A 71,853-nucleotide genomic window follows, 5' to 3' on the forward strand; every position below is an offset into this window, starting at 1 on the left:
GCCCTCCGTTTTATAGATTGCTTGATCCGTTATAGAATATTGAATCGGGTATTTAGCCAATTGAGTCTCTAAATTTGTAACCAAAATTTCAACTTTGTTCCGACACTTTTTCAAATAGCAAAATATTGTTTGAATTTGTTCAAGAATTGGTAAATCCTTCATTATATATGTGGAAGCAACTTCATGATCCCCGTCAAGGTTTACCATGTTGTCTATGTTCACATTTGTTTTCTTTCTAACATCAACTTAATGAATAATAGAAAGTAGAGGGGTAAGTAACCAAAGAAAACAACAACAAAACCCATCAAATCCATGTTTATAAAAGTACGTACGTACTATTGCACAATTATAAACAACGTTCCCCTCCATGGGAGAAAATATTCAGAGATCATGAGCTTTACACAAACTCTTGCAGTTGGGAAACAACTCATTCAAGCACTATAATAAGTATTTAACAATTCAATGGCCCCTCTCACAGCTTTTCATGTCTTCTATCAATGGAGCAATATTCCATTGTTTCCCCCACTATCATTTCAAAATTTATAATTATCATTTCATCAACCTTAGACAATTTTTTCAGCATGGCATGTGTCATGCCCATACCGCTATAATATTCTTTCGAGGAAAACAGATCTTAGATATATATATATATATATATATATATATATATATATATATATTGACCTAAAGTTTTATTTTATTTTTTTTAACAGCAAAGATTGGATATATTTATAACTTGGAAAAGTATAAGAGGTAGTGTACCCACAAAAGTGTAGTGACAAGTGTGAGGCTAAGTCCTATATTGTTTAATTAAAAATGTGGGGTTGAACACTTTATAAGTAGAAGGATTCATAATCCTAATGCCTTAAAGTTTTGGGTAAAAATGTGGTGTCCAACTTACTTGTATATTGTTGTTCTGAGCCCAATATGGATGATACCCTGGCTATCCCTTCATGACCTAACAGTGGTATCAGAGTCGACGGTTCGACGAAGGGTTCGATCGGTATCGAAAGTCTTCCTGACAATGGTGGTCTGGTGGCGTGTCCCATTGAGTGGGGCCAACGGTAGTGCAAGTGTATGATGAAAAGAATGCTTCCACTTGAGGGGAGCATAATAAATGAAATTGCTCACATTTGAGGGGGGGGGGGGGGGAGATGTTGTGGCAAGTGAGATTAAGTTTCACATTACTTACAAAAGTGGAGGTTGAACATTTTATAAGTGAAAGGATCCATAAATCTAATGTCTTAAAGTTTTGGGTAAAAGTGTGATGTCCAACTCACTTATATAGTTCTTCTGAGCCCAAGGAATAACACGCCATTCATAAAATAAACAAAGCGATTTAATCTTATTAGCTACCAACCATTTCCAAGACACAAGTGGGAGGATTCTTCCAAAAATCTCCTCCTATGTACACTTGCTGGTTTTGCACAAAAATCCTATCATTCCGAACACGCCAACAACCAAACCACCACATGCCAAACTAGAAGCAAGCCCTTGAGGCCTTGCTTCCCCTTCCAACACAAGGTAAGGAAGCTATCAAACAAAGAAGAGATAGATGTCGGGACCACCGAAGTAATATCAAACCACCGATGAATCAAATACTAAATTTTCTAAGTCAAGGGGCAAAACACAAAAAGATAGTTTTTCGATTTAATCTCCCCGGTACAACACGGTTACACGGACACAAGATAGCTGCACCACTCATTTAATTTACCTAAAAGCTTATATATATCCTTCATTTAATTTTGTTACATTGCCAGTAACATATGGGACCAACCCATGTCAAAATCACAATTTTTCGGTCGTTCACAAATTGATCCAAATTATTTATAATAGTATGAATGGAAAGAAATTAAGGTGATCAAACGTGGTGATTTCATTGACCGACTATTATTGAAACACGAATATAATTGATCATGTGGGATGCATGCAAGTTAGGCACAAAGAAATGGTGTGCATGGGAGGAATTTATGATTTGCAGTTGTATCATAGAAGGATGGGTCGGTGATACACTTTGCATGTGGCCTTCTATGTATGATGGTCGTTATGTGCAGCAGAGAGAAATATGCTGGTTTTTGATTAGGTTCCCCATTTTCTTTATTCATTCCTCTAGCGCGTAAAAAAAATCAGTTTTTAAAAACTGAATATTGTTTTGTGTAAAATTTACATTAAAAAAACTTCGATCTAGAAATCGACTTTTTTACGCGTCAGATGGGTGAAAAAAAAAATAGGCGGAAAGAGAATCTATTGAGAAATATAGCCTTGCCCACAATTTAGCTAGCTACCTACGGACAAATTCTTGAATAGTTTGTTGGGGCCATACTTTACATCTTTTTCTAAAGTTGATTAATTTAATAACTTTCCAAGTAAGCAAAATTGTTAAATAGTAGTAATAGTACATAGTACAAACAGTCAAAGATATGAACAGCATTTTTTTTTTTACGCAAGATATGAACAGCATATGTAAACTGATCCCCTCCAAATTTAAAAATAAAACATGCCATACATCAATTAAATAATTTCTTATCTCCCTTCACTTCTTTAATTTTCTTACTGAGAAATCATTTATATTCCTTTCCATCCATCCGACTCTCTGAAGCACCGATGCTCCAAAATGGTTTTTGTATCGCATTTGATACATCGATACTCTAATATACCGCTGATATGTCGAGTTCAATCTCATGGTTGTTTAACTTTCCAATATATGATTATCAAAAAAAAAAAAAAAAACTTTCCAATATATGAATCAAACTTTCCCCTCCTTAATCTTTCATTTAATTATATTCTCTCACACATACATTTAATTTTATAGTTAACAATTGACCATTTTTAATATTTTTTCCATGCTTCATTGATCAGACCAAGCAAATTAAGACTAGAATAGTTGGAAAGAGACATGAGTCACAAGTTACTTCTGCAGTTCTATGCCTTTACTTGGTTGGGCCTTGGCAAAAGTTTTTCCCAAATGTAATTTATGTCATGACATAAATAATTATTGATGGAAGCAAGCAATGGCATCTTCTGCGTCAGTTTAGGTACATTATTGCAGACAAAAGAAAGATCATTTGGAAGTAATTTGGAGAAACTTATGTAGCCACAAGTTTTATGGTCCAAATTCACATCCACACTCAAGAGTCGTATAGTCATGCAGTCGGCATAAAAAAAAGTTAGGTCAAGATCAAACAATCTGATCTTTACCTGTTGATCAGAGTAGGTTGATGGCCAGCCGAATCGTCCACCGGAGGGGGGGGGGGGGGGGTTTGTACCTGCAGGCGCTCCAATGCTTAAGTCAGTAAAGGGCACAAGAGATACAAGTTTAAGCTAAGAGTGAGAATGAGAATTGAATATCTGACCCTCCTGTTGAGGAGGGTATTTATAAAGCCCCCAACACTGGGCCAAAGGTCCCCTTAATGGGCCGCATTGAGCAACCCATTAAGAGTGACTGCCAGGAATCTCCGTAGATGGAGGGAGAGACCGTTATTTGGTCCTCATCCTGGGTTGAGTTGTCCCGCATAGTGGGAATAATGGATAAGCTCAAGTGGGCTCGCTTCAAGTGGCGAGGAGCACGTGGTCAACGTGTTGTGATGATGTGTCCGAGGACGTTCGTCTTACTGGGTTGTCGAGCAGGAGTGGATTTGGGTCAGCTCTAGGCCCAGTCCAGAACATGGTCCATATTATAAATTCATTAAATTGTCCGGTAAAATCGACCGTTGAAATTGTCAAATGAGTAGATGTGTGAGGCACAAAATTAATTTCCTAAAATTTTAAAGCTGAATGTGATTTTTAAGAGGACCATATAAGGGCTCTATATCAGATCAGATGTGATAACTAGTGGGGCAAGGGGAGGCAGGCATCAAATGATGCCTATACTGTCTTCATCTCTTGAAACTCTTTCTACCATTTTGATTACCACATGGTGTCAGTAATCTTTCTCACCTGAATCCTTCTGCCCAGTTTTCTTGGTTTTGTATAGAAGTATGATAAATTTGGATACATGGCAAAATTAGAAAGACAAATACAGTCCTGCAGTTTCTGCATCCAATATCCAATTTGTATGAGTGGTCCAATCCTCTATTAGCTTTTTCCATTGAAGTACTCAAGATCTCCAAAATTGAGGTCATTTGTAGCATGAATCCAAAAATTTGTTAAATGTTTCCACAGACAAAATTCCACAATGTCCCAAAATAAATTCGTACGTAAACAGGGAAAAGCCTCACATGATTTTTGCATGAATTTCTATGATACCAATCACAATACACAGTTCAAAAGTTGACTACCTCACCAATAGCTCCTGGGTTCATCATCCACCATCCATCATTCATCATTCACCATTCATTCATGCATGCATGTTACAGTTTTCACAGCTAATAATCCCTGTAGGATTATTAGAGATAGCATTTGAGAAACTATAGTACTAGTACATGTGGTCTAAAACTAACACAAGCACAATAGGTGCATGAACTTGACAGACACCAAATTATAGGTATTGAATTGATTGAACCATAGGCAGTACAACACTCTATATTTGGTTAACATACATAACAAAACCCGTTTTCTAAAAACTGAACTGGGGTTTCAGGGTTGCCTCTTTCATGCAATGTCTACTCATCCTTTATGCTGACACAGACACACATACAGTACTACGTACCTCTGCTCTACACAATCATACAATTCAATATGTACGTAATTTTGACCAAATAATTAGGTCTGGGATAGCATATTGGTTCAAAAACTTAGTAAAAATGAAAACTAAAAACAACAGCAATGAAAATCTGAAAATGACTGAAGAGAAAAAGTATTCTGTCAAAAATTAAAAGCAAATCAGAACCGTATCAGCCTTCTGTGTATTAACAACAAATATCATAGTGTACACAAGTAAATAGTACAATAATTGCATTCATTCATTTGATCACCAAAAAAAGCATTCAAATGACTGTATTTTTCAAGGCAAATATAGCATGTAACAATATCCCATCAAGGATTGTGTATGAATCATTGCTCTTACAAGAAAATGTTCAAAAAGTTATTATTATTATTATTATTACTATTAATATTATTTTGCAGAGAGGCAGTTTCTCATAACTAAGGCATCAATAATAATGCAGGAAAAATATCAAAAGCAAGAAAGCATGTGTCCCACAAAATGCAAATTTCCAACCACTTTAAATCTTGAGCATTAACTTAGTATTCATTAAGCAAAATACAAAGCATGCAGTGCTTCATGTACGTCGTAGGACCATCGTTATAGTGGATTCCAACACTGACCTGTTTGAGCAGTGTCCAAGACAATGATTTTCCTTAAAATCCACGGTAATAAACGTAACAAATTTAATGTAGATGCAATTATTTATCAGCACAGCAATAAGAAACAGACATGAAAAGAGGGAAAATTGTAGATGTCCTGTGTGGACTAATATGAAAGAGGGTGATTGCCTCCTCCAAATCAATATGTGCTTAAAATTCTCTTGGGAGTTCATGGTTATCAGCCCCACCTATCAAGTCAACACAAAAGGTAATGACTAGTTTCACTCGTCCTTTAGTGTGTTCCATATGCTAATATCCACACATCCTAAGTATGGTAATGCTGCTACCAGCAAACCATAACAGTCACCATCTGCGTTAATGTAGTAAGTTTATGAATCTTTTTCCAAAATTGAAAGGAAAGCAAAAACAATCAATAGGTCAATCAAATCAAAACCAACTTTATTATCTGATAAAAGCATCACTCACAGTAGAAGGCACATGCAAAAGAAGCAACTGGCCTAATAACTTTCTATCCTTCAATTGTTGACGGTCTAAATTTCATGTTATGGTCGGCACCAGACACCATCACACAAATTAGAAAGAAAAAAGAAAAGAAAAGACAGTCCCTTGAAGCAAATCCTTCTTTGATCACTAGTGTAATAGATCACAGGATGCCAATTATTAACCCATAATTCAAACACAAATAATTAATCCACCTGAAATGGTGAAGTGCTTATTGGAGATAGACCAGACAAAAACTAACTCCAGAATCACATAAACCAGGTCCAGTTTCCTAAGACTATACAGAAAAACTGTCTTGGTGTCGGTTACTCTGCCAAAAAAATAGAAACCTCTGACACCAGCGGAAATTTTGGGAACCGCGTATTGATATCAATGCATATCACACATCATATAGTTTGAATGGAACATAAGACAAAGAGTTGCAAATAAATGAAAAACAGAGCTTCTTTACGATGGATGCTATATCACATGTTTACAGTTATTATTTACAAACATGTAGAGGAGAGTATAGAGAAGGAAAATTTGAAGGAAAAAATAACTACCAGCAAATGAATCTAGGGAGCCATTTTAGCTAATGAATGAGGAAATAATTGAGACCAAGTAGTGTTTGCTGGATGTTAGTCATATAGGTGTTCAAAATTATCTGTGGATCAGGACTCCAATGTCGTAAAACATTCATGACTACATTATGCGTTGGATTCCAATTTGAAAGATTTGATCTCCTCATATAATAAGTTCAATTTGCTCCATGAGAACCTAAGACATTAGTAGGAAAGAAGCAACAGCCATCAGATGATCAGATTCTGCGTCATTAATATTATCCATCTAATGAATAATCAGCCAATAATGTTACAATTACATTGAGTCAAATGTTTTCATTTTTGGGGTTGTGTTTGCAAAGCACCAAACAACCTTTGTTAATTGTTAAATGTGAATTAGTGTTATTTGAAAATGTTTAAAACATTAATTCTTAAACATGATTTGAGATTGAAATGTGTGTTTGAAATAAGAAAACTCTATTTAACTTTCAGATTCAAGCGGTTGAAATCTGAATAGAAATCACTAAACTTCAATTCTGCTTTTAACCAAAGTAATTCTACAAACCAAGTTCATTAATTTATTTTCAACCATCTTTGTAAGTGCTTACATTTTAAGACTCAAAAGAAAAGAGAGACAGAAAATGGTTACAAGTACAGACAAAACTCTGATGGGGAAAAGGGAAAGGAAGAATAGGAAAAGGTGATCTTTATAGTTGTCAATGTTAAGCCTATTTCACAGGCAAAGAAACCGATCTGGAAAAAATAAAGATAAAGAAAAGGAAATGATGCACTACAAGAATCCAGTCGACAAGCTTTACAAGAACCTAATACACAGACTCATGCTTTAACAAATAGGATCCTTCCTAACCAATGCCATCTGCCCAAAACCGCGCGTGTGCACAACCAAAAGGCTGTCATGAAGAATACCGCTCACCAATTCAAAAATAAATTTCACAAAAACTTCCTCAAGGTTCCCCGTGACAGTTGAGCGCTTAGCGTGCATTATAATGCTTCATTTGTATTCTCTCTCCCACTTAGCGTGTAACACTCTTAATTGAGATACTCTATTTCTCATCTTAGGAGTCTCATAATTTAGCACGGGACGCACTACACTTCACATGGACAATAATGAGATAGTCTGTTAGGAAATAGAGTAATGGTTAATTAGAGTAGTTAAACTAGTTAAGGGTTCTTGGGTTCCTAACATAGTCATTTTCCCTATCATTTATTTTCTTTCTAATTTTCTTTGGCTAAGTCATCCCATTAATGAGAAATCTATCAAGATGAGAACTCAACCCCCATGAAGAAAAATTAAAATGGACTGAAATATAAATATGAGAGTCGTCAAGAACTTAGATCATAAAAAGTAAAGAACAAATGACAAGTGAAGGCGAAACTGGATTATTATAGCAAGGAACGGAAAACAAATCTCTATTAAAACAGGAACAAAACATTCATGAAATGGTCAATAAGTAACTGCTGCTCACAATATCTATTAATTGTTTTCAAAATACAGTAAACTAGGAAAGCCATTTTTAAAATTTCACATGAATTAACCTTTTATCACATGCACCACATGCACACAAGGTTTACAAGAATATTACATATTACACCAGTACTACCACATGAATTAACAGGAACATATATAAACCAATTTAATAGAAATCAGACCAAAGTCTAAGCATGAAAGATGAAACTAAGAGACTCATCCTAGTCCTATAAGTAACTGTTTCTCACATAACTATTGATTGTTTTCAAGATAGAGTAAACTAGGAAAGCCATTTTTATACTTTCACATGAATTAACCTTTTATCACATGCACCACATGCACACAAGTTTTACAAGAAAAAGGAAACTAACAGATTTAGCTTCTAAATTTATATTTCATCTTCTTTTTGCAACCTGCCCTGTATATACTGCAACTATGGGTGTGTGTCACATCTTGCGAATTCTTTCGATGACACAGTTGAAGACTAATAACTAATTTCTCTCCACAATTTGGTTATAGACATTCCACATGAGCACATGAATTCAAAGTCATTACCCACTTTACGTCAATTAAATATTTTCAAAAAATCAATCAGCTAGAAACAATCATCTCTAAATATCTAAACAAAAAGTGGACTTCACTATTTTTGCCAATAGAAAGATATCTTCTTTAGTACAAAAGAAAATGGAATTACCTAACCCTAGTAAAGCTTAGTGTAAACTGTAGCATTAATCCTACTTAAATCCGACACTTCAAATTGAAGATGTATTCAGCATTGAAAAATTCAATAAACAATCTTACAACACCGGCACTTGTGATTAAATACATATAGTACAATAATCCATACAACATTGACACATGTGATTAAATTCAATAATTTACATTTTCTCGAAAAATCAATCAAACTCGAACAATTCGAAATTTCAATGTTCTTAGTTCTTACCTCAAATCAAAACACTGAAATTAAGAAAGTGTAAAGTGAACAAAGCTTCCAGAAAACCCAAGCAAGCTCCAAAGCTAACATCAAGAACATAATGCCTACCAAGAACAACCCTAGAAATAACCGTCGTCAAAGCCCAAAACCAAACAGCAGCAACTAACAAATTAACTGCCAAAACTTCATCTCCACCTATCCAATTATGAACAAGCAAATCAAGCCGCGGATGTATCCGATCAGCGACGGCTTCAACGATCCGAGCTTTGGAGAATGAAAAAATGGAAGCGATGAAACAGACTCTGGATGAATGACCGCTAGGGAATGAGAATTTATCAACGGGAACAACAGCGTTGTAATCACCGTGAATTGCGTAAGAAGGACGAGATCTACGAATGAGGAATTTAAGGAAACCGGTGAAGATGAGATCGAGGAAGGAACAGAGGAGGAGAGGGAGGAAGAGATGAGAACGGAGAGGAGAGTGAGAAGGAGTGGCGAAGAAGAGTGAGAGAGTGACGGGGAAGAATAAACGGAAATCGGCTAAGTGTTCTAGGAAGCGTAGAAGTGATTTAGGAGCGTGGGGACTTGTGATGGTGTGGATGTAGCGGGAGATTGTGTCGTCGAGAGTTAAGATGCGGCGGAGTAACGGTGGCGATGTGGTGGTTGATTTGGGTGGTTTTTTTGCCATGGTAGTTTTTTTTTTGGCCATGGTAGTTGATGACGGGGATATTCAGAAAAAGGTGGCTGTCACGGATTGGATAGGAATGTTCTAACGAACCTAAACGGTTTGGAGAGCTGACGACGCCGTTTTTTCAGTTTATTACTAGTTTTTTTTTTTTAAAGTTTAAATTATATTAAGTCACTAGGTTTGGTCTAGTATCGAGAGATTTTGCTAGTATGTTATAGGTTTGAGTTTGATCCCTAGCTCGTTGTAAATAAAAAAATTATATTTTATTCTTAAAACAAACTTAAGGCCAATGTGGTTTGATCAAATTGTTAAGGATTTACTTCAATTTTTTTTAATAAGATGTAAGTTTTAATTTTGCTTTTCTAACTTCGAACTGCACGGTGTACGGTGTGAGAAGACTCACAGTGAGGATGGATAGATGGATGGGATACTCTGAGTTAGAGGCTGATAATGGAAAATGGAGTATATGCAAAATCGACTATGATATTTAAGTTATTATAAGTTTGAAGTGGATGTTAAATTAAAGTGTGACAGACCTTATGAGATTGTGAAATGTTGTATAAGTCGATAGATGTGGCGGTTTGTTCAAAAAAGAAAAGTCTGCCATTGGGCTAATACACAAGCAAAATGTATTTGTTTTTTGACTCAAGCAAAATATATTTGTTGTCTTTTGTTAAAATGTTCTTCGTAAGAGATGAACATTAGTCTAGAAGAAACTTTAAGAGTGTGTTTATATGAGATGATTAAAAGTATTAGGACCAATTTTGGGTCAAATTTGAAAAATAGCGATCAATTTGAGAGTTTCTAAAAAAATATAGGGGCCAGTTTTATTTTTTTTTAAAATATGGGGATCAATTTGTAAAAAAATTAAAATTCTAAGAACTATGGGACATTTACATTATATAAAGTAAGAATGAAATTTAAAATTTCTAATTTTTGAATAAAATTTGAAATTCTCTAAATTTACTTAGATAAAATATTTCATAACTTTTCATAGAGAAAATTGAGTTCTCTCAAAAAAATTCTATTTTCCTTGCCATTAAATTTGTATCCTCCATCAAAAAGATTTAGTATTGTCTGATGTTTGAAAATAAAATTCTCATTTAATTGAAAAAAAATAATGAATTACCATTGCACACTTTTTCATTACTACGTACTATTAAATTTGTGTTTTCAATTAGTTGGGGATTGTTGCTTACACTATCAAAAAGTAACTTTCAGTAGAACTACGAGGAAATGTAAACAATATGAAGGAGAAAAACGATTAATAAGAAATGAATCTTTCATAAGCCTAATCCAAGAAACTTCATTGCTTGCTTACTTTTGTAATAGCTTGGGCTTCTGTCTTCCTTAATCAGTTTCTGAACATCATTAATAGATAGATTTGTTCTTCTCACCCCCAACTCAAGTATTCTATTAGAAGATATTTTTCGATAGTGTAATTTGTATAAAAAAAAGGTAAAATATACTACTAGAATATATCTTTTCGAAGGATATATGTTAGCAACACGAGGGGAAGAGGAAAAACCATTAATAGATGGTTAGACCTATAAATGATTTTGTGTTGGGATCAAGTTGCTAAAGAAGGGAGTGTCTCCGGTGAGATTTTCACTGGATTTTCTCCAGTTTAAATCTCACTCATTAATACTTCACCTCACTCTTTATTTTATGTTTTAAGTATTAATCTCAATAGTTGAGATTTCACTGGATTGTTATGTCACTGGAGAGGATTCTCTCCCGCTAAAGAATACATTTGTATGTTCGTAAGAAAATTATTAATTATAATTACAACCCAATAGTGTACATTTGCATTGAAACGGCCCTACAGTCATCGGAAAAAACATGAAGAACCCTTGAAGAGGGAATATATGAACAATGTTAGTCTCTTGGTTAGAGTTGAGTAGTTCTTGAATTTTTTCATGAGAGTCCACCCTATCATAACACTACCATTGCTCTCAATCTTCAAAATTTGAGCCTCCACCAACAAGTCTATTTAGATTTCAACTCTTTCCAATTGTCTCCTCTTTGCGATACAAAGTCCTAAATAGATGTCAAATATCTTTACAATTTAGTTTTACGCAAAAAAATATCCATTTCAATTTTTAACTTTATTTTCAATATTTTCACTTGCACTAAATATGATGTTTACAATATTGATTTTGTTAAAAATATGAATCATAAAGATGACTTTTATGGTACTACTATTTTTTTTTTAAAAAAAAAAATCAATATTGTAAAGACGACGTTAATTGTGAATAAAAATATAAACCATCCTTGTACCCAAAAAAAAATGAACTATCCAAGTTGTTTATTGAATTGCAGATTATGCTCTCTCAATATCCAAGATACTCTTATTTTTAACCATCCGTTTTCAAGATCTGTGAACCTCTTTGGTGAGATGTTGCCAATATTTTCTTTAATGGTTATATTCGTTTGTAATTTGGCCTCATGACTTCCCTCTTAGAAAAAAAATTATGAACTACAAATATGACTTTTAAGGTACTCACATTTTCAAAAATCTTAAAATAAAAATCATCAAATGAAATTTATTTGCATAGAAAATATGGTTTTGCATTATTCCATACCGCGTTTTGCATTATTCCATACCGCATCATTTCTATTCTGATGTTGGCACTTCTTTACTCCTCCCACAAACAAGCTAACTCATCAAATGAAATTTATTTGCATAGAAAATATGGTTTTTAAGTAATATGAAACCCATATTAAATGAAGGGTATAAGTGAAAGTATAAATGAAGGGTATCTAAATCCCAAGAGCGCTTAGATGAAAAGGCGTAGGTATCTTCTAACTTAATCAATGTCCTTAGTTCAATTCCTGGATAGACATGCAACAACGTTAAAACTCTTAGGAAAAATTTACTGCCTATTTGGGTTCCACAAAACTCGAGAAATAAGTCTTTGTAGTTGTGCATAGAGAATATCTGATATACGCGGGAAAAAATCGATTTAGTGAACGTCTCTATTGATATATTTATATTTTGTGGGCCTGGGCTGTGATTGTTTAAATGAGGTCAACAATCATGCTCTTGGCCCATAACACAACCCAAAGCCAAACAAAGAGTACTGCAACATCAATAGTAAAAATTATGAGTCTTGGGTTGCAGGGCTTGTAGCCAACTTTGAAAGCTTTGAGTAAAAAGTATGGTTGCCATAATTAACTCCCGCAATTAGGGTTATTGTTTTGCACAATCTATTTTTCAACAAGACAGTATCATTAGCAAGGAAGACTCGTTATTTAGTTATTCCAATCCCAACTGTATTTGTCACTCTGAGTTTTGAATAAGCAACATGGAAAAAGACTCATTAGGCAAAATTATACCCATAGAAGTTTTTTGCTTAACTACACATTTGATCCCTTACGTTTATTTTGGGTTTTAATTTGGTCTCTTACGTTTAAAAAGTATCAACTTGGTCCCTTACGTTTATTTTAGGTTTCAAGTTAGTCCTTTCCGTTAGTTTTGTCACTAACACCGTTTGAACAGTACACGTGTCAACATGTCCTAGTGTCACATGTCAGTCCACATATGCAAATTGACTGCCACATGTGACAAAATTGCCGGAAATGACTAATTTAAAACCTAAAATAAACGTAAGGGACCAAATTGATACTTTTAAAACGTAAGGGACCAAATTGAAACCTAAAATAAACGTAAGGGACCAAATGTATAGTTAAACCAAATTTTTTTTATCTTATTTATTTATAGCACCTATTAAATTATTACTATAAGTTGCTTTTAACATGTGCAATATGTCCCCGTAAGCTTAGCTCAATTGGTAGGGACATTGCATTATATGTGTAGGAGTCGAGTTCGAACCCAGGACACTCCACTTATTAATCTTTAAGGTGGATTTTCTAGCCGCCAGACTACTTGACAAAAAAACATGTGCAATATTGCACATTTGCCCTAGACAAACCTTTGTTAATTTTAAAGGATCAAATCTACAAAATTTAAGGTTTCAATTTCCCAAAAATATTCAACCAATACCAGTAACTCTCGTTTTCGTTATTAGTAGTAGATGATTTTGTTGAAACTGTGATTGTGAATGTGATGGTGATAGACAAAACCAATCTATCGACATAAGTTGAAAAAAATACATTGGAGTTTCCTCTTGTAGTCCTAACGCCAGGATAGTGGGCGGTTGGAAAACAAACAGGCTTACACTAAATTCAATGTTTTTAACTAAAATTAAAATCGGTGAAAAACCAAAAAAAAAATAAAAAAAATCATTTATGAGTTTTGATTACTCACTCCAAAATTAATTAAATCCTTCAAATTACGAAGAAAAAAATTAAAAATAAATTAAAAATCGAATTTAAAGAGAAAATGACAACTGTGTTTTGCCATATCCATTAAACTCAATTTTTTTTTGGTAAATTATTAAACTCAATTTTTATCCAATGGTTTACTGGTTAGGAGTTAGCTTCTTGAAATGAATAAATGAGAAATCACATGTTCGAACTTTAATCTTGCATGTAAAATGTAACCATTAAATTCATTTTTTTGTCCAATAGTTTAGTGGTTAGAAATTCTACATTAAAGATGAATAAGTGAAGTGTCCGGAATCCGGACTCTGACTTCTACATAATATATGTGATGTCCTTACTAATTGAGGTAAACTCACAGAGACCATTAAACTCAATTCGGAAACATCTCTTATGCTAACTAACCCAAGAAAAATACTAAAATTCCAATGCAAAATTTATTCAACTTTTTTAAAAGTTTAAAAATTATTATTTCCAACATAAATTTGTTAGCATACCCTTAAAACAAGGTCATGTTAACATGTACCCTAAAAGCATATGTTAATATATCTAAATAAAAAAATTATATTAAATAATTCTCAAAATTTAATTTTAAAATTGTTGATTATACAAATTTCAAATAAATATATCTATATTTAGTACCTTATTGTTAGGCCGAATGTTATTTAATTTTTCTAAAAATGTGCCATTAAATTAAATTTATTCTCGAATATAAATTAGATATCCTCGACGTATAACCGACTAATTGTTCAAATCTTAGTAGAACTCAAATTGAATATTTAGTCAAAAAAAAAAAAAACTCAAATTGAATAATAAATTCTTCCTAGGATAAGAGATACAAAATTCTAACCATTCCAACAACAATGTTGACTTGCGACCGAATCCACGTGTCATTTCAGAAATTCTAGCAAACACCATGATTTCGTAACGCATAAGAAGCACTTGGAAGAAAAAAAACGTTTATTATTATTATTATTATCGCACCATCAATGTCTCTTTCATTTCACACACCATTCTTCTCTCTTCACCTTCTTCATCCAACGAACAACAACAAGAACAAAAAAAAAAGTACTATAAAATTCTCTAGACACAAAAAAATAAAAATAACATACTATGGCTAGTAAATGGATGAGGTCATTACAATGCAAATCAAAAGCATTTGAAGACGTTTATAATCCATATCCCAAAATCTTAATACCCAATGCCAGTTGCAGAAAAACTGTTCAAAACATCAAAGACATTGTCGATGTTCCAAAACTCAAACCTAAAAAACCAAAAACATCCTTAGAAAACAAACATTCTAGTTCAAAAGCAAAATCAGAATCAGAATCATCCACCGCAACAACAACCACTTCATCATCATCTTCACGTGCGATCACTGAATTACCAGAAGGACATCCATCACGCAACGTGGTGGATATAATTTTCCATACTAGTTGGGGCAATAAGGAGTTTCCGGGTCGGGTTGAAAAGGTGTTTAAGGTGCAAAACGGAGCACGAACTATGTCAAGGTTTGAAGAGTTTCGTGAGGCGGTGAAATCACGCGCCGCTGATTCTGTTGTTGATTCTGAGGGGAAGAATTGGGAGGAGAATGCAAGGTGTGTTGCTGATGGAAATGAGGTGATGCAGTTTCATTGTTTGGGTCCTGCTGATGATGGTGGTTCACACGGTGCTTGGTTGTTTCCGGAGCGTAAAGGGTCGGCGATTTGTACGTTTTCCGGGAGCGGTGGTGCGCATGAGTATGGCGGAGGAAGGAAGGGTAGAGAGGCAATGTTGGTTTGTCGGGTTGTGGCGGGTCGGGTTTCGAAACAACTTGGGTTTTTGGATTCTTTGTTGGATAAGCGAGTTGGGTTTGATTCAGTGAGTGGGGAAAATGGTGAGTTGTTGGTGTTTGACTCGCGTGCGGTATTGCCATGTTTTCTTATTATTTACAGCTTGTAAAAAAAATCGTTATTTTATTTACTTATTTGCATGTTTCTTCATTTTATTTTATTTTTAAAATTTTTTATGATATATATTTTCATTGTTTGAGATCCTGAAATGCATTTTATAACTTGCATAATGGACGAATTTTTTTCTTTCGGTTTTGGCTAATACTTTTGTGTAATGTAATTACGGAGAAATTGATTTGTTAAATGATCGTTAGATTTCATTTTGTTTGTTTGGTTTGTTTGCCTTGCTAAATTTGGTCTGAGTGTATATAAAATTATTCTTGCAAGATGTATAGTTAAATTATTATCGTGAAAAGTATGAGCTGAGTTAAATTTTACATGAGTTGGTTTGACTGCAACGTGAATGATTTTCAGACTACCAATAATTATTACTATTACATGCCGTAAATTCCGAAATAAAATCCAGAGTTTTTAGTTTACTGTGATTGAGATGTTGAGCTGTAACAAGATTGTAATATGGCTGGCCATCTTATACTGAGAGAGATTAGAAATATAAAAAAAAAATTATAATATAATTGTTTACAATAGAGGAGATGATCGAACTAAAGACCTCCTACATACTATATAAATCTCTCACTACGAAATCAAATTTAATAGCTTAAATTATAATATAATTGTTATTATTTAAACAAATTAATAAAAAAAAAATATAAAGTAAGGAATTAGATTAATGGAGATGAGAACCTCGAGCTGAAATTTGGTAATAGAGAGGAGGTATAGCGCAAGTCACGCAATGGCCCTTCAAACAAAGTGTTAGCCTTTGCTTGTGTAATAATTGATTGAAGTATATGATTTAGAAGTAACTACAAAGAAATCGATGTCTACATGTCCCCCAAATTAGTCTATGTTTGGTTCTATATGTCAAACTGATATAAATTCTATAAATTTGTAGGTTAAATATTGCCATTGGAGTTTGAACTCTAATTAAAAAAAATTGAGGTTGCCGAGTTGTTATAATTTTTTTTGTGTGTGAGATGTTATTTCGGATGTAGAAGTCTCTATGTGTGCGTTTTGTAGTTTAGGGTCTGAGTCAGTTGATCATTTGTTTGTATCTTGTATCAAAATTTCATCTGATTGATATTCTATTCTTAGGTGGTTGAGTGTTGAGTGGGTGTCCCTCGTGGTATCATAGAGTCGTTTAAGATTTTCCTGGACCTGGGTTGGAGTAGGAAAATAGTTTGAAGTGGATATTAATTTGACAAACTATTACGTAGGCTATATGGAACTTGCGAAATGATGTTTGTTTTTTGGAAGAAACATTTTTTGTCAAGTGTCTCGTCGAAAAGATGAAACTTTTAACTTGGAAATAGTTTCTAGGTTAAAATCCTGGCACCCCCTTTTCCTTTTACGAGTGAAGTATGCAACCTATTTTTTACTGGAACCAATAGAGTTTGGTGGGGTGTGGAGCTGGGTTTGGTTAGATCTGGTTGGTTAGTGGCCTCTTGAATCTGTCATTCTTCGTGGATGATCATTATCTCCCTTCCCGAGGGGTTTTAGATCTTCTTGTGATGGGAGGTTAGAAGTGTTTAGTTTTTGTTGGTGTACCTTTGGTACTCCTATTTTCTTCTTTTTTTTCTTGTACTTTTTCGTTTTTAATAGTAGTATAATATATGTACATGTATTTTTGCCATTAAAAAAAATTGAGGTGTAAATTTTTTTATATTTATTTTTTCTTAAATATAATTTATTTTAATATGAATCATGTTTCAACTCCTTTTTACATAAATGTACTTAAATATAATCAATTTTACATAATTAATTTATTCAAAATAAATTTGTATTGTAAAAAAATTGCACTTATACTGTGGGATGCTTTAGGATACACAACAGGGTTAATGCTAAGTGGTCCACCGTGGATAAGTGATCTATCAAATACGAATTTTATAAAATTTATCGTTAAATTCAAAGTTTATATCATATAAATCATCCATAAAAAAAATTAGAAAAATTGAAAATCATTTGAGATAATATTGAGACCCATCAAGATTTACGGCGAATAAGCTAGCTGATTGAATTTTTAGTATTTGGTAAAATTAGCAGTTGAACTAGCTTATAAGTATGAAATGACATAAAAAAGATATGATTAATTAATATTTATTTTTTTTCAAGTAAAATTATAGAGATAAAATTGGAAGAAAATATGATATGCTATAAACTCATAAACTACTCGAAATAACGTTTGAAAAATTGGAAGAAAATAGCGTTTAAAAAAAAATGATTAATTAATATTTTATTTTCAATGTTTTTTGTCTGCTATCTAAAACACTATTTAAAAATGTTTGTTGGCACACTCTAAAGTGAATTTAGTATTATTAACTGTTCTACACCATGTTAGTTTCTTCAAAAGTTATTTAAATGTGCACGTTGTGACATAAAAAATTTAATAAAATAGTTCATAAACTTGCTTAACTTCCTACGGTTTAATTTAATTAAAAGAATGAGATTGAGTAAACACAAATTAAAAGAAAGAGATCATTTAATTTATCCGTTTTCATTTTAAAATAGACCACAAACCTTAGATTTTGCCGTTGGCAATTCTTAACGATGAAGTTAGAAAGTTTGCTTCTTATAAAAAAATTGTACAGTACAAACCTTGCTTATCACAATTATTTTTTTAAAAAAAGCAGATGGCTTGCTTAATAGGTTATACAAAATAGTTTTTTTTAGTTAACATAATATATTTTGTCAGTGGAGCACAAAAAGTAAGTTTTTACTTTCAATTGAGTTTTGTCTGTGTGCAAGAGTGGGGAATCGATCTGCTGATCATCTATTTAAGAGGCTTAAAATATGTACTACTTAAATCAATTTATTGTTAGTATCACAAAATACTCCCTCCATCCTAAATTATAAGGGAAAAATTCTCATTTTTTGTCCCAAATTATAAGGAAAAAACAATTTTCAAGAATTTAATTTCATAAAATTAAATGCAAATTGCATTTAATTTTTTTTCTCTCTCATTTTCTCAATAAACAATAACTAATAAAAATTATTTTTATATCTTCCCATGCAACTTATTCCAAGGAAAACCATAAAAACATATTTCAAATTATCATGTTTTACTTTTTCTTAAGAAGTGTGTTTTTTGTTTTTTCTCTTATAATTTGGGACGGAGCGAGTAGTAGTTATTCTTAATGTTTTATAGTTAAACATTACATACATGCCTTTTGGTTCAACAAGCATTATTTCCATACCAAATACCAAAAACTTGGGGCAAATAATTGTGTCTCAAACTAAATAGCCAACATTTAAAATGCAATGAACATTATTAAAAATAAAAATAAAAGGAAGGAGGTGAATAAAATCCAATTCCAATTTTTTTTACGCAAGCAAAGTCAAGACATTTCATTCATAATAATATTGTGAATACAACTCGGAATAACATTAAAAGTAACGTGAAAAACATGAGTTAAAACTGCTCGTGCAAGAGCACAAACGCGGTTTGCTTGACGCCTAGTAAAATGCAATTCCAATCGGGAAAGCACGAATGAATCAATTTCATCTTCATCTATTGAGAGTCACAAGACTCAAAACATTCGATTAACACATACAAGGATTTCCCATTCAACCGTTCACGACCCTGTCACAAAAATCATTAAACCACGTTTCAATTATGTAATTGAACAAATATTGAAAGATACACTATAGTTATATCATACCTTTAATTCTGGTAATTCAATTACGCATGCACACTCAACTATCTCTGCTCCCTCACGTTCTAAAAGACAAAAAACATCAATATGAAAAAAAGTCTCAATATGAAATCAACAAACAAATGCTAAATAGGTTTTTATATAGACAAATAGATCGATAAATAGCTGACCTACTTGCCTATATAAAAACCAGCAGCGGACCTAGGGGGGCGGTGGTGGGCCACGGCCCACCCCCAAATTTTTTTTTTTTTTTTATACCATGGGAATTTACTATACTACCCCTGAAAAAAATTATATGAAAAGAAATACTATGTTTTCCTTCTTTCATTCGCGCTCTGTTCTTTAAGTTTAACACCGCCGTACCTGAAGCTCTGTTCTCTCGCTCTCGACGGCTTCGATCGTTTCTTCTCCGTCTCCGGCAACCTCACTGAAACACGACTTCATCTCGCCTCTAACCCTCTGTGAAATACGACCATCTTCTCACTTAAAATCATTCATCGGTGTCGACGGTCGACGGCGAATCGTTCTCCCTCTCTGTGACACTTCTTCTCTGTTTTTAGAAAGGTAAGCACTTTTTTTCTCTATTCTTCACGTTTTTGATTGTCTAGTTTGAATGAATGATTCTGTTATTGGAAATTTTGTGAATTGTGAAGCAATTTTAAAACATGTGGTTTGATATTGAGAATGTTTTAACAAACTAAAATTGATTACAATCTTTGAAAATATTATCCTTAAAGTATTGATTGTTGTTGATCTTTGTTGATTGTTATAATTACAGCCACACCACACAACACAAGTTAACCCTAAATCCCCTAACCCTAATCCATTTGTTTGTTATAACTTTTTTTGCTTTTTTATTTTAGTTTGTTCAACAAGTTATATAGAGGAATCAGAGGATGTTTCTTTTTCTTTTTGGGTTTACCGTAAAAACTTAACAAGATTTTTAACTATGATATGAACTTTTATTTACTTATCTTGGCTGTGTTTGCAATTCAAAGACTTAATTTTTTATATATGCAACAAAGAAAGTAAGGAATTAGCAGGCAGAATAGCTGTGATGGCTTGCGTAATTTGGAACAATAGAAACAATTGGTTGTGGAATAATAGAAAGAAATTATGGGGATAACAGATGTGCTTTGTCAAGCTTTACAACAACAAACTCAAGATGTGGTTAATGCTATGAATTTAGTTCGTTTAACAAAAAGTCTTATTCAAGAACTGAGAGAAAATGGTTGGGATAAGTTGTATGTTAATGTGACATCTTATTGTGTATTACATGATATTGAGATTCCTGATCTTGATGATACTCGTGCACCAACAAGATATGGACGGTCTCGTCTTTTAAAGAATAAGGTCACATTGGAACATTACTTTAAAGTTGAAATATTTTATGCAATTATTGACCAACAATTACAAGAGTTGAATAACAGATTTAGTGAGCAAGCAATGGAGTTGTTAACTCTAAGTGGTGCTTTGAATCCTAAGGGTAATTTTAAAGCTTTTGATGTTGATACTATTTGCACTCTCGTTGAAAAATTCTATCCTTTGGATTTCAACGAGCAAGAGAAGATTACTTTGCCATATCAGCTTCGACATTTTGTTGTTGATGCTCGTCAATCACCAGATTTCAAGAATTTATCAACTATTCAAAATTTATGTTCGTGTTTGGTTTCAACGGACAAGAATAAAATTTACTTTTTGATTGATAGACTTCTTCGTCTTGTCATGACCCTTCCAGTTTCTACTGCCACAACCGAGAGATCTTTTTCGGCAATGAAAATTATCAAGACTAAGTTACGAAACAAGATGAAAGGCCGGTTTCTAGCAGATAGCATGACTGTTTTCATTGAAAGGGAAATTAGTGCAAGTATTAGTTCAGATTGTATTATTGATGATTTCGCGTCGCTAGATACACGTAGAGTGTTATTTTAAGGTATGTAGTTTAATTTTCTAGTATCAACTTTGTTTTTATATGTACTACTTAATTTTTTTTTTGGATAAGTTGTACTACTTAAATTTTAATTTGCAATATTATAGTTTATTTTAGCGGCCCACCCGCGTTTTTATTCCTGGTTCCGCCACTGATAAAAACCTATTATACGTTAAAGTCTTTGAAAAAAACATTTAACTTACGTCTAAAATGTCAAATAGATCGATAAATACATATAGTACATGCTAGTCTGACAAATTCAATAGACATTTTATAGCGCCTAAACTTAACCTTTTTACTAAATACATTAGGTCGAATCAAACTTTAAATAGATAAGGTCATATGCCCGTATCAAGCGGCATGACTTATTATCGCCTTACTAGTTAACAAGACCCTATTGATTCAATAAAATAACTTCATTGACGATTATTTATTTACGAAAATTGTCTTTTTATGCATGTATGAAACTAAAATTTGCACAAGAACTTACCTAGCAAATCCATAGCTGCACAAAGTGTTCCACCAGTAGCAATCAAATCATCAACTACTAATGCACGTTCACCATGTTCAACTCCTCCAACATGCATCTCAAGACAGTCTCTTCCATATTCCAATATATACTCTTGAGAAATAACTTTCCCTAACACCAAAAGAAACTTTTTATTTTAACAAAAATTCAGAGAAAATTATGATGAAATTAAGAACAATGTAAACATACCAGGTAATTTTTTTGGTTTCCTCAATGGTACAAATTTTGCTCCTATTGCCAATGCAATTGGAGAACCAAAAATAAAACCCCTGGCTTCAATTCCTGTAAACAGAATGTGATTTCAATTTTATGATCATATATATGATTGTTCCTTTCTTGTTGAGTGTTTACTCAACAAACACCGATACATAGTAAGACTCTCTTTGAATTGACTTGTTTAAACTTATTTAAATTGCGAATACTTTAGTTTTTACAAACTTTCGATTTTAGTCCATCAACTTTCACAATAGCACTATTGGCCTCCCAACTTTCACAAACTTGCGATTTTGGTTTATTAACTTTCATAATTGCACTTTTGGCACCCTAACTTTCACAAACTTGCAATTTTGGCACTCTCACCAAGTCAAATGTCACGTCACGGCAATATATCTTGTCACGTGGACAATGACTCACATGTCACGGCAGCATATATGTGGCAAGCATGCTGACGTGCAATTTAACCTTGAACTTATCTATTGGTATAAATTTTGTGAGACAAATTGAAAGAACTTGTGAAAATAACTTCTGACAATTTTTATAAATTTGTTTCAACTTATTTTCATAATTTCTACAATATAGCTTATGAATATAGTTTATAGTATATATAAAAAATAATTTACCTTTATTTTATCTTTTGCTATAAAAATAGTTTTTACAAAAGCTTATACATGATAAGCCCTTATGCTATAAACTGCAAATAAGTTTATCTAAACACACTATAAATGTGATGTTTAATTATTAAAATTGTGAGTAGAATATTATACACACCAGACTATAATTAATCATGTAACGAACATCTACAACTGTTACACGACTCTAGAATCGTTAGATCTAGGGAGAAAATGTTTCAATATCTAAATCTAATGGTTCTAAAAGTTGGTGTATCGTGCGACGGCTTTAGCAGATAAATTGTTATTAAGATAGAATTGATTTTCTAACCTCAAAATTTTATTGTAGACACAACCCTTTAATTTTTGTCTCTATTGGTTTAAAGAAGTACGATATACCATAAAATTAGGATCAAGTCATTTAGAAAGTCTATATAAATTTTGACAAAAAAAAGTCGAAGTATATTGAAAATTATGTTTTAGAGAGTGTGTTGTTAATATTATTTTTTTAATATAAGTTATAGAAGATAAAAAAAAATAGAGATAAATGCATTCATTTTGAATACCATATGTAATTATGTATTTAGATATTTTTTTGTCAAAAAAAAAAATGTATTTAGATATTCAAATAATGCAACAGTATGAAAAAGACAATTTTGTTTTCTATTGAAAAAGCACACTGCAATAGTACTGATAGTTGGTCATTTGCAAACGTCAGTGTACCAAAATATATAAGATCTAAGTTCCTAATCAAATTGACCAAAAATATAAAACAAAAAGGATTATAGGAATAGAAGAAAAAGACAAAAGAAAGAACAAATAAGGAATTGGATCTCCAAATCCTAAACAGTAGCATTCTCTCCCCACCCGTGAATCTTTTATATCCCCAATTTTCTAATTTTGTCCTTGCAGAAAAATTTAGTTCACAGAAAGCAAATTTTTACTAGTGCAAATTCAGAGTAAAATTCGGTTTTTAGAAACCGAAATTTGTTTTCAAGGCAAAAAAAACTTTAATTTCTGCGAACCGAAGTTTTTTTCAAGGGCAAAATTGAAAATTCGGGGGATTAAAGATTCACGGAAGGTGAGGAGAGAAAACATCATTGAGGAACCCAACCCTACAAAGCCCAATAGAAACTTACGTCATTTGGGTCCATTTTTCACAAGTTGGGAACTCCGTCACCAATGAAAACAAAAGGCAAAGAGATACTACGGTACGGATCCAGATTCGGTAGAGTCGAAAATTCATGTAGTCATGCTATCGTCGCCCTTAAAATATTTCAAACTCAATTTTTGTAATATTAAAATATAAAGTAAAAAATTATCTTAAGAATTAAGCCGTCTGATATTGATCAGATGGTTCAGATGTAATGACTACACCTAATTGCATATTCCAATTTCTCTACCTCCTAAGAAAACTTCATTTAAACTTCATAAAAGCAATCAATGGTATGGTACACTGATCAGTGCATTTTGGCACATATTTTATGGCTTTGTACTTTGACATATTGGAAGCTTTTCTAGCCTAATATTAACTTTTTATCATGTTTCTAAACTTTGGGTCATAATTGAGCTCTAATGTATTTCTTTGATTAATTTTCGGATTTAATTGCATGTTGATCCTTCTCAGTCCGCATGTCATAACTTGAGCTACAAGTATCGGATTGAGGTGTGTGAATATGCGTTGGAAAGATAAGAGAAAGAGCTACAACTTTAATGTTAAGGTCAGAACCCAGTTCGGAGCGCAAAGCAGTCAAATATTTACGTTTATGTTCCAGACTTTATGAAAATAATGTAATTTCGGGTCAAACTTATGTTTTTCGACCCGTAGCTTTTTAAGCCCAATTTTCTATTAGTACTTAAGCAAAAACACAGCTAGGGTTTCATATATTCAGTCTTCACGCAAAAAAATAGAAAGGAGGCTGATTCTTGTCAGTCATGGAGAACTAAAAATCTAGATCAATCCATTGACGAAGGGTACTTTATACGGATTCTTGAGGTTCTATTTTAATGTCAAATTTGTTTTATGTTTTATCTCTTTCTTTATCAATTTCATATTAATTCTTGTGCGAATTGATTTGTCTTATGATGCTTAATCATATGTAGTTTCGTTTTGTGCAATTTATTGATAGTTTGCTTAATTGATTTATCGCTTGTTTAGGTTAGTTGAGTAGAAATTGATAAAGTCTATGATGCTTAATTATAGGTTTGATCAAATTCGGATTTAGATTAATTATGTTATAGACGCTTGTTCTTCCATGGTTAATTGAACTTTTTGATGCTTAATCAATAGGATTCGAATAGAAGTTACTCGACGCTTGTTCGGTTAGTTTCTATCAAACAAGAATAAATTTATAGAACGAATGATCTTTTGAAACCTGTGATAGAAATCCAAAAGAAGTACCTGAAGCTAATGGATTGATTGCCTTCTCATTACTTGCAATTCTTCTTCGAACCAACCTAAACCCCCATTAAATTGTGCTATTCATCATTCTTATTTTGCTAATAATCAAATCAGAGGTCCTTGTGAGACGACTGAGGTTTAACTACCTTGTTACTACGTTTTATATATTGAATTATTTTGATCGCGTACGACACCAATCATACACCCACTAATCACAGCTAATAGTCAAACAGAAAATCACTCCAAAATAAAATGCACACTCATTTCCATTTCACAATGTCACTTGAAACCATTCCAAAAGACAGCCACAAACTTATGCAATATAGAGAAATGAATATAGTATATTAGTAGCATTCTTAAAAGCATGTACCCCACCACCTTGAAGTTAACCACAACTATCATGATTCATGAGTACCATAGTTTTAAATTGCGGCCGAAATATATTGCTCTTGTGAAAGTCTCCACAACAGTATCACAATCACTACTAAAAATATGAGATTTAGTGACGGAATTTAGTGAGGGAACAAAATCCCTCACAAATTGTGACGGAATTAGTGACGGAAAGTGAATTTTTTTATTAAAAATAATTACTTAATGTTAGTGACGGAATTTGTGACAATTAATTTCCCTCTCAAATATTCCGTCACAAAATCCATCACAAAAGTAGACAATTTCAATTTTGTTACGGATTTTGCTTTAAATTAATCCCTCCTTAAATATTCCGTCACAAATTTCCATCACTAATGGAGATATTAGAGTTTATGAGGAAAATATTCCCTCACTAATGTAAATTCTTATTTTAAATTAAAAAAAAAATTGAAAATCGGTAACAATTGAAATTACATAGATTCATCTCCAATTTCATTTTGCGCGCTCTCAATTTCCTTTCCCAGATTCTCGAATCGTCCTCCAACAACACTGTTTCAAAGCTAAACCAAAACTCTCCCATTGAGTTTCAACCACCGCCGCACAACGAAGAAGCGCCACCTCCAACTCTGCTTGTTCTCTCCGATAAAACGACGATAACAATAGTAGCAACTTCGATAATAGTTTCAAGCTCCGTAACGGAAGAGAGGTTCATAAATCATACTTCTCAATTTTCAATTTCATTTTCAATTTCACTTTCTTTGATTCAATTCAATTTTCAAAATCATACCTCTCGCGCCTCAATCTCGGCAACGCCGCCGCTGCTTCATCTTTTTCTCCAGGTAACTCTTTTCTCTCCCTCACGCCTCGGTCACGACAATGTCGCCGCTGCTTCTCTCTATAAATGAAATTAGGGTTCCGTTAACCGCAATTTTTTATTCCGTTAGATGAAATTAGGGTTCTGCTTTGATATTGTGAAGATGCCTCTGCTAGTATTTTGAATTTGGAACAGTAATAACGTTGCAATTCTTCAAAAGTCTATATTAGCAATTTTAGTATTGATTGTTATGGTATATTGGTCACGTGAATCTGCCTTGTGTTGCTTAATGGTAAATTTCGGACTTCAAATTCCAACATCTGACTTCGAATTTGTGGTATGTATCTATTTTTCGGAATTTTGTGGTATCTACTTTGCTTTGGGTTTTGATTCTCTTATTTGATGCTAAATTGTTTCTTAACTTTGATATTTCTAGGTTAATTTTGATATTTCTGATTGAAATTTCTGATCGAGTTGTGCATGTTTAGGTTTTGATATTTTTGATTTGATATTAAGTTGATTCTTAAGCTTCATTTTCTTCCTTTGTTTTTTGTTGATTAATTCAAAAGAATATGAGAATGAGAATTGTGATGATGTTTAAGTTAGGCACATGAACCATGAATTTGAATTTCTTAACTAAATATACTACTTAAGAATGATACAAGTTAATATGATTGTATATTGTATATGATGCTCTTTTCTTAGTTAAATTTATCAATCTTGAACTGAAACTATAGAGATTAAAACTATTATTATATTTTTAGTAAATACACATCTATGAATTTGGCTATATAGTTACATGAATTTGCTCTATACAGTTGCCTGCTATGTATGTATTCTCTAGTTATCATTCTGATCTTACCTATTCTTATCATCCTAAAATGCAACAATGTTCACTAGTGCAGATTATTAAGGACAAGAAGGGATCATGCTTTATATAGCTATGTGCATGTAATTTGAATTCAAGTTCACTAGTGCAGATTATTAAGGACGTCAAAAGTTAAATTCATCATGAATTGATTTGTTCTTCTTAAGGTCCTATTTGACAATTCCCCTTGTTTTTTGTTTCACAACTAAGGTCTTATGATGTAAAGTTGGTGTTGGTTTTGTTTTGCTGTTGTCATGGTTCCTTTTTATTTGAAATCAATGCTATACGTATCAAGGTACTTTTGTTTTGTTGGTTTTGTTTGTTTTGTTTTGCTGTTCTAGTATGATATAGGTGCCGGTGTATGTAATGTATACTAACCATTGCCTTACACTAGATAGCCTAAAATATGTTTGTTTAATTCTTCTTTTCAACTACTTATGATATTGGTATTACTATTTACCACTGTCTGATTGATTCTCAAACTCATGTCTTTCCATTCAGGCTACTTTTACTAAACTTTATTTCTTGTATTGTAATAACAATTTCCATTTTGTATGTTATGTAGGTGTTTGAATTTTTAAACTCAACCATATATTCAGGGTTTGCTGGAATTGGATCAACCAGTTTGATAAGTTACAAAAGTTCCATGATAAGCATAGCTTATTAGTTTGCAGAATTCTCTTCAAAGCTTTATAATATAAATTTAAATCATGAAATATGAGGTAATGTTTTTTTGCTAGCAAGTTATAGGGAATTAATCAATGCTAATCTTTAAGCAAGCATGTTTCTTACGAACTTTGTTGTTTTCAATTTTGTGTTGCAAATCTTTATTGATTTTTGAGAAGCCATGTCTAGTAATATTGTTGATGAATTTATTCTCTATGACAATTAAACCTTTCTTGCAATGTGCAGGGGGCTTTGATTCATGCATATATGCAGGGGGTTAAGAAACAGATGGTTCTTTGTATAATCCTACTGATTTTTTCAAGTATGCCCTTGACTTTCTTTTTTTTATTATTCTTTACTTTCAACTTGTAGAAGTTATCTTCAATAAAAATAAAAATAAAAAAGCATTTTCAATTTATGTCACTTGCCCCTTTGTACAACTAAAAATAATTGCATATTAGCTCATGAAAGTTAATGAAGGGAAGCTAATATGTTTGGGTTTGAGAATGGATTCAGAGCCTAAAAGATTGAGGTTTCTAGGTTTGCAATTCAGATAGATATTTTCTTCTCATCTAACCACCTTTGATACTGATAGTCTGATAGAGTGATTGATTATGATAATTGCACTAACTGCATTATGTTATAGCTTTATTTCTGTGTTATGGGCTGTTTCCGTTAGCTTCATTTGCTTGTTACAATTACTAACTGTTAGAGCCATGTTAAGCAAGTTTGGGTAGAACTATAAAACATGTAATTACTAACTGTCAGAGCCATGTTAAGCATGCTTGGGTAGAACTATAAATCATGTAATCTCTCTCTCTCTCTCTCTCTCTCTCTCTGTATGTCATAATGGAAATTCATATTCAATACATAATTCACTCTGCATTTTCGTTTCATATCCAATTTCATCAGTTTTTTTATTCTTTGCTCTTATTTAATTAAGATCAGGAGTTTAGAAATTATCATTGTTACTTTTTTTTATTTAACTAGGATTAGGAGTCTTGTATTTAGTATAATTATAAACTTAATGCTCATGTATAAAATCATGATGGTGTATGTTCTGTCCAATGGACCATGTATGGTTCTTTCACTTCCATTGTCGCAAACCTTATTAGCTTACTTATATTTGGTATATCCATCCATGTATTTGATGACTGAGACTAAGAGACATTTTATTCCTGCAGTTCTGATTTCGGATGATGCTTAATTCAAGGTCAGAACAATGTAAAGGCTTCAACAAAAACTTGTGTTTTGGCATAGAATTCTTGCATTTTAGCTTTAATGAGCAGAGATAGGAACATATTTCAACATGGCATGAAGGTTTCAAGTGACTTCGTTGGCAAGCTTGTTGGCCACAAGTATGAGGTAAGAAGTATTTGATGATTTTGTTATGTAATCTTATTTTGATTAGGTTGCAATTTTCTAAAGCATATTGGAATCATAGCTGCTCTAATTTCCCCTCAAGGATGGCAGATGTCTCTACTCTAATTGTGTAACAGTGTTGGGTTTTCATTTGGTCATTGTTTGTGATTTGACAATGTCGTTTTGATGGTTATTATTCTTAGAATCACATGGTAGTGTGATTTATAGTTACATGTTGCAGATAGGTATTACTAGGAAAATAGTATCAGATTGACAACAATCAAGTGAAAGCACATGCATTCAAATGTTTATAACATGTCATCTAAAGGCTTCCTTTGAGTGTATAACTATTAGTAGAATATTTTCTTTCATTCTTTGTTTAGTATATTTTATTGTTCTTTGCTAGCTATATTCAAGATTTATTTAAATTTATCTTGTCGTGTTCGTTACAATTTTTGTTCATTTTAATGTTAGGTTACACAATTCAAGACAAATGAGAAATTGATTTGTACATGGCATGGAGAGTCGCTTTTAGCTATGGAGGAGAAATAGATTCTTAGTTATAGATAGTATATTGTTGTTTTGAGAATTTGGTTGTAAATTCTTAATTTCAGGAACAATATTAAATACTAGTGATGTTTTTGTATTTTTGTGATGATATTTTTTGTATTTTTGTGATGATATACGTGATACTTATGGATTCGATTAAAAAAATATTTTATATATAAATTTTTTATTTTGCTGAATATAATAAATGTATTATAATAGCATTTATGAGGAAATTTCAATTACATCATAAATTAGGGAGGGAGTTTCAAATATGTCACAAATATTAGCTGTCACAATTATTAGCGAGGGAATATGAAATCTATCATAAATTAGGGAGGGAATATGAAATCTGTAACTAATTAGTGAGGGAAATGAATTTCATCACTATTTAGCGAGGGAACTGCATTCCATCACTAATTAGCTACGGAATTTAAAGAACAAATGTTGTACTTTTAGTCAGTCATAAGTGACGGATCTATTATCTTTGTGACGACTTTTTCCGTCGTCAATTGTGACGGATGATGAATTCCCTCACTAAACGTTTGCGACGTTGAAATTGTTTACGGATTTCGTGTCGTCGCAAATTCCGTCGCTAAAATTGTTTGTGACGGATATTTAACGATTAGCGACGGATTCCTTCCCTCTCTAAATTTAATTTTTCTAGTAGTGAATATAATTCTACTGTGATTTTCAATCACGCGTGTTAGTCATTGTAACATCTCTCTCTACCATGTTCGTCTAAATCTTAAAAATAATACAAAATTTCAGACTCTCGTATCTAATTTAGATTTAAAGAAAATTTGACATTTTAAGTCTTTCGCAATTGTGTATGTCAAACACTTCTCAGCGAATAAATGTGAAACAAGCTATAAAATGTTTCTAAAGTGACTGCAGTGTGTGTTGCAGCGTCCTCAATGACCACAATTTAAAACAACGATCGATTATTAAGACTATAGTATCGAGAGACTCATTTGTTTTACCTGCAACAATAGAAATGTTTTTGCCTCTGTATCGCTCAACGAACAAACCTATCGTGTCCTTAAAGGCTTTGGGATCCAGCAGCAGAGTAGTAATGTCTTGGAACATGATGCCTGCCATTGTAACAAAACAATTAGTACAACATAAGAATTAAAGCTACACATTTTGTGTACGGTATAGTTGCTAGCTACTTGCTTAGACCAACAAAGAAACAAAAACTAAAAGGAAGAAAAAGAAGGAGAAGGAACAAACCAGGTTTAGGAAAATTGGGGACTACACGAATCTTATTTTTGATGGCATGGAGACGGGGATCCTGGGCTCTGAAACCCAACATTGTGTGATAGAGAAGTAGCAAACAAAACAAAAGAGAGCTAGTAAAAGACAATTAGAATTGAGTACTAAGGGCAATGTGGTAGCTAACTAATAGTACACTTTTTTTTTTTTTTTCTGAACATCACTAATAGTACACATATATATGAGGTATTTTATTTATATACATGTATAAGTAAGGTGAGTGCTATTGTGTTTATGACTTGAATGTTAGTTAGTTATTTAACTAACCATAGTTAGTTGACAGTTAGCTATAGTTTAATTAGTTCATATATAGTTAGGGTTATATTATATGTATAGTTCATAACCCGTGTTTCAACCGACCCACGAAGGTTTTGGGCCTGTAGCTTTCTTTGTCCCCCTTTGTCGGGTGGTGCTTGTGTGGGGGTGTGCTACGGCTACCCTAGTTTGAAATAGGGCATGAGGTTCTCATATTTTCGGTCTATTCCGAATAGTGCTTGCACTACGTCAAAAAATCTTCATTTTCGGGCGGTTCCTCTTCTAGCTCTTGTGACATAATAAACAAAGTGAGTTGAGCACAAAAACTTTTTGGCACCGAAAATCTGGTAAATGAAAAGGCAAGAGTCTATATTAGTAGACTTAGTTGGGGGAGCTGCTTCGGTGGTCGTAGTTTGCCTTTGTGAGTTTGAAAGCGTCATATAATCAACTTTACACTCTAGTTTTACATGGGTTCATTAAATTAGTTTTATATTCCCCAATTAAAAAATTAAAATTAAAATCTATGTTTTGCATAATTTTTTTTCCCTACCTGTGTTCCTTCTTTTGTCTCTATATTCATATACATGGTTTAATGGCTAGACTCACACACTATATGTGTAGAGAAAAATAGAAAATTCAAATTCGAAAGTCAATCCCTCCAATAATGTCTCTTCATATTCTACTTAGCAATAGGCCCGGCCTAGACACATGTGCAACACGTGCTGTGGTATCGGGCCTCCTAAAAATGAGGGCATCAATTTTTTTTAAGAGTAGTAATATTAGTTAATTAGGGGTGCAAAAATTAATATATTGTACATCAAACTGCAAAAGTTCAATCAGCTCAATCAAACCCATAATCTTTTATGGAGTTGCAGTTTTAATAAATTAGGGAGTGCAAAATATAATACATTACTTAATTGACGAATTTCCTTCAAAAAATGTTCCAAAAATGACTCGATTTAAGTAGTTAGAAAATATTTTATTGTTATTGATTAGACTATGACTTTTTTTACGTTAATTGCAGTGATGATTATTTTTTTATGCTATTTTTAATTTAAATCAAAGGTAATTTTTTTTAAAAAAAAATTGCGTTTTTATTTATTAAAGAGCCACTTTTTATATTTACATATGGCCTCCAAAAACTCTGGGCCGGCCCTGCTTAGCAAGTATAAAAAAATATACTATGATCTAAATTCACCTTGCTATTAACCTTTAATCAGAAGCCAACAAAACAAATTAAGGCTCTGTTTGGAAAAAATAGCGGATAGCTGATAAACTAGCTTATAGTTGATGATTGACGACTGATAGCTGATAAGTTAATTGAAGTGTTTGGTAAACTTAGCGGATCAACTACCTGATAAATGTAAAATGACATAAAAGAAAATTCTTAATTTAAATTTAAATCGATGGTATTAATTTAATATTTAAGATACTTTAATTATTTATAATTAATTATGTGTTTTAATTATTTATTTATTCTTATTTATAATTTTTGTCAAAAAAATTTATTTATAATTAATTTTTAAACATTTATATAGTATTTTATTTTATTTAAGATCAAATCAATATTTATCTCAGTTATTTTTTAGGATATTTATTATAAAAACTAACATTATATATAAATGTATATTTTATATTTTTTAGACTAATTATATTTTATATTTAATATTTATTAGTAAATGTTAGTTTTGAAATGCAAGCAATGACAATTGCATTTTTTTAAATTGATGACGTGATCAGAACATTAGGATAAAATATACTGTAAGTATATAAATTGAAACGAAAAATATATAGTTAAATGTAACTGTGAAATATATGAACGTATCTGATAGCTTATTTTATTTATATTAATTGTAATAAATTAGAAAGGGTAAAAATGAATTTTAGGTTGATAATGGTATAAATGGAAGAAAAAATGATAAGCTATAAGCTCATAAACTACTTGAAATAGCATATGAAAAATAAGTCATAAGTCAGTAAAATAAGCTATAAGCTCGCGATGAAAAAACAGTTATCAAACAAGTCTTTTAGCTTATAAGCTATAAGACATAAGTCGATCAGTGTTGTCAAACAAACCCTAATACACTTTCATTGCATAGTCCAATTCTAAATACAAATGCATTACCCCGAAATGCATACATTTTCATCACGTTCAATGCAACAATTTGAAGGAGGGAAGAAAAAATATACAAACCTCAACTAGATAGAAATTAGAAACAAAACAACCACAAAGCATGCAAATTAATAGAAATTCTCATAATTGTGATTGCCTTGGACTCGTTCTTTGCGTCCCTGAGATTCAATTCAAGATAGGCTCGTCAAGCTATTTGGGAGATTGCATATCTGATGGTTCATATACAGTAGTGGAAGATCATTTGGGTTTCTAATTTGAAAAATGAACAATTATTTTGATTCCTAGTCAAGTACTTGGTTTGGTAGAACTATTAGAATTACATAAACGTGAGAATAATTTTTGTTCACACTTTACTCATTTCATGGTTGAATTTTGGATTATCAAATTCATTTTCCTAAAAATTAGAGGATTGATTAAAAACAAAGTAAATAAAAGAATTACCGAAAATTGTCAGGTATTTTACTATGGCTAAGTAGCATAATAAGAATTTCAAAAAAATTAAAATAAAATCATCATTTCAATATTAATCCAATTCAAATTTCTAGATTTCTTCATTTTCAGGCTTTAACATCACTACTACCATAAAAACTACTCATTGTTCCTCATCCAGTCTCATCTCACAAAAGATCCCAAATCTCGAATCCTTAAATTGCAAAAAGTTTTACATAATTCTTTTATGGATTAGACTTTTGGACTAGACTAAGCCCAATGTCACTGGCCCACTGCCAAATTCGTTGGTTTATATATACAACTTTTCACAACATCACAAGGTATGTCTCACTCTAACCTCCACCCCACCTTATGATTACACTGACTTGGGCGTAAGAGTGTTTTTCAACATGGTCGGTCATCTCCAACACTCAGATTCCAACCTTCAGCTCGGAGCATTTTTTTCATCGATCCACCAAGTGAGTTCTTTGTCCTCTCTTTCATCTCTTCACATAAAACTTAAATTTTGTGTAGAACATATTCTATTCATTCTTTATACACTACGTGAACCTAAAAAGTAATTTATTATTTATAGTTAAAAATAAAAATATTATCTCCAAATAAAATTTAATAAATTCATAACAAACACAAAAATACATTTTTTTATCTTTTATTTCTAAAAATCTACACACATAATTTGAAAGTTGAAAAAAAAAAAAAGCTACATGAGCGCAGAGACGAATGCCAGCACTGAATAAAAGCGACATGAGCGCAAACTCTTTTCGTCCTTTTGTTGTGGGCTCAAGTTGACACATCGCCACATCATACTCTTCACTGTCACAATTCACTTCGGTACTACAAGTGAGTTTGTGGAAATTATTTTAAAAGGAAAATGTTAAACGGTGTCCCGACGCATTGTTTGGAGGCATTGGTTAGCATGATCCATATTTGAAATGAGGAATAAATGAGTCTGTTGAAATATTTAGAATATTTAATGGATAAATTTTATTATTATTAGCGGGCTAGGCAAGCGCGTTTCAGACCTGCATGTGTCTTATGTCAAAAAAAAAAAGTTTTATGTTATGATGAGTTTGTTAATAAAAGAGTTTTGCTTCTAAAAAAATGTACCTTATATTTTGGTGAGTTTGTTAATAAAAAATTTTTGTTATTAAAAAAATAAAGGGTATTGTTAGTATTATGTAAAGTGCACACCAAAATTCATGTATCTTCTTTATATCTGGTATAATATAGATTATAAGAAATATTTAAAATAATTTTTTTTTTTGACAAGTCCATGTCTCCAGATTCATGACACCGAAGAAATATTTAAAATGTTTAATCAATAAATTTTATTATTATAAAAAAATAAAAATAACACTTTCTTTTTGTCTTGATGAACATTCTAACTTTTTACATAACCATGATATAAATATATAAAAGTTTCACAGTTGATTGTGATAATTAATCTTCATCAGAAAATATGTAGGCACATAAAGTGAGATCTCCTTATTCAATTGATTTTTTTCACCATCGATAGCGATCGATGACTACTCACATCAATTTATTGTTGTTACGAAACTTCTATTTTTTTTTGTTTTGGTCAAGAGATTTTTTTTTATCAAGCAAGCTAATCGCTATAATTTCACTCTTAAAATAAATAAATTGAGTATACGAGATTCAAATCCCAACTTCTACGTATCTCATTCACTTGAATTAAGTTTATGAAAATTTGTTCAAGAGAATTTCTAATTCTAATCTTATGCATATTATATAGCGTTATGTGTTGTGTCCAAAAAAAAAAATAGTCATGTGATGTTTGAATGTTTGATACTATTTTAGAAACAAAGTATAACAATCTAGAATCTCATTGAAAATCTCACTCAAAAACTAAATTTAGAATCATATAATTTTTGTTTTATGATTTAGAATATTATTATTATTTTTGAAACATAGAATCGTATTATTTAAAAATGGTAATAAGTGATTTTTCACCTAGAGACTAGAAAGATTCATGATGTTTTGAGAGTTTTTACTCTTCAATTAATTTTTGTGTAATTTTTATTTGGTCTTGCTAACTAGTGTTTGTGAGGCATTTTTTAAGTATTCTATTTTAAAAAAATATTTATTTAAAAAGTGAAAAAATTTAATTTAACATATGTTGTCTTTAAATGCTTAAAAAGTGTCCTAGATACACTCGTTAACATTTTGCTTTTTTTTTTAAGCCTTCTAACATCTAAACTCCTTTCATTATCAAAATAATAAAAGGGTAACTAGAATCAAATCATGGAGATTTTTTTATTACCATGATATTGTTAGTTTTCAATACTATTAACAATGATTAATCTTCGTCGAAGAACATGTAGAACACACGAGATGAGGTTCTCTCCCTCATAATCGGATTTTCTTCATACGCATGGTTAAAAATCGAACCACTGACCACATACTTAAGAAGACCAAAACTCTTACCCCTTGAATCAATTCATTAGGTCAAATCATGAATATTAATCATGGAGAAAAAAGTAATTTGGAATTAAATCGGTAAAAAAAGATTCCAACCATAAATAAAATATTTGTAAAAAAAATTATAATAATAAACAAATAATTTGAAGCGAGAATCATGGTAAAAATGGAACGTGAATCAAACGAACTTGATAGGCAAGTCTCCTTATAACTCTCAAACATATAAATACCTAAAGCCTCCTCTCATTCTTTTTCTCTCTTTCTTTCTTTTCATCAAATCTCTCTCTCTTTTCTCGTCTTCATTCATTCAATTTCAAGGTCTCTCTCAATTTTCTTTCTTTATTTTTTTTATTATTATTTTATTTCCTTATTCTCAATTTCATTATTATTATTCACCATTTTTCTTTGGTTTTTGTTTCAGCACTGTGTTTTCCTCGCCGCTGAAACAAACAACATAGGTAGCTGATAAATCAGGTTTGTTTTCGATCTCTTTTTCTTCGTATCATTAAACGATCCGAAAAATTATGTTGTCATTGTTTTGTGTCATGTCGTGTTGTTTCATAGTAATAATCAAAAAATTGTACGAAATCTTCGTGCGTAAAAATAATGTTCCCTTTTAATTCATTTAAATCTCTAAATCATCAATTTTCATAATAATGGTTTAATAGCCATAATGATTCATCTTTATATATGAACAATCTGTTAGTGTTTTTTCTTCAACAATTTTTTTTTTTTGCAATTTCCATACTTTTGATATGAAAAAGTTAGTTTTTTTGGGCTATAGAACATGAAAAAGATTCAACCTTTTTTTGATGAATACAACAGAAAACGGTTGCTATCTATCTATCTATCATAGGTAATTGACAAATCTTAATATTTTGGTCCTAGATGACTTTTCACACACTACAAAGCTTTATTATTTTATTGAAAATATGTATTATTTAAAGCTTTCAATCACACATTGAAACAAATACTAGGTTTTTTTATTGGTACAACCATATTATATGTATTGGGATTAGAAAATTAGACAATGATTTGACAACTCAATTGTTAAATTATGTTGTACGACGGCGATCTAAGTTGTTATTTTAAGTTTTTGATGTTGTTGATGTTGGTGCGACCTCAACTTCAGGGTTGAGGTTGTACATGTTATATTTGATTCATTGATTGTGATTAATATTAAATATTGTTACTTTAAACTATGTTGTACGACGGCGATCTAAGTTGTTGCCTTAAGGTTTTTGATGTTGTTCATGTTGATGCAACCTCAATATGAAAGTTGAGATTGTATATGTCATATTTGATTCATTGATTGCGATTTTTTGTAATATTAAATTTTGTGACGTTGTGTTTTTAATGTTGTTGATGTCGGTGGGACCTCAACTTGACGGTCGGGGGTTGGATTTATCGTATTTTATTGCGTTTCTTGATTGTGACGTTACTGTGATTTCAATTTTAAAATCTTGTTTTAATTTCCCTTTATTGTGTTAATTAAGGAAAAACATGATTTCTATGATTTTCTTGTTGAATTTTAAGAAACATGCCTAGCATAGGGAGAGAAAAGTACTAGATAATTAATGGTGGTGGGATTTCATGCCAAATTTAGGTTAAAAGTTTTCTATAGGCTATTACTTTTTTCATAAGCTCTAGAACTTTTTGTCAACACTGACCTTAAACAAAGTCATATGGCTGCCAACCATGTACCATCTTCTAAAAGTTAAGTTTGATTGTGACCTTACACATGTTCTCTATAATCTCTCTTTTTTGTTTTTGTCCCTTATAAGTCTTTTTTTACTTTGTTTGTTTTCTTTTTTGTGGTGGAGAGTAATTGAGTTTGGTTTATGCACTTCATTTATGCTCATGTTGCAGTTGAAGTGTCAAGTCAATGGGGGAAATTTTTTATTATTATGAACATATTAGTTTATAATTTATACATGAATGTGAAGGTCGTGGGTTGGATCTACAACTACAAATGACAGCCTAACATGTTTTATTTCCTCCATTTTAATTTGTAAGCTTAAATAAGTCCATACATGACTACAAGGATACATATGATTCATACAATTAATGCATTACATCTGCATTCGCCGTTACTCGATCGTTAGATAAAAACGTAACGGCTCATATTTTAAATTGTATTTCCATGTTTAACTTTTTTGTGAAGTCAAAATATGAGCTGTCAGATCTTTATTTAATGTTGAAATCTCTTAGCGGCGCGGTTTTTCTAACCGTGCCAAAATCCAGTTCCACGTATTGAACACGTGCTTTTAACTTAATAACACTTGCCAAAGTTTTCTATTTCATTTCTTTATCAGATGTTACCTTACCATAAACAATACAATAAATCATTAATATATTCTTACATAGTGCATTTGTTCTTATCTTATGCAATGGTGAATGCAAAAAAAAAAAATGCCCCTCTACAATTTGTTAATAAGCTCAAATAATTTGTTAATATTTATGCAGCAATCATCATATGGGTTATCTGAATCAGATCTTCTTAAACAATATAAAATGGTCCAGTGCATATCTTTGGAAAATTTGGATTCATAACAGTTCGGAAAATCACGCAAGGCCGTCCCTGAGATTTTGGGTGTCCTATGTATTAACACACATGGACGCACACACGCACGCACATACGCACACTAAGTACAAAAAAATTTGGTGTCCCTAAAATTTTGATGCCCTGTGCGGTCTCTCCTCTCGAAACCCTCCAGAACCCTCTTGCATCCACATGGTAAATAAGTCGAAAAACATTGAATGAATATCAAAGGGATCATATTTTAAATTGCGTGAATCTGAGTTTAAAAAATTACTCGAAACCAGAGGTGTTTGATCTACATCCAAATATTCTGTCTTGAACCGCTTGAACGCGTGCACATCCGTCTTCCCTGCAGATCATTTGATCTATGCTTGTTTTGTTTTGTTTTGAACTCTGCTTATATATATATATATATATATATATATATATATATATATATATATATATATATATATATATATATATATATGTTTTCATAAGTTATATTCCTTATACCTATTTTTCAGTTTAAGCTTGTAAACTTATTTTAGTTAATTTTGGTTAATGCCTATGTCGCAGGTGCTGTAATTATTACTCTGAACTCAGAAGAATTAGACAATTAATTTGATCTCATGGTACAAAATGCAATGCAATATATGAGAAGGTATTGATTAAACATTGGTTTTCTTTTGTTACATATTTCTTTGAGTTTCATGACAAAACTCGATTTGCTCTCTGTTAAATTTCAGGGAAACTCGCGCTTGATGGACTGCTCACACAATAGAAGTGACAATAAAACATTAAAGCGTTGGTTCTTTATTGACAAAAGAGTTGGTTAAGCTAAATATTCGTATAAATCGGTTCGGTTCAGTTGTGACAAATTCATCATAATATTGAACACAAACCATTTTTTTTGCTTTTGTTAATACATAGTTACATACCTTTTAAGTAGTTTAGTTAGGTGAAATGGATTTGAAGCCTTCTCATGTTTCGCCAATTCTTACTGATCCTGTTCCTGCCAACAAGTCAAGGCTTGGAATCCATTCTAGTTTGTTAGCTTATTCGCAACAAGAGTCACCATTATCAAGTCCAGGGAAGTATACAAAATCAAATTCAAAGAAAAATATGGGAAATCTTGATGATGTTAGGTCTAATGGCTGGTTGGATGCTATGAAGGCATCTTCGCCTCCAAGAAAGAAGTCGGCACATAAAGGTTCGAGTGCTCAGGTTGCTTCATTTGACTATGACGTTGAAGATTATAATTTATGGATGGTATGATTCATTGTTACTAATTAATTTATGCCTATAATTCTATTGTTTGTTTCAATTTACTAAATATTGATCCATCGATATCTCTATAAATTTTTCCAGCTGGGATATCCGTCAGCACTAGACGCTTTTGAGAAAATCGTTGATCGCGCAAAGGATAAGAAGATTGCAATGTTTCTAGATTATGATGGCACTCTTTCACCTATAGTAGAAGATCCTGATTGTGCTTTTATGTCTGAACCTGTAAGTAATGCACACTGCATTGTTCTTTAGTTCTAAGCGTTATGTACATATTTTTTACTCCTTCTCAAAATTATGTTTAGATGCGAACAACGGTGCAAAATGTGGCGAAGTATTTCCCTACAGCAATAATTAGTGGAAGAAGTCGTGACAAGGTATTTGAAAGTTGGTCATTCTAATCTAGTGCTAATTTATATTTGTTTATCATATTTATTAAGTGTAGATTGTGTGGTTACTGCATTTTCAGGTTTTTGATTTAGTTAAACTAACAGAACTCTACTATGCCGGTAGTCATGGGATGGACATTATCGGCCCTGTTAGTGACACTTTGTCCGTAAACCATCCAAATTGTATCAAGTCTACTGACCAACAGGTATTTAACAATATTGAACCGATCATGGATTCTTAAGTCTATTTTAACACACACGGACGCACACACATATTTATTTTAACGTGCGCGCACCGCACACACACACACACACATGCACGCATGCACACACACAAACAAAGCAAAAAATTGGTGCTCCGAAGATTTTGGTACCCCGTGTATAGAAGTATATGCGAATTATTAGGAAACCGTATCAGATATGCATTGGATATTGATAGCTTTCCATTTTTTGAGCATGTGATCTTCATAGGATATAACTGTCACAAAAGTCAGTCAATTCATAGGATGACAATGTATCTATATTTGAATGTGACAGGGAAAGGAGATTACTCTCTTTCAACCGGCAAGAGAATTCCTTCCTATGATTGATGAGGTAAAGATTCTATCTCCAATGATCGATGATTCATATTCATTTTTTCATGAATGAAAAACAATGACGAGATTTTTTCATGTAGGTTTTTAAAACCCTCATTGAGATTACTAAAGATATAGAAGGCGCAAAAGTTGAAAATCACAAGTTTTGCGTTTCTGTACATTACCGTAATGTAGAAGAGAATGTAAGGATCAATCAATTACCACAACCATGATTATTTCATTATTGATCTCTTATTTCAAATATCATTTCATGTTCTGCTTATTTAACCTTTTTTGAATCAATTGCAGAATTGGACAACGATAGGACAACGTGTCCATGATATCATAAAGAATTATCCTCGTTTACGCTCAACTCATGGACGGAAGGTATAACAATCCTATGCGCCATATATATAAACTTTGTTCTTTATATAATTTCGGAACATTCCGAATTTTAGTAACTTGTTATTCAAGTTTGATTATGTTTTCTCTATAGTGTACTTCAACTTGCTACATCATAAACTCTTCGCCTATGATGTGTTATGATAGGTTTTAGAAATCCGTCCTGTAATTGACTGGAACAAAGGAAAAGCTGTTGAATTTTTGCTTGAATCTCTAGGTAAAAACCTCTCTATTTTCCTCTTATTAGGCATTATAGTATATATATACCTTTCATGAAAAAGGTGTTTAATGATATATATTATAATGTATACAAAATTATTATTTTTGCAGGGTTGACTGATAGGAATGATGTGCTTCCCATTTACATTGGAGATGATAAAACTGATGAAGATGCATTCAAGGTATAATGAATTTATGTTGTCTAAAATAACATTTTCAAATTTTTCTATCTCTTTAATCTGCATACATATAATATTCTATAAATTTTGAATGTATTTAGGTGCTGAGGGAGAGGAATCGAGGTTATGGGATATTGGTTTCATCAGCGAGAAAAGAAAGCAATGCATTCTACTCTCTCCGAGACCCTAACGAGGTTTAAATTTCGACATTACTATATAGAGTTTTGTTTTCCACCCCAAAATCACTTTTGTCGTTCGAAAGTATACTTTCTTGCAAAAATACAGTTTTTTTGCGCGAAAGTATAATTCTGAACTTCGTGTAGTTTTTTTAAAAATTTGGGGGCGAAAAAATGTTCTCTAAAATGTCCGATGACTCTTCTACGTGTGAACTAAGCAAGATTATAATTATAATTGTTGATTATGTACATGCAGGTCATGAAATTTCTTCAACTCTTGGTGAATTGGAAGAGGGACCAAGAAAAAGCATGTGAAATGAATCTCATATAATAACTATATTATTCATATTGGTTTTTTGTATTTGATTATTTCCTCCGCGGTTTCATTTTTTCTAATAAGATTTTGAGCAATTTTCTAATAAATTAATCATAAATGAAAGCAATTGGATTATATGTGGAATTTTGGGTTTTTGTTCAATGTAACATGATATTATTTCTATCCTTTTCTAATGTGTTAAATTTATTTATTTTTGACTGAATGTGTTGATTGAATATATACTTGGAACTAGAAAAGCATATACAATGTGTAAAAAAAATGTATATTTTAGAGTTAGAAAAGCCATATACTTGCATGTGTATAAAAAATATAATCCATACAAATTTAACAAAAATAATACTTAATAATTTTTTTAAAATGATTTAGAACATTCGAGCCAAAAATAAATCAAAATATTTGTTTTTCAGATGCAATTTTTTCTTGTTATATATGTGATGCAAAATTTCTTCACTTTAAGTAGTTCCTTTTTCTTTTATGCTCGGATCTTCCTCAACAACTATATATGCTCTTTTCTAATTTATTTCTCCTATATTTTCTTATTCTCTTCGATAGGTGCAAAGGTAAAATTCTAGGGGATTCAAAATGCTTAATCTACAACGATATATATAAATTTTTTAAAGTTTAGTGGTTTTAGTTGAACCACCTCAGAACTCAGAACAACGTAGCTCCGCCATTGATTGTCATACACTTGCTATTACAAGACTCAAAATAACTGTTTACTTTATTTTCTTACTATATTTATATTTATATAAGATGTCTAAAAATTTTAAAACTAACAATTTTTTCAAGCAAGAATTAGTCCATGGCTTTCGGCTTTGTGATTGCAAATACATATGAACCATCTGATTTTATTATGACGGATGGGATTGAACTTACCAAAAAACACAATTTTCAATCTAAAAAAACTATTTAATTTAAAATTAACGGGTAAAATTGAAAATTGTGTATTACTACATGTATTAATTACAGAAACATTTGGAATATGAGAATATTATGACTAATTTCAAAGCAGGCGAATGTTTTATTTGTTTTCAAAATTATGCATAATATGAGATAAAATTTTCAAACAATCAAATGCCTAAAGACAAACACACACTCTTTGTTTCCAAAGCCATGAATCTTGTCATTTTGTTATGCATTTTATCCTTATCTTTCAAGTAGAGAAAAGATGAACTAAAAAAATGGGACAACATGCCCAGCGGATATCACTAGATGATTGAAAAGGACAGGTAGTAAACTAGTACTCCCTTGGTACCACAATATATGTCACTTTGGAGGGAAAAAAATTGTATCACAATATATGTCGCCAGTTTTAGAAGTATAGAAACATTCATCTATTTGATGTGGAGCATCTACTCAAATTTTGGGTGCAAAAGTGTGGGACAAGCATTATTTTTATAATAAATAATTACTAGTAATATATTTAAAGATTTGAACTCGTAAATCAAAAGATAAGGTGGATTTTGACACGAAAATTAAAAAAAAAAAAAAATTTGCATAAAATACTGTCCATTAAATTGTTCTAAAATAGTTGTTAAAATATAATTCTTTAAATTTATATGCAAAATGTAAAAAAAAGAACATATATATAGTTGCCTCAAATAAAATACTAAAATTTTAGTTTTTATCATAGTTTTACAAAAACAATGAAAAGTTGATGTTCAAATATGAAAGAAGTATTCACATTTAATATTCCAACAATATTTCAAATAGATTAACTTTGATAGAAAAAACTTAAAAGTATATACAATTGTTAGTTTATTCAATAGTGATTGACGTTGAACTTGGTAGAGAGGATTAGAGTTTGATCCCCTGCAACTGATGCTGAAAACAAAACAATTAAAAAATAAAAGTTAAAAGTTAAAAAAGAAAAGCCTTAAATGTTTATCGTTGGTAACTTGTTGAGTAGTCTTTTTATTGTTTAGGAGTTTATTAATTTGCTTGGTGCGAAGTGTTCAAGGTTCGAATTACGACTTCTGTACATATAGTGCGATATTCAAACCAACTGAGTTAAACTCATGTGATGTGACTCAATATTTTGATTTTTATTAGGAAGACCACCAATTTTGACGCATCACATATTGTTAAATTATTAAATATGTAACCAAAAAAAATTATTAAATATCTTAGGCATATTTGATTACTCTTATATTATTTATTTTAAGGAAATTATAAGGATTAAAAGAGTTATAAATAATAATCTCGCTGAGTTGTGGGGTGTGCTTGATGGTCTTAGGCTTGCGCGGGAACTCGACATCACAAAGTTGAAGGTACAAGTGGATTCTAGAGTTGTGGTCCAGATGTTAAACAGTACTAATACTGGTAGTACTGTCGGATGGAGGCTTATTTAGGAAATCCGTCAACTGTTAGCATTGGATTGGAAGATTAGAATTTGTCACACATACTGTAAAGCAAATGCATGTGCGGATGCTCTTGCCAACATGAGATGCGACCATGGACCTGAACTACGTGTTTATGAACAATGTCCGGCTAGTTTGAGTAGTTTATTGCTTATGGATGTAATGGGGGTTACTACCCCTAGAGTCATCTCTATTTAGTTTCTTCCCTTAAACTTAGGCCCCTTTTGTATAAAAAAGTAATATCGAAGCTTAGTTGATAATTATTACTCCTACTACTACGTGTATGTTTGGTTTCAATTCTGGAGCATCCAGAATTGATTCTGGACGTGTAGAATTGATTCTGACTTGTTTGGTTTCTCAAAAGTAGAATTGATTCTGCCTCCAGAATTGATTCTACTTGAAGCTAGAAATCGTAGCTTCTGATTCTAGAATTGATTTTTACACTCAAATTTTTTGTTCAACTCACTTTTTCATGAATATATCCAAACATAAAACACTTCAGCTTAAAATCAATTTTGGCCAGAATCAATTTTACGGAATCAATTATGCCAAAATCAATTCTCTCCGCCGCAGAACCAAACACACGCTACAACTTAGTCACTTACCAGTCATACTCATTGATACCAGCTCTGTAGTTTGTGAGAGTTAGCAGAAATGGCATTGACCTTGCAAACTCCGCTTTATGCAACTATCTCTTCTTCTTCTTCTTCTGCTGCATCATCATCATCATCATCAACAACAAGATCCTCCTCCTTCTCTTTCCTCCGTTCCACACCGCCACCAACTCTTATCTTCAACTTCAACAACAATTCCTTCCCTCGAATTCGCGCTTCCTCCACCGACACCGTTATAACTGAATTAGATGCTGTTTCCTCCTTCAGCGAGATCGTTCCAGATACCGTTATTTTCGATGATTTCCAAAAGTAACAACAACAACAACATTGCTCTTTCTTACTTACTTACTTAATTCTTTGCACGGAATTTGAATTAATGAATGAATGCTTGATTGATTTTGATCTGTGAACTCACTCTTCACACAGATTTCCTCCAACTGCTGCTACTGTCAGTTCATCGCTTATTTTGGGGATTTGTGGTCTTCCGGATACTATTTTTAGGGTCAGTTCTTCAAAATTCAACATGTGCATTTTCTTATGATTTTGAGCAAATTGTTTAATAATTTTTAATTCTTGTTGTAGAATGCTGTGGAAATGGCTTTGGCTGATTCTGAATGTTATGGATTTGAAGATAATGCAAGATTATCTTGTTTCGCCGCCAAGGTATTCCTTTTTCCAATCATATTATGGTTCTTTCTTTACTTGGTAAATGAGTTAGAATGTTAGATTGACAAAATCATCAGAATTAAAAAAATCCTTATTATATTAAATTAATATTAAATTTGTTGACAATTGATCCTATTAAAAAAAAAAATTAGTTTACCGTTCAGTCGAGAAAATATCGAACCTAGGACCTATAGCGTACTACCCAAACCCCTCACCACTAGACCAAACCTAGTGGCTTAATTAGTTTATGTTTTCATTCATACTAAAAAGATGTAAAATAATTAGAGATATGTCGGCAAAGAAATAATCAATTAGATTACAAATTTGAATGCAGTCCTAAAAATTCGGACAGAAAAATTTATAGACGGTCATATATTTAGGGACATAGATATTTATCCCTAATTTTCGTTTAATCATTATTTTTTGGTAATAACTAACTAAGGACAAAACTTAGGTACATTTCCTTATGTGTTTTTTGTGCTATTCTTTAGTGAGAATATGCTATTGTTAGTTTTAACAAACTTTAAGAAAATTATGGATTTGAAGAAATTCTGAGTAGTTATGAATACTGTATTTTTGGTGAAGAACAATATGAAAGCAATTAAAGAAATGCACCTAAGTTTTTGCCCGTTAACTAATTACAATTTATGTTTTGTGGATTTGATGTTGAAATAGGCTTTAGTGAATATTGGTAGTGACATGACAAAGCTTGTCCCTGGCCGTGTTTCAACAGAAGTGGATGCGCGCCTTGCTTATGACACACCTGGCATTATCAGGAAGGTACTTGGTCTGTTTCATGATACTCATCATGTTAAAACTATATTGCTATTCATCTTGAACATGCGATTATAAATTATAATGTTGAGGTCTTTTCGAGGTTCAATGTATTCTTTCTCAGAGTTGTCAAATCAAAATTCTTCTAATGTTTCAGATTTACAAAGTTCTTATAAAGTTGTCTACTCCAGCCATGAGTAAGTGCTATGGTACCTAGTATGCTCTTGTTACCTACATATTTAGAGAAAGGGAGTGCTTGCATAAATTCTAAAGTGTGTGTACACAATTTGATGTTCTTGACTGCTAACAAGTTTCACAGTTTTTGAACCCTCAGTGCACCACGTTTTCCCCCCCTTCTTGACAGCATGTAGTTGTTAATCTGTTTAGTAACACGCTTAACAGTTTGTAATCCTCAATGCTTAACAAAATACACGTCTTGTGCCTTGGTGGAATTTGATGTTACTGTTATAAATTTTACAGGTGCATGACCTGTTGAAGTTGTACAATGATAGTAATGTTCCTCATGACCGTCTGCTATTTAAAATTCCTGCAACTTGGCAAGTGAGTAATCCGTAACAGTAGAATGGTAGTGCCAGACAAGTTCAAAACTTTGGTGCTTTACTTAGTGTGCTCATGACTTGTTTGTTTTTTATTTAGGGAATAGAGGCTGCAAGATTGCTGGAATCCGAGGGCATACAGACACATTTGACTTTCGTTTACAGGTTGTTTTGCTGAATATTTGAAAGAAAACTCGAGGTTTATACTTTTTACAGGAAAGGATGTCATATTTGTTGCGTAATTACTAAATATCTAGGGTGCACATTGCTTAAAGGCTTTGGTCCATCATTGTTTGCATAAAATTTTCTCTCAGGAAGATCCTCTTACATACATTATTTCTAAATGCCAGGAATTATATGATGAGAAGTTTGACCCCAAGTTCACTGTCATTTTTTTAAAACCCAAATGGGTGACCATCTTGATTCTATTGCAATGATAACCTTCAATCAGATGCCTTTATTGAATTATTCTATTGCAATTATAATTCTTAACTAGTTTGTAATTGGTTGATGCTGTAGATATTAGATTGGGAAATTGAAATTAAACTCAAATCCTAATCTTCAAATGAAAAGCAATCCCTGACATGATGCCCTCTAATTGGGAACTTTATGAATGTTTTGTTATGTTTTTTGCATTAAATGAAAATAGATTTACGGTCTTTGATAAAAATCATGTATTTGGGTATTCACAACTATTGTGAAAATTTTACCAATCCGTTTATAAAATTCAAACATCTAGTGAAATGTTGTATTCCCATTTGATCTAAGCAATTTGTATTTATTGAGGAAATGAGTCCTCTTGTGTTAAAATTTGACATGACCTTATCATAATGAAAACCTTGTTCATCTCTGTTTCTTCATGGACATTAATAGATGAGATCCTATCAAAGCTTGTGTGAGTATTTAGGAAGAGAGAGATAGATACAAAATTTCTTGTGATAAGGTCATATGAAATTTTACCTTCAGAGAATCAAACCCCATTTTATCCATCCCTAATCATTTTATGGACTGGTTTTATTCTTCAGCTTTGCCCAAGCTGCTGCTGCTGCTCAAGCTGGTGCTTCTGTTATTCAAATTTTTGTCGGTCGCGTCAGGGTAATTTCTATATATGTTTGATTTATGTGCGTCAGATAACACATATTAGGGAATCTTATTTAAACTTTGTGTCATTTTTCAGGACTGGGCACGTAATCATTCTGACGACAAAGAGATAGAATCTGCTAAACTAAACGGAGAGGATCCCGGGTTGGCATTGGTATGTTGTTCAATGCGGCTCTTCAATTCATGCTCTTACTCTGTGATTAGATTTTAGATTTACTTTTCTGAAAATGATCTGATAAAGCTCTTGGTGAAAACATAGAAATAGAGAATTTTTGTGGTCTAGTTTAAGTGAGCAATGTTGGTGTGACTTGTGGGGTCTACCTTGGTTCAGACAAGAATCAAAGCTTAGGCTAGAAATTTATGTCAATTTACTAACAAAGCTTATGCCTGAAATGATTACTATCATTATTATTTTAGGTCACAAAGGCTTACAATTATATTCACAAATATGGACACAAGTCAAAATTGATGGCAGCAGCAGTTCGCAACAAGCAGGACCTATTTAGTCTTCTGGGGTAACCAAAGACTTTCCTACAATCATATTAAACTTAATTCCTTATTTAAGTTTTATTTATACAATACCATATTAATTTTTGGTTTATATTGCTCTTGTCAAGGGTTGACTACATCATAGCTCCATTGAAGGTGTTGCAGTCTCTCAAAGAATCTGTTGCTTCTCCCGATGAGAAATACTCTTTTGTTAGAAGGCTATCACCTCAGTCTGCAGGCCGCTACGTGTTTAGTGATGAAGAGGTATGGTTTCAGTTTCAGCATCTAATATCATTTGTTGCTCCATTACTAGTTAATATAGTAGGAATTTCTTATTTGAACCTGTAAAATTGTGTTGTATCGTTATATCTCCAAGCCATAGTTGCACAACGTAATGACATTCTTCTTGGCTCTTTCCAAGTTATAATGGAAAATCAAGAACCAATTAGGTGAAGAACAACTTCAAAGTGCATTTTGCATGTTGTGCTGTTACTTCCATAGTTTATATATTATGGACAAGGACTATGTTAGATTTCGAGACAGACATTAGCAAACATAAACCTTGATTTCCAATGAGCTTTTTGTTTTATTTATATTCATTCAAGGCAGGGGCGTCTCTGAGTTTTAGGAGACTCTGTGCAAAATTTAAAAGTGGCCCCTTAATAAAAAAAATATAATTTTTTTTAATATATTTAAATTGTATATAATATAAAAAAAAATCATTTTTATTCTTGTAATCATATAAATTATCAATATTAAACCAATTGCATTAAATCAAATAGAACAAGAAATATAAAATAATTATCTTTGTATATAACGTCAAAAAAGAACATCTTAATCTAAGATTAAATTTTATGCAAAGATTAAAATGGACTAGAACTATATTTCCGAGTATAGATAACTAATCTATTGATACTCATATGATATTTTATGAACATTAATAATATATAACTATTATTTTAGGACCTAAAATTTAACCTATTAATATACATCTGATATTTTATGAGTAAAAATAATATATAAATAATATTATAGGACCTCAAAATTTTGAGTTGAGGCCCTCAAAATTATGAGGCCCGATGCCGTCGCACTTCCCGCACATGTGTGCAGGCCGGCTCTGATTCAAGGCACAAGGATGACATGTTAACAAAGCAATACCGATGTTTCCGAGTTCCCCACCCCAACCCAGAGTTAAAATATACAGTTACAATTACAGGAAATTCTGTTTTCTGGCCAGTAACTTTTTGTCTGGTAAACACTTTGATATCAATCAATCACCTTGGAATTACTCTTGAATTTATTTTATCAAGAACTATAGCAGGGTAACTGATGCTGACCTTTTTTTAGTAACAATGTACTTTATACCTCCCTGTCAAGAAGCTATGCAAACCAAAAATTCAAAATTAGTCAACCGTAACTATCTCATGAATTTTTCTTAAATTGAGATTTCTATCTTGTATTGTACCGTTGACAATGTAATATAACATGTTAGCAACTTAGCATTGCTTGCCATGATGAGTAGTTATGCCAATCTCATGCTTGTTCCCTTTTTGTTGTTGACCTTAATCTTCAGTTAGAGAACTCTTTACTTGAATATCATTCCTGTTGTTAAATTATAGTATTGCTTTACTTATATTCAGCTTATTAAATGGGACCAAATGAGCCTTGCAAATGCCATGGGGCCAGCAGCAGTGCAGCTTCTAACTTCTGGGCTAGATGGTTATGCTGATCAAGCAAAGCGGGTGGAAGACTTATTTGGGAAAATTTGGCCACCACCAAATGTATAATTTGACCTCTTTATGTTGCTCGATAAATGTTTAGCTAGATGGAATAAACAGAACATACAGCAGATGAAGGGAATCTTCTGTTTGTTTTTTCATTTCTCCCTTGCACTGTTAAACATTTTCACTTTCCATCCATGTAAAGCACCCGGCTCCTTAAAAGCATATTTGATTATATTTACCCTCATTATATTTAGCTAGAAATGTGTACTAGTTTGTGCAGAAGCAGAGATTTCGTGTCCATGCACGATAGGGGTGGCAATGGCCATGTGATCACGGCACTAGGACTTTATACAGTGCAATGGAGGCTTTGGGCTGGCGTGACTATAGGCTGTTTGTATGGCGATGGCATGCACACAGTGATCACGGCTGGTGGACAAGGACGTGCTGATTTGAGACAGAAGAGCAAGCTATCTCTACTTTCATATTCTTTTGGCATTATATGCTCTCACCTCCTCCATTGCACGCATCATGGTGACAGGTCCAGTAATTTTAAGTAGGGGGCAATGGAAATAGATTTTTTTTTCAACTTTTCAATCCCAACCATAAATTCCAAGACCCCTCCCCTCTTTATATTTCAACGCGAAGATGTTTTACATTATTTTCTCTATTTTCTCTTCTTTTTTCTTTTTTTAAACATGAGAGGATTCTAATCAAGGGGACAACTGGACAACACATCAACATGGTATTAAGTTTTGAGTGTGATTAGTGAAAAATTTCAGCCAAAAAATTTTGAGGGTGGATTAATATTTGCGGTTGTACGTGAAGGATAATTTGATTTACCAAAAAAAGTTGATTTAGTAAAAAAAAAAAGTTTATATAAACCATATTTTATTTATATAAAAAAAAACCACCCTAATAATACTTCTTATGACCTTAATTATAAATGTCACTTTTTAGATATACTCCATTGGTAACACTTTATAAGCAAAAATATATTTTTTTAGGTTCATTGTATATTTAATATATCTGATCCATAATATAAACCATATATATAAAATATCTAATGAACCTAAAATTTATATTTTTGCTTATAAAATATTACGGAGAAAGTATTAAATAACTAATGTATTTCGTTCACTTTTTAGATTATATATATTAATTATTCAATCAAAGAATTGAAAAAGTGATATTTGATTATAATTAAGGCCAGAGCGGCGCAATACATTTGGTATATCGCGCCACAGCCCACTCTCTGGTAACCGACCCCTCACTGTTTGTGTTGAATTGAATCCCAAACAAGTGTCAATCTCACCGCCGTGCCTCACTCTCTGATCTGATCGCGGTGACAATTCTAAGAGGAAGGAACCAAAGAGCAATGGATCATTACTCTTCTCCCGGAGGAACCTGGACAATGATCCCAACCCCCAATTCCAATTCCCAAATCCAATCTCAATCCAATCAGGACCTTTATCTTCAACAACAACAACAATTTCTTCATCAACAATCTTTTCAGCAACCACAAACACCCAATTCTCAATTTCAACAACAGCAACTTTATCAACAACAACAACAGCAGCAGCAGCAGCAGCTTATTCTACAACAGCAACAACAACAACCCCAACAACAGCAGCAGCAGAATCTTCACCAATCACTCGCTTCTCACTTCCATCTCTTAAATGTATGTAAATCCTCTTCAAAACCCTAATTTTCATTTCACTCTTCTTTTTTTTTTTATGATTTTAATTAAGGGAAAATTGGTTGTCGTGGAATTAGTTGGTGGAAAATTTGGCTGAGCTTGTTGAACATGGAAACCCGGATCAGCAATCAGATACATTGGTATGAGTTTTTCACTATTTTGTTTTATCCCATTTGTGTTTGTTTTTTCTTTGGGGTCGAAATTTTGTTGTAGGGTTATTTATTTGAATACATTACTCAGTTATGTTATTTTTGTTTGATTTTGTTGGTTAAAGATTGCTGAATTGAGCAACCATTTTGATAAGTGTCAGCAGCTGTTAAACTCAATCTCTGCTTCTATTAGCACCAAGGCCATGGTATTATTTTCACTTCTCTTACTTTAACCTTTCTTTCATATATATGCCTGTGTGTGATAAAAAATAATTACCAATGTTACTATAAAGAAGAATGTTTCGTCTGCTGTCAGATTTCTCAATATTGTGACTGCTCGGAACATTGAAAAAGTTAAGCCTTCTGCTAGTAGTTTGAAGGTGGAGTTCTTGGCCTAACTTTAGGGTTTTTGTGTTGTTTAATGCAGACCGTTGAGGGACAGAAGAAGAAGCTAGAGGAAAGCGAGCAATTGCTAAATCAGCGAAGGTCTGTATTAATTGCATTAGATTATATATCTCTGTTTGGTTAAGTTCATAGATTCTAATTACATGTTTTCTTCTACTTTAGAGATTTGATAGCCAATTACTCAAAATCTGTAGAGGAGCTTGTCGGGTCTGAGCCATAAGAGTCTGTCATTCTTTTCAGACAGGTAATACCTTAAATGAGATTTTATTTGTTAATAGACTGCATCTTGTATGTTTTACTGGAAGTGGGTTACCTGTTTTTCACCTTAAAGTTGAGATGAAATGAAATATTAATAATTCTTCAATTAAAAAATGCTTAGTATCTAATTAATACTTAAAAGAGACACGCATCAGTTATTTTTCATTATCTGCATGTATTAAAGGATGAATCGGAGTTCCTTCAGAGGAATTTTAGTGTTCTTTATGGCCTTCTTTTTCTCCCTAACCCAATTGGCAATTATGCTTTATTCATCCAATTTTGAGACATACATGTTAACTGTATTTGCACATAATTTGGGTTAGATAAATCAACAGGAAATCTTGTATCAGAGACTTAGCTAGAGATGAGCTTAATCAATAAAGGATTGCACATCCAGAGTCCAGAGACATCCAGAGTCCACATTAAATCCGAATTGTACATCTGCGTTTTGGTTGGAGATGAGATCATGATTTCCAAATATTTTAAGCAATTAAACAATTCATGATTGATCTTTAAATCCCCTTAAACTGGTTTCGTGTATCCACTAATGAGCTATTGGATACAATAGAAGTGGAACAAAGTTCTTAAGTTTTGTATAATAGTCCTTTTTATTAAAATTTCAAACCACAAAATATGTGGAGCTCGCCGCCATAAAATGAGTGTACTATATAATTTTTTTTTTCTTTTACTTTCATTGAGTTTTGCTGTGTAAGTTGAACTTGCACCTTTTTCTGACCTAGTTTTTGATCATACGTTGCAGATCTTGCTGAGGAAATATAGACTTTAAACTTCTCAGTTCTTAGAGAATCTCTTTGGATTTTTTTATTTTTATTTTTCTGTTACCTTTGACATTTATTAACATTTGGCAGTACATATTTAGCTAATTACTTATATGTTTCGGCTCTTAGATGTTCTGGAGTCTTGAGTAGCAAGGAATTAGGGAAGAATGAAATTTGGTAATTTAAAGATGTAATGTAACTGTTTATATGTTTCCACATTTTGTTTTATTTTAATGGAAATGTTAAACTTGCTAATTTTGGTTTCGCCGAGTGGTTTTTCAAGGAAGAACATATGTCCACATATGTACATTTACTTAGCAAGTGGTAGATATATTATAATTGGCCAAATATTGTGTCTACAAAATTTAGCTCTGACTATCACAATGTGTAATTGTTGTTGGATATTCAAATATTGTTCAAATCGAGATCAAATTTGAATACTCTTAAATGTGTGAAATTGAAAATTATACTTCTAGATAAAAAAGAAATAGTGTTATAAAATTTAATTAAACAAATGGTAAAACACAAACAATAAGTCTATGAATCACATCCCAAGAAATACTGCACGTAAACATTCGAGGTACTCACACAGAAGCCATTTTAAACAGCTACCCTTTCCTTGTCACTCCATTCAAATATAAAACAATAATAACACATATATAAAACAATAACATACAAAATTAACTAATATGTCTTCTTCTATGTTGAGGTGTTATATTTATACAAGAGATTAGAGATATATAGATAGGATAGAAGAATAAGACTTAATTATTAAACAAATAAAAATTACTGAGAAAACAATATAAATTAGAAATGAGTATTATTGTGAACTTTGAATGACTTATATTTTTTAAGATTATGAGCGAGTCCTTGAATAGAAGCAGTCGCTCAAATTGTAGAAACAAACCTAGTCTAAGGTTACTAAAGCCCTCACTCGCTTAACGAAGGTCTAGTTAAGGAATTCATACGAATTACATCGACTGCTGCAACTTGGGAACAAGCTGCTTTTGTTCTGATTATTCCAACACTCACTTAACAAAAGTGAGATTATATATGTAAAAAATTTCCATACAAAAAAATTTGTTCCAAGTTTCACTCACTTAAAAAAATTATTGAGCCGACCCTGTATAGAAGGCATGCCCAACTCGGTATTTTATAAAAAAAAATTAAAACAGCCAATCTTCTTAAAAATATCTAATTATGTGCCAAACACTTTTTTTTTTGTTTTTGTATTCCTATGAATAATTTTAGAACATATATATATATATATATATATATATATATATATATATAGGGGGCTGCTAACTTAGACCCAGTTGGGTCTAAGTTAGCAAGGTGCACCTTTTCAGTTGGACAAAAATACCCATTTTTTTAATTTTTGAAAGAATAGAGCAACAGGGGCATTTCTGTAATTTACCCAACAGTACACGCGCCCCCACCTTCTTTTCCCACCCCCAGGACACGTGGCAGCGTGTTATTGGACAAAATCCAAGCGCGTGCATCACACGCGCCGACAGACGCGCGTGGTTGCAGCCCTAACGCGGAGAGAGAAACTTTTTAAAAAAGAAAGGCCACGTGTCAGCATATGATTGACTGCGTTAATTTTTTTCCATTTAATACTTTAAACTCAATTATTTCGTCGTAAATTAATTTTTTATTTTTTATACCAAAATTCATAATTTTTTTTTCTCTACAAATAGAGACTTGGTTCGTTTGATTTGGACACAGAAAAAAAAACCCAATTTTTCACTACCTAAATCTCATTTTTCACTACCTTACATCAACTCACTTAAACCATTCTACTAGGAAAATGGTTTCAGAGTACAAATCTCTGAAACCATTCTACATGCTAAATGGTTTCAGAAGCAAATAACTAATAATCAACTTACTGAAACCATTCTACCAGCAAAATGGTTTCAGATTACAACTCTCTGAAACCATTGTACCAGATAAATGGTTTCAGAAGCAAACACAATTAATAAATTACTCACTGAAACCATTCTACCAGTAAAATGGTTTCAGAATACAACTATGTGCAACCATTCTACAAGCTAAATGGTTTCAGAAGCAAATAACTAATAATCAACTTACTGAAACCATTCTACCAGCAAAATGGTTTCAGATTACAACTCTCTGAAACCATTGTACCAGATAAATGGTTTCAGAAGCAAACACAATTAATAAATTACTCATTGAAACCATTCTACCAGTAAAATGGTTTCAGAATACAACTATGTGCAACCATTCTACCAGTAAAATGGTTTCAGAAGCAAACATTAGTTTTTAATTACCGTTTTATCTCATTTAATTAACTAAAAATAGTTTCAGGTCTCCAAAAATTTCATAAAATATACTGGTTGAGTGGTGCGTGTTAAATTACAACACACAAGTAACGTATTTAGTAGACAAAAAATGAGATTAAGGTAGTGAAAAATTGTGTTTTTTTTTCGGTGTCCAAATCAAACGAACCAAGTCTCTATTTGTAGACAAAAAAAAATTATGAATTTTGGTATAAAAATAAAAAAATAAAAAATTAATTTACAACGAAATAATTGAGTTCAAAGTATTAAATGAACAAAAATCACACCCAGCCAACCATTGTGTGACACGTGTCCTACTTTTAAAAAGCAAATGTTTCTCTCTCCAGGTTGTAATCCAGTGTGTCGCAGGCGCTGGAATCTGATGGATCAGGATGATCTGGGCTGTCTGATTGATCAGACAGTCTTGATGAGATCAGATCTTGGCTGTCTGATGGAAATCAACGGTCTGTAACCATGGTCCTTCGGTACGCGAGCGACACTGGATCCGCGTCTATTAATGGTTTCCGAAGGTGGTGCGCGTGTATATGGTTGGTAAAATTACAGAAATGCCCCTGTTGCTCTATTCTTTCAAAAATTAAAAGAATGGGTATTTTGGTCCAATTGAAAAGGTGCACCTTGCTAACTTAGACCTAACTAGGGTCTAAGTTAGAAAACCCCATATATATATATATATATATATATATATATATATATATATAAGTATGTAGCAAAGTTTATTTAGAATAAGACGAAAGTGCTACAGTGCCGTCGCAGCGGTATATATTTATGAAAAACTTAAAGATGGAGAGAGTTTAAAGGAAAGTGGTTTTATTTCTCTGAAATATTAAAAGAGTTTATTTTACAAAGTTGGTTACAAAACGAAAAGTGGTGTCTAAGTTGAGAAACAAATTCCCTTTTTATAGGGAAATATGGAACACTATTTGTTCCGGTAAAAGGTGCTTCTTACCTAAAGCAACCAGTAAATAAAAATGACAAAATTAATAATACAAGCATACGACAAAAGTTAATAATGCCGGGTACACTGAGGGCCCCATCGACACACTTATTAACTTTGAAAAAAAAGAAAATTACAACATAAAACAAACAACTTTTTTAAAGTGGTGTAATTTTGCCGGCAACATCATTTGCTTCCTTGAAATGAATTTTTCTTAACGGGAGAAAATTAACCACGTGTCCTCTTCCCTTGAGCCACGCCTTCTATGAGACTGTCCCAGAAATCTTCTGGAGTGGGAGATTGAGATTCTCCTGCTAGGATGTCTATTGAACCCTGAGAAGATGTCGACATTGTATCTTCTTTGCATGAAGGAAATGTCTTCAAAAACTGGGATTTCATATGATCAAGAGTCCTGATCATAATCTCGTCTTCAGATTCATTGGGATATTTCTTTTGGAAATAGCTCTTCATTTGATCTAGAGAGAATTGAGTAGCCTCTTGACCACCTTTCTTGGATTTATCTTCCTGAATTGAATTATTAATACTGCTAACAATATTTTGAATATCTTCTGGGGACATTTTATTCCACCATTTAAAGAAAAAGTTTCTTTCTAGGATTGGAATATTAAACCGATCTTTTGAAATCTTCAAAGACCACCTCCAAATCCATGGAATTTGGAACTTTATAAAGAATAAAGCTGGACATTGTCCTGTAATTAAATTATCTGAAGCGATCTTTAAAATTAAAGAACTATTATCACACCAAAAATTATAAAGCTCTAATAATTCCTTTGGTAAAATTTCTAGAGAAGGACCAAATTTGATCCACCACTCAAAAAACCAATTTGGTATTTCAGAAGCCAAAATATTTGGGTTGATTGAGAAAAACCAAGAATGTTTATTCTTTGGATTCTGGTAATAGAATACCTGTGTAAAAGCTTGGACATAGTCCCAATAATTAAAATATATATATTTTCCTTCGGCTACTTTAATAGCTTTTTCTCCATTTGGGTTAAATCCCCATTCTCTTGGGAGTAAAATCTTATTAATATGGCATTTTGAAAAATTTATAAAATTTTCTGGGTTGTTACCTTGATAATAATGAGTTATAGTTACAGATTCTGTAACATTTAATAGAATTTCTAAATTCGGCCTTGATTTTCCAAAAAGACCTGGATATCCCCTTGAATCTAGATACTTTGTTTTTACTGACCAACCATTATTATTGGCTTGGGTTATATCATCATGTTCAACATGCATAATTTTCTCTGTGACAGGATTTTCAAAATATTCCGAAACCTGTTCTGGATTATTAATCACAGTATCCTTATAAGTTATTAACTTATTTTGCTCATTTGAATTTGAAGAAGATGCTTCTTCTTTTCTGGGTGTTTGCTTATTTTTATTATAAGCAATTGTGGTCCAATCCCCTATTAGAGGAATGTTAGATTCTTGCAAAGGCACTATGCCTCTGCTATGTCTTCCTCGGCCACGACCTCTTCCCCCGTAGGGGCCTGACATCTTAGTCGCCCTGCAAAAATTCACGTGTAAGGTAATCAGCTAGAGAATTATTTTCTCCTTTAATGTATTGAATATCAAAATCAAAAGTAGATAATTGGGCTTGCCATCCTGCAAAAATTTGTTTTGCAACTAGATTTTTAACATCCTTTTCAATTATTGACTTAGCTGAACTACAATCAATCCTGAGTAAAAACTTTTGATTTAAAAGGTCACTTTGGAATTTAGAAATGCATTTTATAATGGATAGCATTTCTTTTTTTATAGTTGAATATTTTTTCTGAGTGTCATTCCATTTTCCAGAGGTAAATCTAACAAGGACTTCTTTCGAAGTTTCGGGTATAACCTGTTTCAGGATACCTCCATATCCTAAATTGGAGGCATCAGTCTCAACAACCTTAAAATATTTAGGATTAGCTAAGGATAAGCAAGGCAAACATTTAACTTTAGCTTTTATGTTTTTAACTGCCTGGGTATGATTCTCAGTCCAAGGGCCAGGTTTATTTTTAAGCCTGTTATAAAGAATTGCAGTATCTTCTGCTAGATTTTTATAATAGTCTGAAATATAATTCAAACTTCCCAAAAATCTTTGTAATTGGGTTTTATCAATGATAACGTCGGGAAATTTAGAAGCAAATTCAATACTTCTACTAATAGGAACTATTGTTCCTTGATTAATTTCATGTCCTAAAAATCTGACTTTTGTTTGAAAAAGTTTCATTTTGGGTGCAGATAAAACAAGACCATTATGTATAATAATGTTTTTAAATATTTTTAAATGTTTAAAATGCTGATCTAGGGATTTAGAAAAGACTAACACATCATCAATATAAACAATAATAAAATCTGAATAAGGATTAAAAATATCATTCATTATATTCTGGAATTCAGAAGGGGCATTCTTTAATCCAAAAGGAAGGACATTCCATTCATAATGTCCAAAAGGAACTGCAAAAGCTGTTTTATATCTATCAGTTTCATTAATCTGAATTTGCCAATATCCAGACTTCATGTCAAATTTTGAAAATATTAATGAGTCATTTAACCTATCTAATAAGTCTTTCTTATTAGGAATAGGATATCTAATCCATTTTAAAACCTTATTAAGGGGTTTATAATTGATAACAAGTCTAGGAACACCTCGTTCCTTTTCAGCTGCCTTATTCACATAAAAAGCAGTACAACTCCAAGGGGATTTTGAAGTTCTAATTAATTTTTTGTTAAGTAAAGATTCTATTTCATTTTTACATAAATCAAGATATTCTTGATTCATTTGGGCTGGTCTAGCCTTAGTAGGAATCTGACTTTCTTTAAAGTCTTCCTCATAGGGTAAAGAAACAACATGTTGTTTTCTATTCCAAAAAGCATTAGGAAGATCATTACAAACTTCGGTTTGAAATTGACTTTCCAATTTCCTAATTTGAATTTTAATCTTCTCATCATCAAGTTGATTTTTAATATTGAAAATATTAATTTCTTCTTTAAGGAAACATATTTGTTTTTCTTTTTTCTTTAAAAGTAAATCTCTTACCTCATTAAGCATTCTAGTTTGAGGGTCAGAAATAAAATCAAAAGTAATTTTTCGGTTTTCCAAAATAGTTGTGATGCCCTTTTGATCAATCTTAATTATAGGCATTATCATATGTAAAAAAGGAGTACCCAAAATAATCCTATGGGTTAAATCTTTTACCAAAATAAATGGAGTTGGTAAGCAAATATTATCTTTACAAATATAAGTATTATCAAGTTTGAAATTAACTTGAAGTTTACTTCCACCAGCCTGGGTAAGACTTTGGGTAGTTTTGACAAAATATTTTGTAGGGATAATACCCTCCTGAATACAATTAAGATCTGCTCCACTATCAATAAGGGCTACTTCATCTTTTAAAACAAAGATTTTATTAACTATCAAAGTAATTTTAGTAAACCATTTTTGAGAAGTAACTCTTTGAATAATATTCAAATAGCCTTCAGAGTGATAAGAGGGATTTTTTATTAAATCATTATTATTTATTACAATATTATTATTTTCTAAAATACTAACCTTATGATTAAGGATATCATTATTATTTTTTATCTGAATAATTTCGGATTTTAACTGATTAACTTCCCTTTTTAAATCTGTTATTGAAACCAGAGTTTCTTTGATATTAACCTGTTGAAATCTAGATAAGACTTCACTGAGCTGGTAGGGAGCTTCACTAATCATGGGAGATTTTTCCCTGGAATTTTCTTTAATCAGAAATTCAATCATTTTCCTTTTCAGATTATTATCTGAAATAGACTCTAAGACTTTTAAAGCTTGATCTTGTTCTGAGGTAAGAACATTTAATCCATTCATGTTAACAATGGATTTCCAGTAATCTAACTCATTACATTGACAATTCTTATTGTCTGAATCACTATCTCCAGTGCTTAATTCCTCATTTTCTTCTGACCTATAATCAGATTCCTCATTAATTTCTGACATATAATCAGATTCTTCAGACTCATGATCTGAGTTTAGTAATAAAATTTTTTGTAAATGATTTCTAAGATCCTCATCCTCAATATTATTGAGGGCTTTCTTAGTCAAACATTCGTTAGCATAATGGCCAACTTTTCCGCACTTATGACAAGTGATACCTAATTTCTTGGCTTTTCTCTTCCTCTTAGGGTAAGATTTATAAGGTTTGTTGTCTACCTCCTTTTTGTATTTATGCCCTTTTTTTCTAAAAGGTTTAGTATAACCCTTATTTTTTCTAGGGTTTCTGCATTCTTTGCCTAATTTCATTCTCTTCTTCTCTTTAGAAGGAGGTGTCCCTAAGTCAAAGGCAAATTGTTCACAAAACTCTCCTAATTGGTGTTTCTCTGTAAGACGTTGTTTTTTCAACTGGTTTTTGAGTTTTATGTCATTACATAAACTTAATCCTTCATTTACACAGGCACTAATAATTTGGCCGTAGGTCAAATCAGAGTAATTTATATTAACTCCGTCATTTTTATTGCGAAGGGACTGCCTTACCTTTTCACTAAATAAGTGAGGTAGACCATCAATAAATTTTGATTTCCAATGAACTGAATTAGGATTAGTTAATTGAAAAACTCTAGACAGGAATGTGTCTTTATACCACCTAAAATGTGTTAAAGATGGACATCTAAGGTTTTGAAGAAGGGTATTCAGCTTCTCAGCTATGGGAATATTGGTTCCAACAAAATGTTGCAGAATAGAGAGACATAGTGTATAAACTGCATCTTCTTCACCAGTCATAGCTGTGGTAGCTAACATAGAACTACTAGATTCTTCTATTTTAATAATTTTTTTATGAGAAAGAATTTCTTTCTTTTGGGCATCACTAAGATAATGATCCAACCAGGCTCTGATACCAAAGTATGTAGCACAGTTTATCAGAATCTGATGAACCCGTTAATTTAAAAGATGTTGATCAATTAGCAGCTATGTTTGCCAATCAGGATATTAATGAAACTGTTAATATAAATCCTGTTTATGCTTCTAGAGCTTTAGATAAGCATTATTATAAAAGACCTTCTCCTCAAGATGGAGAGAGTTTAAAAGAAAGATATTAGAAATTTAATTCTTATAAAGAGTTATTTTACAAAGTTGGTTACAAACGAAAGTGGTGTCTAAGTTGAGAAACAAATTCCCTTTTTATAGGGAAATATGGAACACTATTTGTTCCGGTAAAAGGTGCTTCTTACCTAAAGCAACCAGTAAATAAAAATGACAAAATTAATAATACAAGCATACGACAAAAGTTAATAATGCCGGGTACACTGAGGGCCCCATCGACACACTTATTAACTTTGAAATAAAAAAAAAGAAAATTACAACATAAAACAAACAACTTTTTTAAAGTGGTGTAATTTTGCCGGCAACATCATTTGCTTCCTTGAAATGAATTTTTCTTAACGGGAGAAAATTAACCACGTGTCCTCTTCCCTTGAGCCACGCCTTCTATGAGACTGTCCCAGAAATCTTCTGGAGTGGGAGATTGAGATTCTCCTGCTAGGATGTCTATTGAACCCTGAGAAGATGTCGACATTGTATCTTCTTTGCATGAAGGAAATGTCTTCAAAAACTGGGATTTCATATGATCAAGAGTCCTGATCATAATCTCGTCTTCAGATTCATTGGGATATTTCTTTTGGAAATAGCTCTTCATTTGATCTAGAGAGAATTGAGTAGCCTCTTGACCACCTTTCTTGGATTTATCTTCCTGAATTGAATTATTAATACTGCTAACAATATTTTGAATATCTTCTGGGGACATTTTATTCCACCATTTAAAGAAAAAGTTTCTTTCTAGGATTGGAATATTAAACCGATCTTTTGAAATCTTCAAAGACCACCTCCAAATCCATGGAATTTGGAACTTTATAAAGAATAAAGCTGGACATTGTCCTGTAATTAAATTATCTGAAGCGATCTTTAAAATTAAAGAACTATTATCACACCAAAAATTATAAAGCTCTAATAATTCCTTTGGTAAAATTTCTAGAGAAGGACCAAATTTGATCCACCACTCAAAAAACCAATTTGGTATTTCAGAAGCCAAAATATTTGGGTTGATTGAGAAAAACCAAGAATGTTTATTCTTTGGATTCTGGTAATAGAATACCTGTGTAAAAGCTTGGACATAGTCCCAATAATTAAAATATATATATTTTCCTTCGGCTACTTTAATAGCTTTTTCTCCATTTGGGTTAAATCCCCATTCTCTTGGGAGTAAAATCTTATTAATATGGCATTTTGAAAAATTTATAAAATTTTCTGGGTTGTTACCTTGATAATAATGAGTTATAGTTACAGATTCTGTAACATTTAATAGAATTTCTAAATTCGGCCTTGATTTTCCAAAAAGACCTGGATATCCCCTTGAATCTAGATACTTTGTTTTTACTGACCAACCATTATTATTGGCTTGGGTTATATCATCATGTTCAACATGCATAATTTTCTCTGTGACAGGATTTTCAAAATATTCCGAAACCTGTTCTGGATTATTAATCACAGTATCCTTATAAGTTATTAACTTATTTTGCTCATTTGAATTTGAAGAAGATGCTTCTTCTTTTCTGGGTGTTTGCTTATTTTTATTATAAGCAATTGTGGTCCAATCCCCTATTAGAGGAATGTTAGATTCTTGCAAAGGCACTATGCCTCTGCTATGTCTTCCTCGGCCACGACCTCTTCCCCCGTAGGGGCCTGACATCTTAGTCGCCCTGCAAAAATTCACGTGTAAGGTAATCAGCTAGAGAATTATTTTCTCCTTTAATGTATTGAATATCAAAATCAAAAGCAGATAATTGGGCTTGCCATCCTGCAAAAATTTGTTTTGCAACTAGATTTTTAACATCCTTTTCAATTATTGACTTAGCTGAACTACAATCAATCCTGAGTAAAAACTTTTGATTTAAAAGGTCACTTTGGAATTTAGAAATGCATTTTATAATGGATAGCATTTCTTTTTTTATAGTTGAATATTTTTTCTGAGTGTCATTCCATTTTCCAGAGGTAAATCTAACAAGGACTTCTTTCGAAGTTTCGGGTATAACCTGTTTCAGGATACCTCCATATCCTAAATTGGAGGCATCAGTCTCAACAACCTTAAAATATTTAGGATTAGCTAAGGATAAGCAAGGCAAACATTTAACTTTAGCTTTTATGTTTTTAACTGCCTGGGTATGATTCTCAGTCCAAGGGCCAGGTTTATTTTTAAGCCTGTTATAAAGAATAGCAGTATCTTCTGCTAGATTTTTATAATAGTCTGAAATATAATTCAAACTTCCCAAAAATCTTTGTAATTGGGTTTTATCAATGATAACGTCGGGAAATTTAGAAGCAAATTCAATACTTCTACTAATAGGAACTATTGTTCCTTGATTAATTTCATGTCCTAAAAATCTGACTTTTGTTTGAAAAAGTTTCATTTTGGGTGCAGATAAAACAAGACCATTATGTATAATAATGTTTTTAAATATTTTTAAATGTTTAAAATGCTGATCTAGGGATTTAGAAAAGACTAACACATCATCAATATAAACAATAATAAAATCTGAATAAGGATTAAAAATATCATTCATTATATTCTGGAATTCAGAAGGGGCATTCTTTAATCCAAAAGGAAGGACATTCCATTCATAATGTCCAAAAGGAACTGCAAAAGCTGTTTTATATCTATCAGTTTCATTAATCTGAATTTGCCAATATCCAGACTTCATGTCAAATTTTGAAAATATTAATGAGTCATTTAACCTATCTAATAAGTCTTTCTTATTAGGAATAGGATATCTAATCCATTTTAAAACCTTATTAAGGGGTTTATAATTGATAACAAGTCTAGGAACACCTCGTTCCTTTTCAGCTGCCTTATTCACATAAAAAGCAGTACAACTCCAAGGGGATTTTGAAGTTCTAATTAATTTTTTGTTAAGTAAAGATTCTATTTCATTTTTACATAAACCAAGATATTCTTGATTCATTTGGGCTGGTCTAGCCTTAGTAGGAATCTGACTTTCTTTAAAGTCTTCCTCATAGGGTAAAGAAACAACATGTTGTTTTCTATTCCAAAAAGCATTAGGAAGATCATTACAAACTTCGGTTTGAAATTGACTTTCCAATTTCCTAATTTGAATTTTAATCTTCTCATCATCAAGTTGATTTTTAATATTGAAAATATTAATTTCTTCTTTAAGGAAACATATTTGTTTTTCTTTTTTCTTTAAAAGTAAATCTCTTACCTCATTAAGCATTCTAGTTTGAGGGTCAGAAATAAAATCAAAAGTAATTTTTCGGTTTTCCAAAATAGTTGTGATGCCCTTTTGATCAATCTTAATTATAGGCATTATCATATGTAAAAAAGGAGTACCCAAAATAATCCTATGGGTTAAATCTTTTACCAAAATAAATGGAGTTGGTAAGCAAATATTATCTTTACAAATATAAGTATTATCAAGTTTGAAATTAACTTGAAGTTTACTTACACCAGCCTGGGTAAGACTTTGGGTAGTTTTGACAAAATATTTTGTAGGGATAATACCCTCCTGAATACAATTAAGATCTGCTCCACTATCAATAAGGGCTACTTCATCTTTTAAAACAAAGATTTTATTAACTATCAAAGTAATTTTAGTAAACCATTTTTGAGAAGTAACTCTTTGAATAATATTCAAATAGCCTTCAGAGTGATAAGAGGGATTTTTTATTAAATCATTATTATTTATTACAATATTATTATTTTCTAAAATACTAACCTTATGATTAAGGATATCATTATTATTTTTTATCTGAATAATTTCGGATTTTAACTGATTAACTTCCCTTTTTAAATCTGTTATTGAAACCGGAGTTTCTTTGATATTAACCTGTTGAAATCTAGATAAGACTTCACTGAGCTGGTAGGGAGCTTCACTAATCATGGGAGATTTTTCCCTGGAATTTTCTTTAATCAGAAATTCAATCATTTTCCTTTTCAGATTATTATCTGAAATAGACTCTAAGACTTTTAAAGCTTGATCTTGTTCTGAGGTAAGAACATTTAATCCATTCATGTTAACAATGGATTTCCAGTAATCTAACTCATTACATTGACAATTCTTATTGTCTGAATCACTATCTCCAGTGCTTAATTCCTCATTTTCATCTGACCTATAATCAGATTCCTCATTAATTTCTAACATATAATCAGATTCTTCAGACTCATGATCTGAGTTTAGTAATAAAATTTTTTGTAAATGATTTCTAAGATCCTCATCCTCAATATTATTGAGGGCTTTCTTAGTCAAACATTCGTTAGCATAATGGCCAACTTTTCCGCACTTATGACAAGTGATACATAATGGCCAACTTTTTATAGGGAAATATGGAACACTATTTGCACTGTAGCACTTTCGTCTTATTCTAAATAAACTTTGCTACATACTTTGGTATCATCGCCTTTTTGAATCCAGGTAATGGACCTTCTTGGCTAAATCTTTGTTATGGAAGATTAAATATTTAATTAAAATCTGTTAAGTAATATAATTCTTATGAACCATTATCCATTGAATCCAACTTCAATATTTTATTTTAGTCAGAAATGATTTTAATGTTACTCGCTCTTTGTGGCATGTTGTAGGCTTGTTGTGCCGTTATTTTGTGCCTTTAGTGAGCTTGAGTATTTTTGTTTAAGATCATTACTGTATTAAAACAAAATTTTGCAGTTAGATTCTTTGAATAATAGATCATAAGGAAGATATTATTTATAAGATTTTAGTTATAATATTTAATCAACCATAACATGATAGCCAATCTTAATCTTTTTATTTTTCTTATGGAAGAAAATAATAATAATAATAATAACACTAAAAATGAAGAACTCATGGAATATCCCATGGATGCTGAAAGGTTAAATAAATGGATGGTTCCTTATGTACCTTCTAAACAAATTTATAAATTTGGATTATTTGATATATCAGCAAGATTTGCTGTTAAAACTTTGGAACAGACGGTTCAGGTTTCTAGTAATCACCAGACTATCAGATTATTGTCTAAAAAGGATTTAGAATCCTTTAAAGGATACAATTTTGTTCACATAGGTTTAATACAAATTGCTTTTAAACCTTTAACCTTATTAGGTTTAAATTCTAGTATAATGGCTTATGTTAGAGATAACAGATGTAAAAATTTTAAACAATCTTTGGCTGCAGTCATTGAAACTAGTCTGTGTCATGGACCGGTTTATTTTGATGTCTCTCCAAACTTAAGTTTATCCTTAACTGATAAACACATCAATGATGCTTTACAATTAAACATCCATACCAATGGTTATAATTTTAAACAAGGTAGTGAAGTTATTGCTGTATGTTATAGGATTTATTATAAAGTATTAAATACTTTAAATCCTAGGGTAAAACAAATAAGTTTTCCAGGAACTACAGCGCTAGTACAAACAAATTTGTTAACCTCAAATATTGCTACTAATAGAATGATCAGTTGGGATGAAATTACATTCCCTGAGTCATGGTCCTTAAATCAGGTTGTAGATCCTGAACCTGTCCTTAATAAGGATATAGACCAAATCATCCAAACCACTGAAGGTGATGTAGACGTAAAATTTAACTCTAGAAGAAGTTTCAGTGGTTTGGATGATTTGGTCTATATCCTTATTAAGGACAGGTTCAGGATCTACAACCTGATTTAAGGACCATGACTCAGGGAATGTAATTTCATCCCAACTGATCATTCTATTAGTAGCAATATTTGAGGTTAACAAATTTGTTTGTACTAGCGCTGTAGTTCCTGGAAAACTTATTTGTTTTACCCTAGGATTTAAAGTATTTAATACTTTATAATAAATCCTATAACATACAGCAATAACTTCACTACCTTGTTTAAAATTATAACCATTGGTATGGATGTTTAATTGTAAAGCATCATTGATGTGTTTATCAGTTAAGGATAAACTTAAGTTTGGAGAGACATCAAAATAAACCGGTCCATGACACAGATTTAGCCAAGAAGGTCCATTACCTGGATTCAAAAAGGCTCTGATACCAAAGTATGTAGCAAAGTTTATTTAGAATAAGACGAAAGTCTATTCCTTTTTTACATAAAGATTCTACTCCTTTTTTACATATGATAATGCCTATAATTAAGATTGATCAAAAGGGCATCACAACTATTTTGGAAAACCGAAAAATTACTTTTGATTTTATTTCTGACCCTCAAACTAGAATGCTTAATGAGGTAAGAGATTTACTTTTAAAGAAAAAAGAAAAACAAATATGTTTCCTTAAAGAAGAAATTAATATTTTCAATATTAAAAATCAACTTGATGATGAGAAGATTAAAATTCAAATTAGGAAATTGGAAAGTCAATTTCAAACCGAAGTTTGTAATGATCTTCCTAATGCTTTTTGGAATAGAAAACAACATGTTGTTTCTTTACCCTATGAGGAAGACTTTAAAGAAAGTCAGATTCCTACTAAGGCTAGACCAGCCCAAATGAATCAAGAATATCTTGATTTATGTAAAAATGAAATAGAATCTTTACTTAACAAAAAATTAATTAGAACTTCAAAATCCCCTTGGAGTTGTACTGCTTTTTATGTGAATAAGGCAGCTGAAAAGGAACGAGGTGTTCCTAGACTTGTTATCAATTATAAACCCCTTAATAAGGTTTTAAAATGGATTAGATATCCTATTCCTAATAAGAAAGACTTATTAGATAGGTTAAATGACTCATTAATATTTTCAAAATTTGACATGAAGTCTGGATATTGGCAAATTCAGATTAATGAAACTGATAGATATAAAACAGCTTTTGCAGTTCCTTTTGGACATTATGAATGGAATGTCCTTCCTTTTGGATTAAAGAATGCCCCTTCTGAATTCCAGAATATAATGAATGATATTTTTAATCCTTATTCAGATTTTATTATTGTTTATATTGATGATGTGTTAGTCTTTTCTAAATCCCTAGATCAGCATTTTAAACATTTAAAAATATTTAAAAACATTATTATACATAATGGTCTTGTTTTATCTGCACCCAAAATGAAACTTTTTCAAACAAAAGTCAGATTTTTAGGACATGAAATTAATCAAGGAACAATAGTTCCTATTAGTAGAAGTATTGAATTTGCTTCTAAATTTCCCGACGTTATCATTGATAAAACCCAATTACAAAGATTTTTGGGAAGTTTGAATTATATTTCAGACTATTATAAAAATCTAGCAGAAGATACTGCAATTCTTTATAACAGGCTTAAAAATAAACCTGGCCCTTGGACTGAGAATCATACCCAGGCAGTTAAAAACATAAAAGCTAAAGTTAAATGTTTGCCTTGCTTATCCTTAGCTAATCCTAAATATTTTAAGGTTGTTGAGACTGATGCCTCCAATTTAGGATATGGAGGTATCCTGAAACAGGTTATACCCGAAACTTCGAAAGAAGTCCTTGTTAGATTTACCTCTGGAAAATGGAATGACACTCAGAAAAAATATTCAACTATAAAAAAAGAAATGCTATCCATTATAAAATGCATTTCTAAATTCCAAAGTGACCTTTTAAATCAAAAGTTTTTACTCAGGATTGATTGTAGTTCAGCTAAGTCAATAATTGAAAAGGATGTTAAAAATCTAGTTGCAAAACAAATTTTTGCAGGATGGCAAGCCCAATTATCTACTTTTGATTTTGATATTCAATACATTAAAGGAGAAAATAATTCTCTAGCTGATTACCTTACACGTGAATTTTTGCAGGGCGACTAAGATGTCAGGCCCCTACGGGGGAAGAGGTCGTGGCCGAGGAAGACATAGCAGAGGCATAGTGCCTTTGCAAGAATCTAACATTCCTCTAATAGGGGATTGGACCACAATTGCTTATAATAAAAATAAGCAAACACCCAGAAAAGAAGAAGCATCTTCTTCAAATTCAAATGAGCAAAATAAGTTAATAACTTATAAGGATACTGTGATTAATAATCCAGAACAGGTTTCGGAATATTTTGAAAATCCTGTCACAGAGAAAATTATGCATGTTGAACATGATGATATAACCCAAGCCAATAATAATGGTTGGTCAGTAAAAACAAAGTATCTAGATTCAAGGGGATATCCAGGTCTTTTTGGAAAATCAAGGCCGAATTTAGAAATTCTATTAAATGTTACAGAATCTGTAACTATAACTCATTATTATCAAGGTAACAACCCAGAAAATTTTATAAATTTTTCAAAATGCCATATTAATAAGATTTTACTCCCAAGAGAATGGGGATTTAACCCAAATGGAGAAAAAGCTATTAAAGTAGCCGAAGGAAAATATATATATTTTAATTATTGGGACTATGTCCAAGCTTTTACACAGGTATTCTATTACCAGAATCCAAAGAATAAACATTCTTGGTTTTTCTCTTCCTCTTAGGGTAAGATTTATAAGGTTTGTTGTCTACCTCCTTTTTGTATTTATGCCCTTTTTTTCTAAAAGGTTTAGTATAACCCTTATTTTTTCTAGGGTTTCTGCATTCTTTGCCTAATTTCATTCTCTTCTTCTCTTTAGAAGGAGGTGTCCCTAAGTCAAAGGCAAATTGTTCACAAAACTCTCCTAATTGGTGTTTCTCTGTAAGACGTTGTTTTTTCAACTGGTTTTTGAGTTTTATGTCATTACATAAACTTAATCCTTCATTTACACAGGCACTAATAATTTGGCCGTAGGTCAAATCAGAGTAATTTATATTAACTCCGTCATTTTTATTGCGAAGGGACTGCCTTACCTTTTCACTAAATAAGTGAGGTAGACCATCAATAAATTTTGATTTCCAATGAACTGAATTAGGATTAGTTAATTGAAAAACTCTAGACAGGAATGTGTCTTTATACCACCTAAAATGTGTTAAAGATGGACATCTAAGGTTTTGAAGAAGGGTATTCAGCTTCTCAGCTATGGGAATATTGGTTCCAACAAAATGTTGCAGAATAGAGAGACATAGTGTATAAACTGCATCTTCTTCACCAGTCATAGCTGTGGTAGCTAACATAGAACTACTAGATTCTTCTATTTTAATAATTTTTTTATGAGAAAGAATTTCTTTCTTTTGGGCATCACTAAGATAATGATCCCACCAGCCTCTGAGTTGACCGACAAAACCCGTAGTAATAAATGAGGCTATAGAGCTGTCTGAATTACCTTGTTGTTTACAGACAGTGGAATACATAATCATTCTATGTATTATATCAATGATTTGCTTATCATTTAATCCATCTATATTCCATTCATAAATGGATTTTCCAGAGTAAGAATTCTGGAAAGTCTCTGTTTCCTCAAAAAGCAAATCTTGAGGAGAAGGTCTTTTATAATAATGCTTATCTAAAGCTCTAGAAGCATAAACAGGATTTATATTAACAGTTTCATTAATATCCTGATTGGCAAACATAGCTGCTAATTGATCAACATCTTTTAAATTAACGGGTTCATCATATTCTGATAAACTGTTGTCTTTATTAATGACACTCAAACGTAATTGTTTAAGCTTTTCATCTAATATACTAATAAATTCATCACTATCTTTTTGGATTTTAAATCCTTCTATATTAACAGGAGGTTGTATAATAGGAATATCATTATGGTCCTTTTCATAATCTTTTCTCTCAGAATTCTGTTTGTATTGCAAAATCTGTTTTTCAAAAAGATTTTTCATATCAACTAATTCTTTTTCAATATATATTAATTGGTCTCCTATACAATTTAAAAAACTATTAGTATAATTTTGAGATT

General features: G+C 31.9%; 6 protein-coding genes and 1 long non-coding RNA gene across 16 annotated transcripts; 5 read left to right on the top strand and 2 right to left on the bottom strand.

Moving 5' to 3' along the window:
* Window positions 1–5,247: 5,247 nt before the first annotated feature.
* Window positions 5,248–9,762, bottom strand: LOC123884499 (probable lipid phosphate phosphatase beta). 5 transcript variants are annotated; one of them, XM_045933604.1, is made up of 2 exons: window positions 8,738–9,762; window positions 5,248–5,265 (listed from the first exon to the last, which is right to left on the bottom strand). In XM_045933604.1, the coding sequence occupies exon 1, from the start codon at window positions 9,435–9,437 to the stop codon at window positions 8,739–8,741; it is 699 nt and encodes a 232-aa protein (XP_045789560.1). In that variant the 5' UTR covers window positions 9,438–9,762; the 3' UTR covers window positions 5,248–5,265; window position 8,738. The 5 variants fall into 5 exon arrangements, with proteins under 5 accessions (XP_045789560.1, XP_045789556.1, XP_045789555.1 ...); XM_045933600.1 differs by lacking the exon at window positions 5,248–5,265 and adding an exon at window positions 5,303–5,614; XM_045933599.1 differs by lacking the exon at window positions 5,248–5,265 and adding an exon at window positions 6,193–6,522.
* Window positions 9,763–14,813: 5,051 nt separating this feature from the next.
* Window positions 14,814–15,641, top strand: LOC123886835. The gene has a single exon (XM_045936115.1). It carries the CDS (start codon window positions 14,814–14,816, stop codon window positions 15,639–15,641), a length of 828 nt encoding a protein of 275 aa, XP_045792071.1.
* Window positions 15,642–18,950: 3,309 nt separating this feature from the next.
* On the bottom strand, window positions 18,951–31,092 carry LOC123884500 (adenine phosphoribosyltransferase 4-like). The gene is made up of 6 exons (XM_045933605.1): window positions 30,848–31,092; window positions 30,598–30,708; window positions 21,951–22,043; window positions 21,723–21,872; window positions 19,309–19,367; window positions 18,951–19,229 (listed from the first exon to the last, which is right to left on the bottom strand). Exons 1-6 carry the CDS (start codon window positions 30,927–30,929, stop codon window positions 19,158–19,160), a joined length of 567 nt encoding a protein of 188 aa, XP_045789561.1. The 5' UTR covers window positions 30,930–31,092; the 3' UTR covers window positions 18,951–19,157.
* Window positions 25,823–29,714, top strand: LOC123884501. Of its 4 annotated transcripts, none has more exons than XR_006800822.1 (6): window positions 25,823–26,197; window positions 27,078–27,335; window positions 27,606–27,762; window positions 27,953–28,028; window positions 28,891–29,071; window positions 29,543–29,714. It is a non-coding gene; the product is annotated as an uncharacterized LOC123884501 (long non-coding RNA). The 4 variants fall into 4 exon arrangements; XR_006800824.1 differs by having other exon boundaries at window positions 27,078–27,207; XR_006800823.1 differs by lacking the exon at window positions 27,078–27,335 and having other exon boundaries at window positions 25,823–26,509.
* Window positions 31,093–36,421: 5,329 nt separating the features above from the next.
* Window positions 36,422–42,451, top strand: LOC123884502 (probable trehalose-phosphate phosphatase F). Its single transcript, XM_045933606.1, has 14 exons — window positions 36,422–36,485; window positions 36,589–36,641; window positions 39,268–39,352; window positions 39,438–39,960; window positions 40,060–40,200; window positions 40,281–40,352; window positions 40,445–40,570; window positions 40,902–40,958; window positions 41,041–41,142; window positions 41,249–41,326; window positions 41,489–41,558; window positions 41,672–41,742; window positions 41,841–41,933; window positions 42,172–42,451. The coding sequence occupies exons 4-14, from the start codon at window positions 39,655–39,657 to the stop codon at window positions 42,244–42,246; spliced, it is 1,191 nt and encodes a 396-aa protein (XP_045789562.1). The 5' UTR covers window positions 36,422–36,485; window positions 36,589–36,641; window positions 39,268–39,352; window positions 39,438–39,654; the 3' UTR covers window positions 42,247–42,451.
* Window positions 42,452–45,203: 2,752 nt separating this feature from the next.
* On the top strand, window positions 45,204–50,790 carry LOC123884503 (transaldolase). Its single transcript, XM_045933607.1, has 11 exons — window positions 45,204–45,535; window positions 45,653–45,728; window positions 45,809–45,889; window positions 46,568–46,672; window positions 47,147–47,227; window positions 47,324–47,388; window positions 48,249–48,318; window positions 48,401–48,478; window positions 48,742–48,839; window positions 48,942–49,077; window positions 50,454–50,790. Exons 1-11 carry the CDS (start codon window positions 45,267–45,269, stop codon window positions 50,598–50,600), a joined length of 1,206 nt encoding a protein of 401 aa, XP_045789563.1. The 5' UTR covers window positions 45,204–45,266; the 3' UTR covers window positions 50,601–50,790.
* A 937-nt stretch (window positions 50,791–51,727) lies between these two features.
* LOC123884504 (mediator of RNA polymerase II transcription subunit 9-like) lies at window positions 51,728–53,922 on the top strand. Of its 3 annotated transcripts, none has more exons than XM_045933611.1 (6): window positions 51,728–52,215; window positions 52,311–52,373; window positions 52,508–52,588; window positions 52,810–52,868; window positions 52,950–53,031; window positions 53,806–53,922. In XM_045933611.1, the coding sequence occupies exons 1-5, from the start codon at window positions 51,913–51,915 to the stop codon at window positions 53,005–53,007; spliced, it is 564 nt and encodes a 187-aa protein (XP_045789567.1). In that variant the 5' UTR covers window positions 51,728–51,912; the 3' UTR covers window positions 53,008–53,031; window positions 53,806–53,922. The 3 variants fall into 3 exon arrangements, with proteins under 3 accessions (XP_045789567.1, XP_045789566.1, XP_045789565.1); XM_045933610.1 differs by having other exon boundaries at window positions 51,740–52,215; window positions 53,369–53,922; XM_045933609.1 differs by having other exon boundaries at window positions 51,740–52,215; window positions 53,381–53,922.
* Window positions 53,923–71,853: the final 17,931 nt, after the last annotated feature.

Source organism: Trifolium pratense, linkage group LG5, assembly GCF_020283565.1.
Source record: "Trifolium pratense cultivar HEN17-A07 linkage group LG5, ARS_RC_1.1, whole genome shotgun sequence".
NCBI lineage: Eukaryota > Viridiplantae > Streptophyta > Magnoliopsida > Fabales > Fabaceae > Trifolium > Trifolium pratense.

Coding starts and splice junctions, on each gene's coding strand:
- LOC123884499 (XM_045933604.1), bottom strand. CDS start 9,437: ATGGCCAAAAAAAAAACTACCATGGCAAAAAAACCACCCAAATCAACC.
- LOC123886835 (XM_045936115.1), top strand. CDS start 14,814: ATGGCTAGTAAATGGATGAGGTCATTACAATGCAAATCAAAAGCATTT.
- LOC123884500 (XM_045933605.1), bottom strand. CDS start 30,929: ATGTTGGGTTTCAGAGCCCAGGATCCCCGTCTCCATGCCATCAAAAAT. Junction 21,873..21,950: donor GAAACCAAAAAAATTACCTG/GTATGTTTACAT, acceptor TTTTGGTGTTAG/GGAAAGTTATTTCTCAAGAG. Junction 19,230..19,308: donor TTGAATTACCAGAATTAAAG/GTATGATATAAC, acceptor TTTTTGTGACAG/GGTCGTGAACGGTTGAATGG.
- LOC123884502 (XM_045933606.1), top strand. CDS start 39,655: ATGGATTTGAAGCCTTCTCATGTTTCGCCAATTCTTACTGATCCTGTT. Junction 40,571..40,901: donor TCAAGTCTACTGACCAACAG/GTATTTAACAAT, acceptor TGAATGTGACAG/GGAAAGGAGATTACTCTCTT. Junction 41,327..41,488: donor GCTCAACTCATGGACGGAAG/GTATAACAATCC, acceptor GTGTTATGATAG/GTTTTAGAAATCCGTCCTGT.
- LOC123884504 (XM_045933611.1), top strand. CDS start 51,913: ATGGATCATTACTCTTCTCCCGGAGGAACCTGGACAATGATCCCAACC. Junction 52,374..52,507: donor ATCAGCAATCAGATACATTG/GTATGAGTTTTT, acceptor TGTTGGTTAAAG/ATTGCTGAATTGAGCAACCA. Junction 52,869..52,949: donor CAATTGCTAAATCAGCGAAG/GTCTGTATTAAT, acceptor CTTCTACTTTAG/AGATTTGATAGCCAATTACT.
- LOC123884503 (XM_045933607.1), top strand. CDS start 45,267: ATGGCATTGACCTTGCAAACTCCGCTTTATGCAACTATCTCTTCTTCT. Junction 45,729..45,808: donor TTCCGGATACTATTTTTAGG/GTCAGTTCTTCA, acceptor TTCTTGTTGTAG/AATGCTGTGGAAATGGCTTT. Junction 48,479..48,741: donor AGGATCCCGGGTTGGCATTG/GTATGTTGTTCA, acceptor TTATTATTTTAG/GTCACAAAGGCTTACAATTA.